General features: G+C 34.0%; 9 protein-coding genes across 11 annotated transcripts in view; 5 read left to right on the forward strand and 4 right to left on the reverse strand.

Moving 5' to 3' along the window:
* Positions 1-5,563: 5,563 nt before the first annotated feature.
* On the reverse strand, positions 5,564-8,200 carry LOC142548217 (thaumatin-like protein 1). The gene is made up of 3 exons (XM_075656534.1): positions 7,945-8,200; positions 7,133-7,847; positions 5,564-5,960 (listed from the first exon to the last, which is right to left on the reverse strand). The coding sequence occupies exons 1-3, from the start codon at positions 8,144-8,146 to the stop codon at positions 5,831-5,833; spliced, it is 1,047 nt and encodes a 348-aa protein (XP_075512649.1). The 5' UTR covers positions 8,147-8,200; the 3' UTR covers positions 5,564-5,830.
* A 4,410-nt stretch (positions 8,201-12,610) lies between these two features.
* Positions 12,611-18,111, reverse strand: LOC142549535 (calcium-dependent protein kinase 18-like). The gene is made up of 12 exons (XM_075658524.1): positions 17,327-18,111; positions 16,159-16,289; positions 16,006-16,047; positions 15,821-15,932; positions 15,663-15,741; positions 15,327-15,496; positions 15,119-15,245; positions 14,529-14,644; positions 14,324-14,431; positions 13,792-13,854; positions 13,516-13,689; positions 12,611-13,236 (listed from the first exon to the last, which is right to left on the reverse strand). The coding sequence occupies exons 1-12, from the start codon at positions 17,744-17,746 to the stop codon at positions 13,072-13,074; spliced, it is 1,707 nt and encodes a 568-aa protein (XP_075514639.1). The 5' UTR covers positions 17,747-18,111; the 3' UTR covers positions 12,611-13,071.
* A 15,511-nt stretch (positions 18,112-33,622) lies between these two features.
* LOC142548218 (uncharacterized) lies at positions 33,623-35,147 on the forward strand. The gene is made up of 3 exons (XM_075656535.1): positions 33,623-33,825; positions 33,922-34,355; positions 34,487-35,147. Exons 1-3 carry the CDS (start codon positions 33,768-33,770, stop codon positions 34,916-34,918), a joined length of 924 nt encoding a protein of 307 aa, XP_075512650.1. The 5' UTR covers positions 33,623-33,767; the 3' UTR covers positions 34,919-35,147.
* A 3,224-nt stretch (positions 35,148-38,371) lies between these two features.
* LOC142548219 (WEB family protein At2g17940-like) lies at positions 38,372-39,429 on the forward strand. Of its 2 annotated transcripts, none has more exons than XM_075656536.1 (2): positions 38,372-38,634; positions 38,780-39,429. In XM_075656536.1, exons 1-2 carry the CDS (start codon positions 38,497-38,499, stop codon positions 39,269-39,271), a joined length of 630 nt encoding a protein of 209 aa, XP_075512651.1. In that variant the 5' UTR covers positions 38,372-38,496; the 3' UTR covers positions 39,272-39,429. The 2 variants fall into 2 exon arrangements, with proteins under 2 accessions (XP_075512651.1, XP_075512652.1); XM_075656537.1 differs by having other exon boundaries at positions 38,786-39,429.
* A 1,973-nt stretch (positions 39,430-41,402) lies between these two features.
* Positions 41,403-43,346, forward strand: LOC142548221 (uncharacterized). The gene is made up of 2 exons (XM_075656538.1): positions 41,403-42,136; positions 42,243-43,346. The coding sequence occupies exons 1-2, from the start codon at positions 41,416-41,418 to the stop codon at positions 43,283-43,285; spliced, it is 1,764 nt and encodes a 587-aa protein (XP_075512653.1). The 5' UTR covers positions 41,403-41,415; the 3' UTR covers positions 43,286-43,346.
* A 5,208-nt stretch (positions 43,347-48,554) lies between these two features.
* Positions 48,555-50,631, forward strand: LOC142548222 (uncharacterized). Its single transcript, XM_075656539.1, has 2 exons — positions 48,555-49,314; positions 49,421-50,631. The coding sequence occupies exons 1-2, from the start codon at positions 48,594-48,596 to the stop codon at positions 50,461-50,463; spliced, it is 1,764 nt and encodes a 587-aa protein (XP_075512654.1). The 5' UTR covers positions 48,555-48,593; the 3' UTR covers positions 50,464-50,631.
* A 560-nt stretch (positions 50,632-51,191) lies between these two features.
* On the forward strand, positions 51,192-52,541 carry LOC142549536 (GDP-mannose 4,6 dehydratase 1-like). The gene has a single exon (XM_075658525.1). It carries the CDS (start codon positions 51,318-51,320, stop codon positions 52,422-52,424), a length of 1,107 nt encoding a protein of 368 aa, XP_075514640.1. The 5' UTR covers positions 51,192-51,317; the 3' UTR covers positions 52,425-52,541.
* A 5,653-nt stretch (positions 52,542-58,194) lies between these two features.
* Positions 58,195-60,476, reverse strand: LOC142549538 (protein BASIC PENTACYSTEINE6-like). 2 transcript variants are annotated; one of them, XM_075658527.1, is made up of 3 exons: positions 60,265-60,476; positions 59,683-59,734; positions 58,195-59,300 (listed from the first exon to the last, which is right to left on the reverse strand). In XM_075658527.1, exons 2-3 carry the CDS (start codon positions 59,686-59,688, stop codon positions 58,410-58,412), a joined length of 897 nt encoding a protein of 298 aa, XP_075514642.1. In that variant the 5' UTR covers positions 59,689-59,734; positions 60,265-60,476; the 3' UTR covers positions 58,195-58,409. The 2 variants fall into 2 exon arrangements, with proteins under 2 accessions (XP_075514642.1, XP_075514641.1); XM_075658526.1 differs by having other exon boundaries at positions 60,260-60,476.
* A 10,201-nt stretch (positions 60,477-70,677) lies between these two features.
* The window catches only part of LOC142548223 (NAC domain-containing protein 37-like), a 9,368-nt gene continuing 8,343 nt past the window's right edge, over positions 70,678-71,702 (reverse strand). The window contains exon 3 of the mRNA XM_075656540.1: positions 70,678-71,297. Within this exon, the coding sequence (XP_075512655.1) occupies positions 70,741-71,297 (557 nt within the window). The 3' untranslated portion in view covers positions 70,678-70,740. The remainder of the gene's footprint in view (positions 71,298-71,702) is intronic.

Raw genomic sequence — 71,702 nt, forward strand, 5'->3', positions numbered from 1 at the left:
AATATTTTATGGTTCGGCCGATGCTAAGTGAGGTTTTAAAAAAAAAATTTCTAGTACTTTTAAAGCAATAAAAAGAGCAGGACGTTTCAGAATGTCTGCCGGATTATCTTCTTTTGCGATTTTCTCCAGAGACACTTCTTCTTTATTCAAGATGTCCCTCACAAAATGCATCTTCACGTCAATATGTTTTGATTATTCATGGTATACTTGATGCTTTGATAAGTGTATTGCACTTTGGTTGTCACAATATACAACCACTGTAGCTTGCTTTATGCCCAAATTCACTTATGAATCCCTTTAGCCATAATGCTTCTTTAACAGCTTCAGTGGCAGCAATAAATTCTGCTTACGTGGTTGATAGTGCCACAACTGATTAGAGCATAGCTTTCCAAGTAATGGCCGTTCCAAACATAGTGAAGACATATCCAGTTATGGATTTTCGAGTATCAATATTTCCAGCGAAGTCTGAATCCACATATCCCACCACCGGTCCTTCTTCTCCATTTCTTTGCTTGAACTTTAGTCCCACGTCTACCACTCCCTTCACATATCTTAGTAGCCACTTTAGCCCTTCCCAATGAACTGGTCCAGGATTAGCCATGAACCTTGACACTACACTTATAGCAAATGCTATATCAGGCCTACTACATACCATTCCATACATTAGGCTCCCCACACCACTTGCATATGGGATGTTTTCATTCTCTCAATTTCTTCTTTGTCGTGTGGGGCTTGATCTATAGAGAGTTTAAAATGTTGCCCAAGTGGGGATGTAACAGTTTTAGCCTTCTGCATGTTATATCTTGTTAATACCTTCTTTAAGTAGTGTCCTTGGCTTAGGAACAAACACTTGTCTGTCCTATGTCTTTGTATATCCATGCCCAGAATCTTCTTGGCTTCTCCCAAATCTTTCATTTCAAATTTGACATTCAGTTGTTGCTTTAACTTCCTGATTTCTTCCATGCTGTCACTAGCAATGAGAATGTCATCTACGTATATGAGAAGGTACAAAACGACCTTTTCCTTGTCTTTCTTTAAGTAGACGCAGCTGTCATACTCACTTATGTGCATTCCAATCTCTCTCATGTAATCATCAAATTTCTTATTCCACTGCCTTGGGCTTTGCTTTAAGCCGTAAAGGGACTTCTTTAGAAGGCAGACCTTTCCTTGATGTTCATCTTTAACATACCCTTTTGGTTGTTCCATGAAGATTGTTTCCTCAAGTTCTCCATGCAAAAAAGCGGTTTTTACATCTAATTGATGTAACTCTAAATCCAGCTGAGTGACCAAGGCAAGAATTAATCTTATTAAACTGTGTTTCACTACTTGCGAATAGATTTCATTGAAATATATTCCTTCACGTTGAGAGTAGCCCTTTGCAACCAACATTGCCTTGTATTTCAGATTCACAGTTCCTGGATTAGATTCCTTGAGTTTGTAAATCCATTTGCATCCTAACAATTTTTTATCCTTGGGTTTGTTAACTAGTTCCCAGGTCTCATTCTTCTTCAAAGAATCCATCTCCTCATCCATGGCTTTTATCCATCTGTTACTACGGTGGCTATTCACTGCTTCATTGTAGGATGAGGGTTCCATGGTTTCCACTTGTTCAGCTATTGTTAGTGCATACCATGTCAGATCAAGTTGACCATACTTCTTGGGAGGCTTGATTTGTCTCCTTTGTCTGTCCCTAACCAAGGAATATGTTTGTGTTTCTTCATTTGTTTCCCTTTCTTGTGAATGTCCAATTGTGTCATCTTCTGCCTCTGTACGAGTTTCTTGATCATTCATGTAAGTCTCCTTTTCAGGCTCCACCTCAACTTGTGATTCCTTAGTCACTAAAGTCTCACTTGCTGGGTTTTGCTCTTTAAAATCGTATCACATTTTTGACTCATCAAACACAACATTCCTTGTGTTGAAACATCTTGGTCCTGTTGACTCTAAGTTACACACTTTATAACCTTTAATTCCTTCCGGGTAGCCTATGAATATGCATCTTAGAGCTCGAGCATCTAACTTATCTTGCTTTACATGTGCGTAGGCAAGGCATCCAAACACTTTTAAGCTTTTGTAGTCAACTGGACTACCACTCCACACCTCCATATGTGTCTTAAATCCTATGGAGCTTGCTGGACACCGGTTAATGAGGTAACAGGCAGTGGAAAGGGCTTCTCCCCAAAATGTCTTAGGCAACCTTGCACTCAATATCATACACCTTACCTTTTCTAGTAAGGTTCTATTAATCCTTTCTGCAATCCCATTCTGTTGAGGAGTGCCTGCCACTGTCCTATGTCTGGTAATTCCTCTATCTTTGCACAGCCTGTCAAATTGTTCGGATAGGTACTCTAGCCCATTATCAGTCCTGATATGTTTGACTCTCTGGTCAGTTTTGTTTTCTATCATTAATAGCCATTCCTTGAACTTACCAGCCACTTGATCTTTTGTTTTCAGAATGTAAGCCCATACTCTTTTTGAAAAGTCATCTATGATGGTCATGAAGTATCTTCCACCCCCGTGTGTTGATGTCCTTGAAGGTCCCCATACATCAGAATGTATGTATTCTAATGGCCTAGTGGTAGTGTGTTTAGCCTCAGAGAAGCTGACTTGTTTCGATTTTCCCAGAATACAATATTCACAGAGCTCTATGGTCTGAATCTTTTCATCACCTAACAGTTTCTGTTTGGACAGCTCGTGTAGTCCTCTTTCACTTAGATGCCCCAGCCTTTCATGCCATAGTCTTGTTTTGCGTTCTGATTTTTGAGCAACTGCGGCTCCACCTATCACTGTATTGCCTATCATTTGATACAAGGAGTTTTTCATCATTGCTTTCATGACCACCGGTGAGCCTTTCATCACCTTCATAATTCCTTTTTCAGATTTGAATGTATAGCCTCCTGAGTCTAGTGTTCCTAATGATATCAAGTTCCTTTTTAACTCAGGTACAAATATTACATTCTGTAACAGCCTATCCACTCCATCATGCATTCTGATTGAGCTTTCTCCTTTGATCTTACATGCTTTGTTGTTTCCTAATAGAACCATACCTCCATCAGCATCTGTGAGTTCCTCAAACCAGGATATGTTTGGGCACATATGGAAAGAGCATCCTGAGTCTAGTATCCACTCATTACTTGAGTCTTCAGGGGTTATCACAAGAGCTTCAGCTGACTCATAACCATCTGACACCAATGATGCTTCGCCATGTTCTGTTGGTTTCTGATGTTTCCATTTATTTTTCTCGGGACAGTTTCTTTTGAAGTGACCTTCCTTGTGACATATGAAGCATTTAAGTTTCATTTGGCTTTTGGACCTTGACCTGTGTTTATTAAATTTTGGTGTTCTCTATTCTGCCCCTTACCCTTGTCACTAGGACTTCTCCCGAGGGTTCTGTGTTTAAGGTGCTCTTTCTTTGTAGTTGCTTAGATCTTATTGCAGGCATGACTTCTTCGAGGGTAATAGTTTGTTCTCTGCCATATAAGATCGCATCCTTGAAGTGTTCATAGGTTCTTGGTAGTCCATTTAGGAGTATGAGAGCCTTATCCTCTTCTTCCAACTTGATTTCAATATTTTCTAGATCGTCCAGAATCTTGATGAACTCTTCAACTTGGTCTTCAAGGTTATGTTCTTCCTTGATCTTGAAGGAGTACAGTCTCTGTTTCAGATACAACCTATTTGCCAATGACTTGGTCATATATAATGATTCCAGTTTGCTCCACACAGGTGCTGCATTCATTTCCCTTGCTACTTCCCTCAAGGGCTTATCACCAAGGCATAGAATGATAGCACTGTGTGCCTTCTCCATTAGTTCCTCCTTGTCCTTTATTGAACTGGACATTTCCTCCTTCCCCTTGAGCGCCTCCACTAGACCCTGTTGAATAAGTATGGCTCTCATCTTTATCCTCCATAGAGCGAAATCATTCTTCCCCGTAAACTTTTCAATATCACACTTCAACGTTCCCATTGATCTTGTGGTTCCCACGGATGGCGCCACTTGTAAACGTTTGTCTCTAATAGAGAAGTGTAAACTTGCAGCACAGATTCACTCAAGGTTCTTGAATACTCAGTAACCAAGATCACCAAATCACAGACGCTACTCACAAGCAATCAACACAAAACGATTACGTGGTTCGGTCTTGATTAGACCTACATCCACGGAGAAACACACCAGCCTTTATTGATTACCAGAAGAACATGTAATACACAAAGTTTTCAACACAGCAGAAAGAAAACAAGAACAATTACAAGAACCGATAAAGTCTTATTCCCTTATATCTCCTTGTGCTCCTTGCTTCTGACTTCCTCGGTGTATTGCGAGATCTCCTGTATTCCGATTGTATCACCAGGTTCCTCCTTCCTTTGTCTTTCTTCTGGAAGTCTTTTTTCTTCTCTTGAAGTCGAGATGGATTCAATATGTTATTTCCCCCGCTTTATCAACCAACCCCCTTAACCGCTTTCTCTGGTGTCCGGTTATGGGCTCTTAACTCACCAATATGGATTGGCCCATCTTCTTCCTCAGGCTTATTGGGCTTTACCTTTATTTGGCCCAATGCCTTCCAGCCCAAACTATTGAGACCCGTTCTACATATTTTTTTTTTTGCTCGAATTCGGTTCAAATTAGGAATTGTGTTTAAGTGAGAATCAAATTCCGAGAATTTTAGATATCAATCAAATATTACTTAAATCGATTTTAAAAAAACTCACGAAGTGACTAAACATATTATCTCCTAGTCATATCCATAGCACCGTATCAGGTTTTAATATGCTATGATTGGGAATACATCTATTTTTTTCTCGCGAGAAGTGATTTTTCTCCAAGAAAATAACAAAAGCTGGGATTTATTATGTTTTTCAACAAGAAGATAAAGTAAGAGAGGAACTGATTCAATGTTACGTTGATTTGATCACAAATCAGGATGTCAACTCAAATTTAAAGCCATGACATATAATATATCGAAGCAACAAATTGTTTTCACACTTGAAAACATCGACTAAATTGGCTATATATTGATTTTTTATATATAAATAAAACAGAATTGGGTATATATTTCTATTTATAAAATATTCAAATTAAATAGAAACTAATATTTCCTATTGACTTCTGATTTTTGAGACATGGATCCATACGTTATCATTTCCACCGTGTTAATGTCATCGGAGAGGCAACCTCAGCACAAAAAGGCCAAATACGATATATAAGGAAAACATATTAGAATAACACACATGTATGTATTGAGTGGATAAAGACATTACCAATATAAGCAGCATGGACAAAACCACGACGTAATGACAGTTTTTGAATAAATGACATTCATCGTCTTTTTGAAAAAACAGATAATGAAAAACGATATATAATATTAGAAGTCTTTTAAAACTTGTTTTATTAAACTACAAGCATATTTTCCCCATTTATATTTTGATAAGACTCAAGTTTTTTGATTTAAAAACATGAGATGTTAAAAGAATCAAGATTGACTTTTTCTATAATTTCCACGAAGTTACAATGAATTTCAGAGCAATTATCAACCAATATATTTGATTTGACATTAGTTGCAATTTGTTCACTTTTTTTAATAATAATAGCGTTGATATTGTTTTTATACAATAATTAGAATAAATTCTTACAAGAAATCAACACACACAAAATATAACAGAAAAAAAGACAGATTATCGGCAAGAATCAGTCTCTTCTTGATGTATGCAATCGTTGTCTTTCCATTTCATCCACGAATCCTCAAATCATCCAAAACTGGGCCTTCATCAGTGGGCAGATAAGCCCACTAACAATAGATAAGTGTGGGCCTTACGTGTTGGGCCAATTGGGTCAAGCCCATCATCGCAACTGCCAAGCAACTGATAGAAATAAGATCAAAATCGAAACGTAGGCCCAATTCGGAGCAGAACTTGCTAACGACGAAGCGTCACCGGGCCCAGTTACTTTCCCTCCACTTGATTTCTTATTACTGCACACAAATTATTATATTATTATTATCAATATTCTATTTAATTGAAATCAAATATCATATTGCGTTAGTTGCAAGGGATCATACAAAACACTATTTCACTGCCAATTACCAGAACTACTTCGTTATCTAAGTTAACCAAATTATAAAGAATAATGAGTAGGTCTCTTGTGAAACGTTCTCACGGATTTTTATCTGTGAGACGAGTCAACCCTACCAATATTCACAATAAAAAGTAATACTCTTATCATAAAAAGTAATAATTTTTCATGGATGACCCAAATAAGAGATCCGTCTCACACAAGTTTTTATCAAGAATAATTGTTTACGTCTTTTCTGAAATACTCCAAACGTAGTATAGAAAAAAGTTCAAATTAACGCCATACTCTCTGTTATCTATCACCTTTCTCCCAAATGAAAGGAACCTAATAGAAGGGAAGTTTGATGGTAATAATAACAATACAATATCGTATTATTGTACAAATAACAAATCAAAAAATCGAACTCAACGCATAGACAGCGTGGTCGGCGCCTCTTTTTCCTGAAGTCAGGACAAGTTACGTGTCCAATATATATTTTTGTAAGATTCAAATCAAAATATATAATTTATTAATACGAAGAAGGGAATTATGCCAGATTGATGTATTATAAAGTAAATTTGGTTTAAATAATGAAATATCATATGAAAAGTGGAAAGCTAATTGGGGGCATTTAGATTTAGATAAAAACATGTCGAACGTAGACAAACAACTTGTGCTATGTAGCTCAATGACTCATAATTCTAAGTAGGGTGCTAAATCCACGTTTCCATTCTTTATTTGATATTTAAATACTGAAAATATAAAGTCGACGCTGCTTTATGTAGTTCATGTGATAATATCGAATACATCAATATTTTTCAGTATCAGTTTTTCTAATCATTATGGGAGGAAAAAAGTAAAATCAAGTCAAATGACCAATTAGTCTTCGATATCGCGCACGGCATGCTCGAATTAATTAATTTATGATATTCAAATAAAGTGGATTACTTTCTCAAATCAAATTCTACAAGTTTATCGACTATTTTAGGAGACTTAACATAATCAATTATTAAAATAAATAATGCAAACTTGGCATGAAAATGAAGCAATAATTAATTAATAAAATAATGCTTTGGAACTTAAAATTATCACCTGGCTGAAGGAGTCGGACAGAAGCTGATGACGTAATCCGCAGAAGCACACGTGAATGTGCTGCTCCCATCGTCGTATGCGTAACTGTAAGCTCGTGGGCACGCGTTCTTGAACAGCTCCGAGTAAGAGCTCGGACGGCATGTGTCTGGCGTCGAGTACTCGCCGCTGCAGCAGTATTGAGGATCACCGAACGCTTCACAGGCGCTCTTGCATGCCACGCACGTACCGCCGCCGCTGCTTGCACCGACGTCGTTCGTCACCTTCAAATCAGAAGGGCAGGCGGCGTTCAGGTCGGCTATGCACCCCGTCACCGTACAATTCCCGCCGGCTCCGTTCTTCGGGACCACCAACATAGGAAGATTGTACCCGTCCACGAGGCTGACGTCGTAGAAGTCGAGCCCATCAGCCCCGTTGAGCGTGAACTCAGCCAGAGTAGCTGGTGGCTCGGCTCCGCCGCCGCTGCAGTCTATGTTTCCGGAGCCGCAATCGCCTGTGACGCAGGTGAATTTTCCTGAAGTGGGGTCCTGGGAACAGAAAGTACGTCCCCACATTCGACCGGACCAGGCGGAAGGCACGGGAAGTGGAACCGACCCGCCGGGTTCGAGAGCGAATCCAGTGGTGGAAAGCTCTGGAGTGCCGGCGTTGGATAGTATTCCTGGCCACACTGTGTAAGAACACTGGTTGACAAACGTAAACGTCGCTGAAAACGCCCCGCCTGCATTTCCCATTTCAACAAACAAGTCAACCAAAACCAAATTAATCCAAGAACAGAACCGATCAAAATCAAACCAAGAAACAGATGAAATCAATACCTGAGATCAACACAAATACAATGAGCCATGAAACAAGAATGGGCAGGCGTAAACGATGTGCTATCATCATTTTCATTAAATTATGGAACAAAGAATGTTGCAGGGAAAATGTGTGAAAAGATGCAAGTGTGAGGTGTACGTAGAAAACAGATTCATATAAATAAGGAGATATATAGGCCGACAGAGTGAATGAAACCGCCATTGTTGCGTCAGCAAGTATGGAAACTGGTTAAGATCAGGAGAGCTAATTGGTGATTCGTGGGGGGTGGTTTGTCAGAGCCGTGGCGGAGTTAAATAGGCTTAACGACCATTTTACGGTTGAGTTTTATTGAATTTTAGTATAAAATTTTATGGTAATATTAAAAAATTCAAAAATTTTAGAATGTCAGATTTTATTATTTTAACAACTTCTTACTACGGAACTTGTTTGCAACCTCGAACATTATCTCGAGTCAAAAGTCAAGTTGTGATTAATATTAAGAGTAAGTCTTTTATGAGACGGTCTCATGAGTCTTCATATATGAGATATGTCAATCCTACCGATATTCACAATAAAAGTAATACTCTTAGCATAAAAAGTAATACTTTTCATGGATGATCAAATAAGAGATATGTCTCACAAAATACGACCCGTGAGACCGTCTCACATAAGTTTTTGCCTAATATTAATTCTAATTCAAATGCTCTCATTCAAGTGACGAATATTTCCCTCTAATTTTTTTTTTATATATAAAGAATTCTTACTCTTATTATAACCATATTTTAAAAATTAATTAAAAAGTATTTTCCTGGATGTATGATTAAACTTGAACTTAACTCTTATTCGAGAAACCAGATCTTTTCGAACTCAAAAGTTACTCAAACTCGTTATAAAGAAGTTCTACTCGATCAAGCTCGAGCTTAAACACATAGAAGATTTTGGTTGAATATAGCTCAATCACTTATATTCATGTAAACCAGATGAAATATCGGGAACAAGATTATGATAAGATGTAATTGGATATGATTGAGTGGATTATTAATTATTAGTCAATAATTGTGGCGGGCCTTTGGGAGAGTGGGAAGGGGGTTTGTGTTAAGCTTTTATTGGGCGGCAGATGGGCCCAGCTGTCGTACGAGAGGGTACAGGCCCAAAGACGGTTGCAGATTGCCCGAATTCCGATAACAGTTAGAATCTGTAACGTGGCAAAATGATGCTATTTCGATCTTTTACATCGTTGATGCTACGCTTCGATTTCTACAGGTAAAAATCTTTGTACTATCGAGGTCTCGTTTTGTTTCATTTATATTTTTGAAACGATGATGAAGTCAAAAATAAAGATTTGATTTCAATGATTTCGAGTTCAAGAATTTCCCGAACTCGAAAAAGTGAGAATTGGGACGGGTAGGAGTGGAGATGGAATTTGAGGGCGATGATGATAAATTCGCCCAATCTTTAGTAGACTTCACTTGACTAATAAATTTTAAATCCAACTACTCGAACTTTCATCTTTATAGAAATAAGTGTGGACACTAAAAAGTTTGTATGTACCACTACCACCTCACTTCGTTGCTCACAAACACAAAATGAACAAGGTGGCTTGAGATGAAACTTGTAACATAATGTGTTGCCACGAATATCGTAACAACTTGTTTTTTTTTTTTTACATTGGAGTTTTCTTTCTTCTACAGCTGATTATGTATTCACGACAATATTCAGATAAAAATCTGCACCAATATTTATTGATATGTTCTTCTTCAATCTATTTCGGTATAACATATCACTTTAAAATGGACCAACATACATATCAATAAAGATAAGATGTCCGAATTGTTGGAATAAGTGTGTATGTGATCAATAATCAAAAGTTCGATTTTTCCTCTCAATATTTTCTTGGACGAGATTATCACAAAGAGTTTGCCCAGTGTGGCTTACCTAGCTAACGTGTTTTGCGAACTATTGTGTTAGTTGAAGGGTTTACCAATGTACACTAAAGAGTAGCGGCCACATATTCTTGTGTAATTGAAAAAAAAGTTAAATCTTACCAATGTACATATGCGTTTTTCGTCAAAGAAAATTATTTTTTACAATAAATATGATTGTAAGGCCATAAATAAATTTAAACGACCCAAATTATAGAGTGAATACTGAGTAACAAGAAACAAATAATAATATGACAATTTTTATATAAATAAAATAATAATTTTGATAATAATGTATAATAATATGATAATAAAATAAAATATTGCTAATAATTATAATTTAATAGCAGCCATAATAATTATATAATAATGTTAAGATTGTAATTTGAGTCTAACTCAACCCCAAAAGCTAGCTCAAGAGGGGATGATTGTCTAAACTCATATATGCAAATCTCATGAATTTTATCCAATCGATGTGAGATAACTAACACACCCATGAATGAATATCTGGAGCGTGAATTTACAATTGACCGAACTATGAGCAGAATGGTTGATCCAACTATGGACAGTCCAACACATGACGGTGAAACCTGAGCTCTGATACCATGCTAGAATTGAAACTTAGACCTTACTCAACCCCAAAAGTTAGCTCAAGAAAGGAGGATTGTCCAAACACATATATACAACTTTCGGGGATTTTATCTAACCGACGTGAGACAACTAACAAATGATAAACTTTAAATAATTATTATTTTGATTTTAATCAAAGTATGATTTAGTTATTAAAACTCATTTCTCATTTCTTTTGTTATATATAAATTGAATAAGCTCACCATCCAATCCTTTCCCCCATTCAAACACAAAGTTGATTCATTCCCAAGGTATTGCATTCTAATGTATAATCACGGCCTTCGGTTTTTCACAACTAAGTTACTGGTTCTAATGCGAAACCGATTTATTTGGATCTTTCTCGAGTCAATAGAAAATCGGTTAATTAACTCAAACCGGATTATTGTTTGGGCCACGGGTTTACTGGTTCAACAAACAATCCAGTACGGCTTTAAAACACTCCAACTAATAGCTGCCAATTTATAAACATGTATTTATATAAAAAAGATAATACTTATATAAGTATTATCTTTTTTATAATATATATATATATAAATACAGTAATATATTCGGGTATTTCAAATGAGTTCGGGGATGGGGACAGAGATTTTATCTCCGCGGGTTCGGGGACGTAAATTCCCCGATTAGGTAGATCCGAGGGTGGGTGCCGGGATGGGAGCAGGGATATAATTAGGGGACGGGGATGGGGATGACAAACCCGCCCCCGTCCCGTCCCATTGTCATCCCTAAGCATACCCGAGTCATCATACATCATGTACCAAGGCCACTACTACATCAAAATGCAATAAAAATTTGGAAATCTAAACAAACTCTAATGTTGTATTTGAATTGATGAATTTGAAGTAATGTATTTCAAATCCATAATAACAAATTTATTGGTTTGTTTCCGCAAATCTACTTGACAATAGATTACAAATCTCAAATAGTTATTTTTTGAGTCATTGTGATGGGTTTCAAATTCATTCAAACATAAAGTCATTTTAAGTTCTCTATATATTGACTCAAGTTCGAGTTTTCTTTATCCCATCTAGGATATCAAAAAATAAAAAATAAAAATATCATGGATTATAAATGGATACCTTGATCGAGAAGAGGATCGATCTTGACAAACTCTCATTTGTTTTTATATTTTAAAACAAATTATTATCAATCAAATATATTTGTGAATAAATATTCAAAATAATTTTTAAAAACTAGAACGAAAATAAATTAATTTTAATATTTAACGTGCCTCTATATAAAATTAATAGAATTCAAACTAATAGTTTTTCGTTATTTTTATCTCAAATTTTAGTTTCTTTTGTATTTAATTCCAAAATTTAATAAATTTTTTGTTGAACCAAGATTTTACACATGCCAATGTTTTTTAATTATTTTCTAAATTAATTAACCAATATTTTTTACATTCCTATTAAACATGGATAAAATATGAATACTAATTATTTATTTATTTATGTACAATAAAAGAAATATTTGAACATGGATATTTTGATTGTTGACATGCAAACGAATAACATTTGAGTCATGGAGGCGAATGTGTTCAGTTAATATCTATACCGTATCTATCAAATCATTGAATTAAAATTAAAATATTATTATCTCTATCTCTCTTTGATTCATATGCGTTAATTATAAAAAAACAACATTATTATAATCTAAAATTTAGTAAATCAAACCAACCATTCATGTATTCAATATTATCTGACATACACAAAAACTTATGTGAGACGATCTCATGGGTCATATTTTGTGAGACAGATATCTTATTTGAGTTATCCATGAAAAATTATTACCTTTTATGCTAAGAGTATTATTTTTTATTGTGAATATCGGTAGGATTGACTCGTCTCACAGATAATGATTCGTGAGACCATCTAACAAGAGACCTACTCCACACCTTATTATTTAATATTCAGGTCATTTTTTTATATATATACAGTCACATCAACTAAACGCACTCTTATAATACACAGAAAGCAATATATTTATATGAGGGTAATATTTTCATGTAACAGATAAGATTGAGGGTTATTAGCAGTTTTTCCAAAACTCTCCCTTTAATATGATAAAACTAAGGCAATCGAATTTGGGTCACAAGAAGTTTACAAATATGAGACATAGATCGACAAAGATATGGAGACAACGAGTGTTACATATGCTGTCTGATCTTGCAAAAACTGTATCAACTTCCCAGTTCTTGTCATATACTGAACAACATAGTAGCAATGATGCGGAACATCAAGGAAACAACACATCAAGGAGACAAATGTGTTGCATGTGTATGCCAAAGAAAGAGCACGAGAAAAGGCGGGCCACAGACGGTTTTCGTACCCGAATAGCAAGAAGCCTAACAGAAACAACAGATAATTTACAGTCACACGACCCCTCTTCACATTAGGTCTAAACTGCACACCTTGGCGCGAGACATGTTTACAACCTTATTCTAATTACCACCACTTGGAAACGAATCCAGAGACATTATCGTGTGAAAACATATGAGAAACAGTACATGAGAATGGTATTCGAGGAAAGTTCTTCGCAATTCTGGGAAACTCATTTTTACAACTCACGAGCTTCCAAATACCTGATTGGGAGCTAGAACAGGCGTGAATGTTGATTGGCAGATGGGCTAGTCACGCCTCGTGAATTCATGCTTGCGTTTCTTAGAAGTCTGCGGAACTCTGATAAGCTGATTTTCCCATCTTTGTCGATATCTGCTTCTTCTAGGAGCGGATCAACCGAGTTCCTCAGGCACGTGTGCTGCAACACAACAAAGGAGCACAAGTTGAGGCTTGAATGAAGATACAACATATTTCACAAAATTTTTCTATTTTATAAATGGTGTAAGATTGGATAGTTCATGCTGCCGTCTCATGTCATAATATATTGCAAGAATGTTATAAAACAACTTTTTTTAAAGCATAAGATTGGTCCAATCTCGAAGCGTATGATAGTTAATTAATGTGATTGTTTTTCTATTTTTTGGTTCTTGGCACAATAGTACCATAACTTAAAAAGGGATAAAACACAAATACGAACCATTCTAAGTTCATCTGGGGTTATAAATCCATCTCCATCCACATCGAATTTTTCAAAGGCGGCTTTCGATCTTTGCTGCCATTTTTCTGAATTATGCTCCTCCAACTGATGGACGTGTAGAGTAGCCGCAACAAATTCCGTGAAATCTACAAGTCCATCGGTATTGCTATCGATCTGCTCACACTATATATATTAGCCATGTACAAAGCTGCCAAAAATTAAAACACATGTGCCAACTAACGGTGAAATTCATATCCTGGTTTAAGATAAACTCACCGCCTGAAGGATCTCAAGAACACGCGAGTCTTTCATTTTCCAAGGCAGATCTTTTGCCAGTGCCTACAATTCAAGGCAGACATGTGATGAACAAGATAAATGATGCTTAGCAAATAGATGAATGCCTTCGAAACTTGAAACAACTTTTTAGACTGATTCTGTTTGGCTTCTCATTGCAAATTTTTATCGACCAGCCATAAAAAAATTTAAAAATGGTGAATCACAATTATAAACCGCATGTCATTTCACAACAGAATCAGACTTCTATCTCGTCTCAGAAATTTTCCATACACTTGATACCGTTTTACCAGTTTTAGAAAATCACAATCACCACATCATATTTCAAAACATACAATCCAAACAATATCTCAAATTTCAACACCAAAATTTCTAAAAATTATTCCCCACAAAAAGTTCTGCCGCCGAGCAAAGCAAACACCACCTGAAGTCCTTCCAGAAACTCTAGTTAACTATTATGTAAACTAAAGTAAAACCTTGATAAATGGCCATATAATCATACGGAAAAACAAACCTGTCTCATTTCTTCAAGGCTAATGGCACCACTTTTATCCACGTCAATGGCATCAAATTGGTCTCGAAGATCAGCAATCTCCTCCGCGTCAAGTGTGCTAGCCAGTGCCTAGAACATTAAATTTGATCCTGATGAAGTTGCATGCACAAAATTTATTCATATATTTATAGAATCGCCAGAATTTTAATGGAAGAGGTAGAATTACACGGAGGGCAAACTGTTTTAATCGATTGTAATTCACAAATTTCCGCATGCTGGACAGAACAGAAATGTCAAGAGGAATTTCTGAAGCTTCGCCGCCTTCTCGAACCCATACATGAGCTGTAACATGTTACCAAGATAAGTACGCCATCAAGAACACGGGTGAACAGATACTTTGTTAGAAAAACAATGCCGCATAACTTGCCAAGTAAACGAATACAAACAATTTAACAATCATATGTTGTATAATTCATTTTCAAATGTAGCATAAAATTGCAGTATCAGGCTACTGTACTAACTTCGGAAAAAAGTGCAAGTGGTTCCACTTTCAGAACGCCATGCATTAGAGAGACTGTAGTTCCTTCAATTACAAGTTTTTAAACAAATATATAAAAATGATGTTTTAGAGCAAGATTATATGTTGTAAAAAGATAGTAAAAAAGGTGTTTGAGTATATTCGTTTTTTGTATACAAAAGAATCACGTGGATGCAAAACAAAATGTGTTAATGGATGTCAAGAATATTATAATCACTAAATATAAAAAGCATATTCAAGTGAAATAAATTAGTTATCTGAGAGTCAGCACGGCATACATAAGGCCTGGGCTGCAGTAAGTCTGGCTCGTGGTTCTTTGACAAGTATCTTCTTAACAAAATCTTTAGCAGCACTGCTTATTGTTGGCCACGGTTTGCGCCGAAAGTCTGGCTTGTTTTTCATAACCTATTAACATAAAAAATTTATTCAAAAATAGGATCTTGCCACATTTCAGAGTGCAATATAATTACAACTGTAATATCCCACCTCCTTAAAAATGCCATCTTCGGTTTTGTCCCAGAAGGGTCGTCGGCCGCAGAGCAAAATATATGTTATTACACCAATGCTCCACACATCCGATTCAGGGCCAGATTTGCGCTTTAGAACTTCTGGAGCAACATAATATGCACTCCCAACAATGTCTTGGAATTTCTTTCCTAGATTTATGAAAACAATTTGAAATTTTTTTAAGGATGAGAAATAATAAAGAAACACTGAAAATTAAATAGAAATATTTCAAACTTTTATGTGCTGAAGTTATGTGGTCGTGCTATAAAAAAATGTCTCAATAAATTGGACAATAACAAATCTAAAGCCAATTACCTGGTCTTATGAAGTCTGAAAGACCAAAATCTGTAGCCTTCAGGGGTGAATCCTCTTTTGGTGACTTAAATAAAAAATTCTAAGGGAAAATACATGTTAGAACATTAAGCAGCAGTTTGATCCCAACTTGAAGATAAAACAATAATTTTCACATGTACCTCTGGCTTCATATCACGGTGTACCATACCATGTAAATGGCATTCTGCGGCAACTTTTAGCATTTGCCTCACGATAATTGCTGCATCTTTTTCCGTGTAACGGCTATCTTTTCTGTAAAATAAATCACCATTAAGTCCCACTGTAAAGCTTCAAGAAAAGAATCTTCATCTATCAACATGCTTACTTTGACAAGATACGGTCTAACAATTCTCCACCCTCACATAGCCTAAAATACACAAAATTTGACAGCAACTCATTCACAAAATGTTCAAAAAAGACAGCATAATGCAAGAAAATATTTGAAACTAACTTTTGAAATTTGTAAGTCAAAACTTACTCCATCACTATATATACATATGAATCATCTTCAAAAGCATTATAGAACTGAACCACATTTTCATGACCTGTTAATGCTTTCAATATCTTGACTTCTCGCTTCACATCCTCCACTGCAATGGGAAGAACCATCTGCCAGGTATTCAATGTTTTGTTCAATACAGAGACTTCACGATGAAAGGACAAACAGACGTAATAATTGTAACTATTATATTCTTTCTTCAAGTGTAAGCGCAAGCACACAAAATGGCAACTGAGCTATAATCAATATTGAAAAAGTACTACAACGTACAAGTCCTTACTAGCAGAACCATCAATTTAACATATTTTTCTGCCAAATTTACATTTTCTTTCTGAAAAATGAAAGCAGGCAAAGTGGATCATTAGACCATAAATAAAAAACATCAGAAAGGGTGAATAAATTAAATCTTCTCTGGGAAATCAGCCTCACCTTTAGCTAGATATGAATCGCTTAGAGATCTAATCAACTTATGTGCCAATATTCACTCCAATAATAATTTCGGCTAACAAAGTAAGATTGATCAGATGATGGTTCAATAATAATGGGGTTCATTAATTGGCTGAAAGTAAACTTTCCCCCTCTCATATCCCATTTTGCGCCAAATCTTAGCGTGTTTCTAAAGAAAATACTCCCCAGTTGTAAACCTAACCATCAAACTTGGCAAAACTAAACATTACATTCAGATAAAGCTCAACTTTTAGAGAAGAAATGGGTGTTTTGTTGATAAGCCAAAAATAACTATAAAAAAAATCGTTATAAACTGATATGCTTAAGCCATATCAGTTTATTCGCACAAACCAGCACAATGACTCGATTATGGACTACACAAGCACCTAAAATGAACAGAAAATATGAGGTAAGAACAAATGAGAGCCCAACATAGATGTTGCTGAATATCCCATAACTTAGATCTTCCTTTTGGATGTAAAAATGCCAAAAGCTTACAAAATTCCTACTAATTCATTCATCTGAATCATCTTTATATTCCCTTAACTTTACTATTCCTATAAAATAAGAAATAGAGGATCGAACCAGAAATGCAATACCTAATATTGTAAAACCAATCCTCATTTGACTAATTGCTATGAACCTGTCAAATTAATTGAACAAAAACATGAATTGAGATAAAGAATTGGACAAAAATTACCTTTTTCTTTTCTATTCTCTTGACAGCAACACGATCCCCATTAGATTTATCTATGGCAGCATATGTATAACCAAATTGACCATGTCCCAACAATTTCCCAATTGTGTACCTCGCATCAAAATCCTTATCATAGCCAAAATCCGTTCTTTTCCCACAGGGGATGGCTCCATTTGGCTTTTTAGACCCACTCCTATGAACCTCATGGGATTGCCTCTGTTGTTGATTCTTATGGTTTTCTTTCGTCTTACGATGATTATAACGAGAACCCACTAGTTTTCCCGGCGTGGCAGTCGAAGGGGTTGCTGACTGTGGCTTGGCGGCGGCGGTGGAGGGGCGCTGGTTGTTCGCGGTGGCTGCGGTGGTGGAAGGGGTGTTGCTATTGGAACCACTCACCTTGGAGGTGGAAAAACAGCTACCCATTTTCAAGAAACAGGATATGAAGCTAAAGATTCCAACTTTTGGGCTTTCAAATCAAAGATTCTCAATATCCGAACAAGAATCCCACGGGACAACCAATGATGATCATGCAAACATATTAATATCAACAATACATAGACAAAAGAAAGATCATATGAGGAGAAAATGTGAAATGATGGGTTATATAATTAAATTCAGAGGAAAGCTTAAAGCAGATAGGAGGAAGAGGGGAAGAAGGAGATGGAGGAGGTGGAGGTGGTCATGGTCAAAGAAAATATTAATAAAAAAAAAAAAAAAACAGGGAGGAGAGAGAAAGGGGGATTGTAAAAAGTTCCCCGCTTTCTTGATTATTTCATTGCCTAGATTTCTTCCGGTCTTTGCCTCAGTTTTTACTTGCCAGATTCCCATATCCTACACACGAGGAAAGGTCAATGGCCAAGTCATCAATCTCTCTGACAATACAAACTCTCTCTTTCTTCTTTTTTTTCTTCATTTTGACAAATGCAAACTCAAATTTTGATGAATGTTTAAAACTTGATGGTACTAGAGCCTTGAAGTTAGTACCGTGCTAGATAATATTGTTGTCGGATCCGATTGGTTTTAGACCGCATTAAACCGGTTTAGGATAGTCACGTGATGAAATCAAATCAATCATGTATGATATCGGATTGAATCGATTCTAAATTTATCAGATTGAGATTATTATAGCGTAATTCAATCCAAAATCAAAATCAAATTAAGTTGGATTGAAATCAGAATGGACCGATTGAGAGCAAATTGGAACCATTTTTTAAACCATTATATAAATAAATTAGATATAAGTCTCATGTCCGTTCTTAATTAATTTAGTAATTATCTATATGTTATATATAATAATGTACATGCTAAATAACGTAGCTATATGAAACCAGTCGTGAACTAGTTTTGATATTAGATTCCAATGCATTAAATTAAAACAATGTTCCCCTTGATTCATCCCTTGGTTAAATCTCGATACGGTGATAGTCTATACAAAATTAAAGCTGAATCTCGTTTATTTTTTTAATCTTCCAATTGGAAATTTTATAATTCATTTTTGAAAATATAGTACTTTTCTTCTTCCAAAGTAAATTCTCTTTTTAAATTACAGCAATAGTTGCTATGTTGACAAATTGAAAATTGCTTCTTAACCAAGATGTTAGCTTTGGGTATTCGTAAGTGGAAGACAATTAATTGCAAGAGGAGTTTGTGAGAAGATAATTGCTAGAAGAGTTTATAAAGAAATTATAAATGCTTACTTGAAATATCTTATGTAACATATATTTCGATCATTATTTGAGACAAACACAATTTATTCTAAAAGAAATTCCACCACAACCATTCAATCTCTGAATTTTAAATGATCAACTTAGTTTTTGGATGCTAAAAGGGATATTGAGTTCAAAATTATAATTAACTCAAGAGACTCAATTCAAAAATAATAAAGAGAGAATTAATACAATTTACCATATTCCGAGATGAAAAGAATACGTTGGATATTTATATTATTCTTCCCTTTATATTGTTGAAAAAGCACATGTTGCATACATAAGTCACACTAGTTACTCTGCACACACGATGCATATGTGTACAATCTTTTTATCATTATCGATAGACTAAAGTGAAATTTGACAAATTATGGAGGGACTAAATTGATATTTAAATTGTGGAAATAAAAAAAAATAAAAATAAAAGTGTGGGTTGAATTTTTTTTTTAAAAAAAAAACAAAAAACAAAAAACAAAAGTGCAATATTAGCATCATATGAGGGTAAAATTGAAATAAAAAATTGGTGTCCTTCATAGGTAGTTACTATCATATCCTCAACTTTAATAAGATAATATATATACGAGGGTAAAATCGAAAGAAAAAATTGGTGTCCTTCGTATTTAGTTACTATCATGTCCTCAACTTTAATAAGATAATATATATATATTTCTAAAACGTAAAATTAAGTTTATTTAGCATTGGTTTGAGTAATTATGGTCGTTCGTAAATGAACTCGATATGATTATTAAAGTGCTTAATTTAAACTGAAGAACAATTCATAAACAAAATTATTGCAGTTCGACTGACAAATCAATACAACAAGATAAAAGGTTGTTCAAAATCTTTTAAGGTTTTATTTGGATCGAGAGATTTCAAATCCATCGATTTCAAATATATTTTTGTAGTTTTAGTGACCATAAACTGAAAATCACTTCTCGCATGTTTATATAATATTTCATGTTAATTAAGATGAATATAATCGTAATCCATTGATTTCAAATTTATCATTCCAAACACAACCTAAAATGTGACAAATCTTGAAGTTGTTCATACATTCCCCTCTATCCCAATTCTACTATACCAATCAATCCTAACACAATGAATTAACTGGTCACAAGCCATTTTTGCCTTATTAGGATATTGGTCGTAAAAATTTTATTTGCTATCAAACATGATAGGAGAGAGTTGATAAAATTCACACTTGAATAATTATGTGAGATCGAATGATTATCGTTTTATAAAAAATTATAAATAACGGTAAATGTACAACTCTAATTTATTAAATCGTACAGAAATATAAGCATCAAATGTCAACCACTGCTAGCAGAGACAATTATTACACCACAACAATCACTATCTTAATAATTATGTTCCTCGTCTCCATAAGAATCGAACATGCGACTTTGACTATAATATTATTTACATGATCGAGTGTTTCCTATTTTAGCAAAAGCATGAAAAATGTGCAACTTCAATATCTTAAACCGCATAATGCATCACGTGCCTAACAGAAACAATTATTACACTTCAACAAATTATCTACAAATAATATATATATATATATATATAATTTGTTAAGTGATAACATAATATATTGTCATGAAAGTATAACTAAAAGTTTATTTACCAATTACATCATTCTACAATCAACAATAAACACATATTAATATCTTCGGACTAATCGAGTCGAGTTTGGATCGTTTTCCATAGAACCTGTTACCTAAACCCATCTGAGAAAAAAACAAGTACTCGTGACATATTTCATACCAATTTAACTTATTCAAAACGTAGCCACATGGCCTCGAATCGAGTCCCCGTTATATATAGATTCATTGTCATCCCAAATATAACTTCAAAATATCGAAATTTAAAAAAAATCACTTTTATTTAAGTTATTAAATTTTTCTACAATTTATACCGGGTGCAATAATTGTACCTGCTGGGAGAGCAATCGAAATGTAATGCCTTGATGGTCGTATAATTTCAAAGATTGAAATAGCAACCCTTACCATCAAATATAAAATAATTTTTAGTAAAACAACAAATATTAGGCTCTTCAATTGATGTTAGAGTCAAATTCGCGTGTTTCCATGAATTGCAATGGGTGCATTTTGGAAATGAGATTGTTTAAGTGCAATAATTGTCTTTTATGGGAGAATGATCAAAATGTAACGCTTGATCTTTTGCACAATTTAAAAAAATGAGAGTTACATTATTATTATTGTTATAATTTTTGATAAAGCAATATATACTTGATGTTACAATACACGTGTCATAAGTTAAACTATGCTAAGCCGATAGATATCTAGGCCATTGGCTACATAAAGTGGAGTGTATTCAATGTAGAGATTTAATGACTTTCAATTCATTTTTTAAATGATAGATTTTCGTGAATTTGGTAGATTTTTATTGACTCTTATGGTATCTTACAGATTTGTAAACAGAATTCCATGGACTTTTGTACTTTTTTTGCAAGATTTTGATAGATATTTGAAAATTTTTTAATTGATGATGCAAATTTTGTACTTTTATGAATATTTATATATATAATTTCTTTGAACTAATAATTATTTAACATAATTAACATCTTCACTTTGAAATAAATTTACTTATTCACAAAGTAAATATGTTTAATATATGAAAAAAATCACAATTAATTTAACAAAATCAAAATTTCAATCCCCGTGTCTATTCAACATACCCCAATGCAATCCTACAACAAAAAAAGACAGAATAAAAATAGTGGTACTAATAATAATAATATCAAAAAAATAATTTCATTACTTCCTTTAAAATAAGGATAAAATCTTGTACTCTCTATTATTCTTTCTGGCACTGCAGATCTAGGTTTGACCATCATATCTACTGCAATGTTATTCAATGCTCTCAACACCTTGTTGAAGTTTTGGCTAGTATTGTATTTTGATCGGCCAAATATTTTACGAATCAAGCAATATCGAGTATTTTGACCGACAACAAGTAAAAACATGGCAAGCATTTCTTCAATACAATTGTATCTTGTATATTGCAATAATGTTTTTTCTCTAAGGATGTTGCACAATTTTAAAAATACGTCAGAGTACATTCTATAAATTTCTCGAAAGTTTGTTTGATCCTCTTTTAATATTTTATGAATATAATCATATCTACTTGAAGTTATTGGTCGTCTATTTAAGGGATGATGGACATGTTCGCAATGCATGTTAATTCTATGGTTAGTTAGCATATAGAGGATCCAAAGAATTTCTCTCAACAAATAACTAACTATTTCGTGTAGTTCTTCTTCAAATTCCTCTTCTTCCATTTGATCTTTTACTTCATGTACGTTGATATATGATATTAATGAACCACCTGATATCAGACAAAGAATCAAAATAAAACAAATCTATGAATTTATTGAAAACCATTCCTTGTAAGACTCAAACTTATATCATTACTTGCATAAGATATAAAAAGTAATAATTTTTCATGGATGACCAAAATAAGAGATCTGTTTCACAAAATACGATCCGTGAGACCGTCTCACACAATTTTTTGTCTTCATTTTACTATCACTTTTGTTACACATTCTTCATTTATCACGTCTCATGAATAAATCAACACTAAAAAACTTATTTCGTCCGACTTTTATAAATCTGAATTTCCCTATGGGTTTTATTATTAGAATCAATCTATTTTGTCCTACATATTTTTGAATCCTCCTATATTGATTGATACATATATAATTATATATTATAATTAGTGTCTATGTAACTTTATAACAAAAATTGTTTCATTTTTTTTAAGAGCATTGTTAAGGGTTTTTTTTAAAAAAAAATTAAAATAAAACAATATAAAATTTTGAGGTTTTTGAATCCTCACGGACTTCAGAAAATACATTTATTGAATAAAAAAAATATCGATATTTTTCTTTTTGAAGATTTAGTTATTATAAGACACGGACACACGGTAAGTACTCTTTGTAATGCCTTTCCAAATTGGAAAATCTTCTTTAGGAGACAAAGAATACCAAGTCAAATTTATAGAGTGGAAGAAATAATTCGATTTCAATAATAAATATGATAATGACATGAAAATGCTAAATTTGGGATTTCACGTATTTAGTTTAGAGTAGGTTTCTAACGAATTTATGTTCGTGAGATGTGTCAAATCAGTTCATATTCGAATTGAGAAATAATAATTTTGAGATAAAAAGTAATATTTTTCATAAATCGGATAAGGTCGAAGTTTTGTCTCATAAAATTGACCAGTGAAACGGTTTCAAAACACTTTTTGTGTTTATTTTATGCATGATTATTCAAAGGTATAAATAACTAAAACTCAAAAAACAAATCAAAAGCGTGTTGAGGAGTAACACGGGATCGTAAAAGGCCGAGACAAATCGTGTAGAAAAATATTTGTCATCGTGTGCTGGCATTTAGCAGACTTCTCGTTTACACGCTTTAGAAAAAAAGGGTAAAATTGGGTTTTAGAAAATCATATATAAATATTATTTTTATTTTGTTTATATACCCAATCAATCTTCATATATTTCCGAAACAGAAATTCTGTTTCCCCGAATGAGATTCTCTCAAGCTTTCATATTTTCAATAGAGTAGTATCTTGTGAGACGGTCTCATGAATCTTTATTTGTGAGACGGGTCAATCCTACCAATATTCACAATAAAAAATAATACTCTTAGCATAAAAAGTAATACTTTTTCATGGATGACCCAAATAAGATCTTCGTTTCACAAAACACGACATGTGAGAATGTCTAACACAAGTTTTTGCCTTTTTAATATCGTTCTTCGTTCAATATGGTTCCACTCAACACAATCCTCCGAGACTTGAATTGTGCTCAATGAGTTAATAGACATTGTTTATATGGCTCCATCGACCATATGATCTAACTCAACTTCTTCACTATGACAGTGGATTGAGATTTGTGGTTCTAAAATAACCATTGAGTGCTTTTAAAGTTTGGAAGTAGAGTCGTACTTGTGTTCGATGGGGCCTGAGATAAAATATTTGGAATTAACCCTTTGTTGCTATAAATAACGGAAAAGTTCGTTCATTTATCAAATAAAATATACAATAAACAATACATAATAAGTAATTTATTACGTCAGTTTCAGACAATTTCTTTGTCATTCGACAATATAGTTAGCTAATTTAGTTTTTCTTATGACATTATTGATCAAAGATAAGTTTTTATTAACTTCAACTTCGATAATATTATTTATAATAATGCAACTTTTACTTGTATAAATAAAAAAATCTTAAAGAAATATAAGTATTTGATGATAAACAATTCAGTTTCGGCAAATATTGTAATATATTCAAAAATTGTTGAGCCTCAATCCATTGTTCATCAATCTAGTTTAACTCGTTATAATGCTTAAGTATCTCGATATTGTTTATATAGTTAAATATTAACTCAACAAATACCCAAAAGTCTATTGATGTTGTTTAACTTGTTCAAATCAAATTTAAATAGAAGATTGAGTTCGATCAATTATAAAAAAATATTCAAAATAGTCTTATTTTTATTTAATGTTGGGCCAGATTTTTAAATTTAGTAGACTACCAACTCAATATATATGTAATAAAAAAAATTGGCCTCTTTCCAGAACTGAACCCTGAAGCGGTGGCCTCCTTGTCCTCGTCGAACGTTCGGCCCTCCTTGGAAGAAAGGGGATATTATGAGATTAGACTGATCGGAGAATGGCGTAGGCATTTAATAAATGGTAAAAACTTGTGTGAGACGGTCTCACGGGTCGTATTTGTGAGACGGATCTCTTATTTGGGTCATCCATGTTACTTTTTATGCTAAGAGTATTACTTTTTATTGTGAATATCGATAGGGTTGACCCATCTCACAGATAAAGATCCGTGAGACCGTCTCACAAAAACCTACTCTTAATAAAGAGTTGCATTTATCCTATCTTTGCATTAAAAGTTGCACTAGCAATAAGAGGGTTACCATAAATAATAAGCATGAATAGGTATGTTAGCACTTTCAAAGGCCACCACTTCCTTATCGCTCGGACTCCATGCAAATATGCCCATGATGTCGGAAGAGATTTTACCATCAATGTCGTATCTGAGATTTTGGAGATTACGGTCGAGCTAAAAAAACTGATTCCCTCAAATATTAGGTTACAATTTTTTTATTAATAAGAGTTTTCAAAATATAAGAGCATCAAATATAGTTGAATCATTTTAGAAGTTCCTGATAATTTTAGCAATTTTTATCCTAATTCCATAGATCATCAACACACAACGGAGACGAACTGTCTTAATTCATAATCATGTGATCATTTCCAATTATAATCTCAAGTTTTTAACATCCATAGAATGATCAAATTCTTCAATATTAATAGTAGAAATGTTGAAGATGATAGAACCCGCTCTTGGACTTAAGACTTTGCGCATCGTTTGCTCGATCTACAAATCTTGGACAATATTTTTTTATGATGAATTGTTACTAAACTAAAAACGAAAGAGGAGAGGAAACTGGTGAAAAAAATTGGGTCCATAACTACATGGATATGATACAATATTCTTCCTTGGGGTAGGAGGTTGGTTTTGATTCGAAAGTTGTATGTGATCATGAATGGATAAAGAAAGTTAGATTTATAATCTAATCAAAAGATCGCGTTCGAATCTAGCTCCTAATCCAAGCATGGGAGCCACCCATCGGTTCTTCCGAGCATAGTGTTACACACTTAGACGTCTCTCGAATTAGCATGAGATGATAGTACTTGATCTGTGATCACCCTAGCATACTTGCATACACATTTATCACTTGGTTTGTATACTCATGTTTATGCATTGGGCGATTAGTTCGGTCAGGTTCTTATTTTTATCTTGAACATCTCATTTTCATCAGAACAGTGACTAGACGAGACCCAATTTATACCAAAATAATGTTGTCTAATGTAATTTTGGATTCAAAATTATGTCTTCGATGAGTTATAAATTAATTAATTATATTTGATATTTCAATTTGCATCATGGATGATTATGGATATTGATTATGTTTAATTAAATTTAATTTATCCACGCACTCATTAATGATAGCGTTTCTGATAATGGACACTAGACTAACCATGAGCTAGTTACGGTTTTGGTTTGTGGAATTGTTTCCGAATTTAATTGATAAAATGTCTTGATTTAAATTATTTCCCTAACAATATCTTTTCCTTGTTAATTTGATTTCATATAACATCTTGTGAGATTTTGCCTTTCTAAGATAATGAGATAATTAAGCAAATATATTTTAGATATGCTATTTATGATAATGATTTTAAAGAGATATGATATTAAGAGTTTATTTCTAATTAAACTCTTACTTTTCTTGTGCAATAGGTTTCTCGAAGAATAAAAGTTTACATCTAACTATAAATAAGAGATCAAGGACATCATTGAAGCTCTCTCTTCGCTAGGCTCTCTCTTGACATACAAACACACATATACGCACTTGTGCACGCCGTCGAATATCAGAGAAATAAGTCATCAAGGTTCATGCTGTTTTTGAAGAGTGGTGATCAAGTGTTGCCTTGAATGTTGGGGACATCTGCAGACAACATCAGTAACGAAGTTGGCTGAAGATCGTTTTCGTGGCTCCTCTTTTTGGCACCACGGTTTTGCTTTCTTAATTGATGTTTTAGTATTGTTGGTTGTTTTAGAAAGATTTTATTTTCTCAACGTGTTGAGGAAATTGATTTTAATCTTAATCACTAGTGATATGTTTTTGTAAGCGGTTTGGTTTTCTAGTGATTAATTTTTGCATAAGACACCGATACTTGTGCAAATTTAATCTTGTCCATCTATTTATTTAAAGCCAATATGTGTTACAAAATATAATATTCCGTTGCATGTTGTCGTAAATATTGTAACATTTGACAAAACACTTAATTCTGATATAACACAAATTTACGATTTTATACTACTGTTGATATATTTATTCACATCTGTCGAACAATGTTTCTTACATTGTCGACTCTCGATTGTTGACCACAACCCCGTTTCGAGTTAGGTTCCAGTTCGAAGCAGAATAATGGTCACCTCTACGACTCCACCTATATTTCTCCGAGAATGTAATGCGGTAGCAGACACATGTGCATACGCCCCAAAGTCTTCAGATTTCTACTCCTAATAATTCCAAATAGACATGCTCGCGTGCTTATTAAACCGAATAAACTAGCTAGGTCTACCCTATATATTGATTCGACACTTTCCGGAGATCTTTTCCTTGCGTTATTCATTTTCTTTTGATTAATAATATTTTTTTTGCCTCGTTAGTGTTTTTTTTTAAATATTTATATTAATTTAAATGAGCACTGCCTGTTTTTAATAATAATAATAATAATAATAATAGTAATAATTAGTTCACGCATTTATATTTAACTTCAACAATCTAGCACAACTTGTTATTTTGATTTAGATAATTTAATTTAATTAATTTAAAATTGTACTTTTATATAATTATTAAAGTGTAATTATTTTTAGACAATATTAATTGATGATTTTTTTTTAAAAAAAATGCACATAAAAGAAAATGGGCGAAGTTCATTTATCCTATTGAGTAGATCAAATTGGGAAGCATTCGCACATGTGAAAGCTGCACGCAATACAGAAATATTGTTCGGTCAAGCTATTGAATAATTAAAGTTAATTAAATATAATAATGCCTTGCCCTTATCTTGTATATATTTTTTATTCAGTATATATTGTTCAGAATAAAATATTAGACTTGACTTGCTAGTATATAATATAATACGTGTATTTATAATTTCTTTTATTTAATACAAAATTCATCTGAATAAAATTTTGAATTTTCAGTAACATTTATTCGTGTCTTTTATTTTCTTTAAGATTGATTTTTTTAAAAAAAAATTAGTTTGAGGGAGTTTTTGGGGAAAAGATGATGAAACTTGAAACCAAAAGTTACGGTTGTAAATAACAAAGCCGTTCAAGATCTATTCGAACTTTGATTCGATAAAAGCTCGTTTAATAAGTTCGTTAAGATAAACGAACCAAGCTCAAATTTTATAATATCCGGTTCGTTAACTCGTAAACATGTTCGTTGATAGGTTCATGAGTCAGCTTTATGCAATATATATGAAATTTTCGAAATTTAAATAAATATATATTTTTTTTCAAAAATGGAAAGTTTGGAATCTGACATTTGGGTTCGAAGCATATGTCGAGAGGATTCCAGAAAAATTGACGGAATCGAATTCGGAATTTCCTACGAGAAGTTATAGGGTCTACGAATATTTCCTAAAACGGCAAAAACTACGTTTCGGAGGCCTAACGGAGGAATTTCGCGATTTCAGCCCCTACCTCACGACTTTAGGGTGGTGAGTCTCGTTCGTTGGGCCGTTTCGGAGGGGATAGCATCGGCCTCGTAATAAAATTCCACCGACGATTTTTCGATTTTTCCCTCGGATTATGAACCTGGCGGCGCTGATACTACTTAAATGTCACGCCCCGAAACTCGGGATTGACACCGGCGTTGTTTAACAATCACACAATCGAAACAACAAGTCTTTCGTAGCACAGTATAAACCGAACCAATTTATATATCATAATTTAAACGTAACAACTGTCTTTACAATAACGAAATCCAACGAAAAAGTGATCAATGCGGAAGCGTCTTACAATTCATTTAAATCAGAATATTCGAAATAAAATCTACTACTATTCTTGCGAATCACCAACCCCAAAACTGTTCGAACTCTTCATCCTCGACCTGTTCTTCGGACTTATCTGGGACATGTTGTAAGGGGGTGAGTATTTTGGAATACTCAGCAAGCGGGGGAAACATCGAGCACAATAAAAAAAACATGCATAGATTTCAAACATAAAACATGAGTTGCATACATACTTCATAACACACGCATAATTTTTATCAGCCACTGTGATTTATCTAACTTTCTATGGTTTACTGACGTCAGTCTCTAATTTTTACTCCTCTAAGGGGGCGAGGCCGTATAGCTGTTACATCCCCCACCGCGTAAGGGTACGTCATGGTTGGGATTCCCACCCATATACAGTCGACTCCTCACAGTGCTTAAAACAGTATGACGATTCGACACAAGAAAAGGAGTAGAAAAGAACATATACTCGACCGTATTTTCAAAAATACCGAAAAATCACATATGCATATATCCGAAATTTTAAACCTTTAAAACAGCCCACTTACAGTGTTTGGGTGTACTAAAAACGTGGAGCGTACGGCTTGGTTTGGATCACTTCGCGTTCCTCGTCCGGGTAGCGCTCCGGCTCTATTTCTTGGACGATTTTCGGGACGATTTTTGTGCAGTATTTCGGCTAGGGAGAGTTGCTGAATTCTCGAAAATATGCAGCAAGAATTTCGAAAATAAGGTGTAGGAGAATGAAAGGGGTGATGTGGTATTTATAGGGAGGAGAATGGTGTTTAATTATGGCACTCAAATCATACCAATATTTGCTTTAACTCTCTCAATATTGACTCCAATTCTCCTTGCCAAATTTCGAAAATCCATCTACCTAAGTTGTGAGATTTCTTGATCTCATGGCCCTTGATTTGGCTTGAAAAAATATGGTGGCTAGATCCAACGGTTTTGGTGCAACTTTGATGGTTACCTTCCCAATATCTAACCATCACCAATTTGGCATTTAATCTAGGATGGTTTTCGAAATCCCCTTGCCATATCATGCCTTAATTCTTTAATTTGTGTGATATCCCAAATCTTGTACATTCCTTACTCCAATTTTCGAAAATGATCATGCATAAGAGTTAATATCCTTAACTTGATACCAAAGATTCCCAACAAATATTTCCTTAAGCATAACCTTATAAAATACAAAAAAAATCCTATGCTAAAAATCTCTTACACTTATTATTTACAAGATGGAAAAAAAATCCGGTTCTCACAGAACTGATGATGGTAGGATTTTGAAACTGAGTCTGGATCTGGACTGCTGCAGAGTTTCGATACTCAGCACGCTAAGAGAGCAAAGTTTCAAAAATTCATAGGGAGAACTAGAGAGAAAATTTCCAAAATGTTGATGTTTGAATTTCGAATGGCATGGTTCTCCTATTTATAGGGGTTGACTGCTATCCTGATCGTGTATTATCTTCGCGTTTGAACTTTGAATTAAATCTTGAATATAGGATAAATTATCATATCTTATCCATGGTACTGGATAATTTCAAAATTTATATATCCATTCATTGGATATATTTTCGAAGAGTATATTCTCTTGTGAGACGGTATCACGAATCTTTATCTGTGAGACGGGTCAACCATACCGATATTCACAATAAAAAGTAATACTCTTAGCATAAAAAATAATACTTTTTCATTGATGACCTAAATAATAAATCCGTCTCACAAAATTCGATCTGTGAGACCGTCTCACACAAGTTTTTGTCATTTTCGAAATATTCTTTTATCCAAGTCTTCAAAATTTCAAATTTTGTCTCTAATTCTCAATCTTTAGTAGATATTTTATTTTCTAAGAAATTAAATCCTTGCTCTTAAATCCCAAAAATATGTAAATTATCCCAAAAATAATACTTTTGAGTTTACCTAAAATTCTGGTAAACGAACTTCTAAATTTTCTCATGCCTGCATTTTTTTGTACTTTTTCCTAGCTGCATAATTTCAAAAATCCTAATTAAATATTCCAAGATTTCGAAATTTAGGGATCATATTATCCTCTTGCTTGATCTTTATCCAGATATCAATATCATATCAAATATTAGATATTTATCTGATATAATCTTTCAAACTTTGAATTTATATAAAAAACTTTACATGCTTATATCTAATTAAATTCCTTATTTAAATTCTTAAATCTTGGTTTATTTATCCCAAAATTAAACTTATAATCAAAATTTTATTTCTGAAAAAAACCGGGGTTTAACATTTTAGATGAAAAACAATGGTTTTGATATTTGATTTATACATTTTACTTATGAAAAATATTTAAATATATATTAAGTTTATTTATTAGAATAAAATATTAATTTTTTTTCTCTAAATATATAATTTAGTTTTTAATAAATTTAACGAATAATTAAATTTATAATTATATTTATTAATTTTGTTTAAACTCGATAAAAACTTAAATAAAGGGTTTATTATTAATAATTTTTTTTAAAATTCAAATTTACTTTGAATGGTGGAGTTGAAAAAGTACTGCAAACTCCACCACGAAGGGTGCAGCGTTTTTATGTTTTTTTTAATTTTTCGTTTTTTGTTTTTGTTTTATTAAATGTCATTTTTCATTGTGTAAATAAAATGAGATTTGAGGTCATGTATCAAAAATGCGACTTTCACCAATTTGAAAGACAAATAATTTTTTCAAAGAGGAGATATCTTGTGAAAAGTTTTTATGGATCATTATTCGTAAGACAGGTCGATTCGGACAATATCTATAATGAAAAATAATAACATAAAAAATAATGCTTTAATGGGTTGGGTTGGGTTAGGTCGTAGATCAATCTCGAAAAATAATTCATGAGACCGTTTCATAATCTTATTGAAGTCTTTTTTTTTTTTTTGAAAATGATGGTAAATTGGACAAAAAATTTTTTTTTAAAAAATTGTTTTTTAAATATAAATTACCTAATATTTAAAAAAAAATTAAAAAACATGGTTGTCCGGTTCACCATCATTTTCAAAATATCAAAAAACTCCAATGAAACGGTCTTATGGATCAGTTTTCGTGAGCCGATCTTCTGATTCGATTCAACCTATAAAAATTATTACTTTTTATGTTAAAAATATAAGTTTTCATAGTAGGTATAGACCGGTTCAACTCGTTTTACGGATAAAGATCTGATTCTCACAAGATACCTACCATTTCAAAATTATCTGTCTTTCAAATTAGTGAAATTCACATGTTTAATATGCGACTCAAATCCTATTTAATTACACAAAAAAAAAACTTTATATTACATAAAAAACAAAAAAATATAATAAAAAAGGTTGTAGGACGCTGCAATTATTGGAGTTTTGTAATTTAAAGTAAATTTGATTTTTTTATAATTTTTTAAATTATTGATAAAAAAACCCTCAAATAAGAACGTGATTCATGAATATATTCGTTAAATAAAGTTCGAGCCAGTTCAAGAATTAGCAATCCTGAGACCAGCGGGGAAGGGATCAAGCCCATCGTACGGGTCAACATGCATCACAATAATTACCGTCTCAATCAACACATATGTAGTCTAGGGTCGGCATGGAGAACAATATGAGTCACTATCAATATTTTAAATAGCGGTCGAGACGGTCACCTAGGCGGTAGTTGACCCTCAAATGCCCCATCTTTGTCTTAGGCGGTCTTTATAGACTGTCCGAGACTGTTTGGCGGCGACGCTGTCCTAATCAACTATCAAATCAAATATTTTTAAAAATGAGTCAATGTCCATCAATTTAAAAAACTCTTATATAATAAAAATAACATCTCACTTTCTTTTGTATTTACTTTTGGTTTCGATCAAGTGTCTTCCACAATCAGCCACCACTTGTCTCAAATCTACTCCAGTCGTCGCCGTCGTCAGACATAACAATTTACAACATTGTTCACCATATTCCAAAATCATTGGAATGTCAGTCGGCGCACGTGAGACTTAGGGTCAACGTGACAAGCTTTAGAGACATAGAACATGGGCATACATCCTATCGTATGTAGCTTCCAGACTCTGCAACCGAGGTCTTCATTACTTTCTCTTCTATAAATACATAGGTTTGTCCGATAATTTGATTCATTCAGCTCATATTGCATTTTGTGTATATTTATATATATCGTAAGTTTTCTCTCTTTCGTAAATCTAATTGTGACTTGAGTGTCAGAGTGTCTACGTCAGAAAACCCTTCTGACTTTCCAATTCACGATTTTTTTTTTCTTTGAGTGTGTAGGAGTGAGTTGCTATCATATTCTATCATTGGGAGCTCGGTCATCTTACCTCAGGCAATTTCCATAAAGAGACGAAGGCTCCCAAGTCGAGAATTCAGCATTAACCTTCCCCGGATTTTTCCGAGCAACATCATGGATCCTACCTAATCTAAATTTCTGTATTTCGGCCCCAGATCATAAGTATCTTGGGCCTCATTCTCTTTCTGTTGCTCACCGAAATTTTTGCGCTGCCCGCATGCCGACATGATTGCAATAAAATTTACGACGAGACTCGGAAATTGTTTAGTTTCATGTCATTTCCCATGTAGATAATGTTTATGTAATAATTTTGTAATATGAGGTTATCAGTCTTTTGATTATCATGACTTGTGGTGCATGCAAATCATTCTTCGTCGTTTTTTCTCATTGCGCCAACTAGTGCTTTTTAATTATTATTTTCCCTATTTTATAAATATAACGGGCCTAATGTAGCCATATCCAAAGACCCAAGTCAAGACCGATTTGTTCGTTCTCAGGAAAAACTGGGCCCATGCTCAACCCGGCCCAATATCACAGCCCAAAATTTTAGGGATCTGTTCAAATCCCCAACGGCTAGTTTCCTCAGGAACGTTGAGTCGCGCCGCCTTTACACAGTCCAACGGTCATATTAATCTCTCCGTAAACCCCCATTTTCTCTATATAACTATCCTCTCCTTCTTCAGATCACACCTTATTCGGTTTTGTATTGTAGTGCTATTTCTTTCGATTTGTATAGTCATATTTCAGTTTCTTGCCACCGCCGGAGATCACAAAAACTTGACTTTCCGGCGACCCGAATAAAGCATCTGTTTTAAACTATGGAAACTCCGCTATCCACTAGAAGGATAACCAGATCACAAACCTCGGCAATGTCATGTATGATCCATTTCATCGTGTGTGTTTCAAGAGTCAGGAATGCATGGATTTTTACGTTTTTGTCTGTTTGGTAAATCTGTTTCTTGTTTCGTTCAGGGAAAGTGGAGGGATCTGAAAAGTGTGTGACTAAATCGAGGCAGATGAGGGGTAAAAAGCAGCAGCAAGATCGGTCTGTGCTTACCGATATTACGAATGATTCGCCCATTGTTGGGGTTGCAATGGGAAATCTTGAGACCCCATCATCGGCGATGTCCAAGAAAAGGCCAAGCAGTCAAGTGTGTTGTAAAAGAACTCCAGGATCAGGCGAGGCTCTGTTGAGGGGCCAAGTGAAGACCCTTCTGCAGAAAGTCGAAGTAGAAGCCGGGCTTTCGAAAATTACCATGGAAAACAGGTCTTTTTTCAACAACCTTCAAGGGCTTGTGAAGTCTCCCTGTATTAGCCTGGTTGCTCCTACTCCTGCTAACACACCACAATTCTTGAATTTTTCCGAAAAAACGAATGGCCCCCCTTCTGTTGCAATTTCTCCTCAGGTTTTGTGAATTATAAGTCTTTCTTTGACAAGGATCTTGACTTTATTTTTTGTTTGATTTCTTGATGGGATTATGTAGCTAGTGTCAGTGTCACTGATTTCATTTTCTTGTTCTTGTTTTATTGGTAAAAGATGTTTACTGAGATTTCGGACGAAAAGAAACAAGAAAGAGTCGAATCTGATAATGTTATCACTAGGTCCCTGCTGTTTGATTTCTCCGAGAAATCAGAGAGTTCTGATTCATCAAAGTGCTCCTCCGCGCTAACTTATCAGGGACAAATCTGTGAAGAAACCGAAAGCACCGTAAAAAAATCATCCACAGATAAAGATGACGACTCATCAATCTGGTCGATTCAGGCCAATGCAAGCAGTACTGAAAAGGAAGAAGAAGAGGAAGAATATGAACAAGAACAAGAGGGCGATAACTTCGAAGGCAATCATGAGGAAGAATATGATGATGGACTTGTTGATGATATCTGTCAAGGAATCAGCAAGATTAGTTTCCATGGGACGGCTAAATTTACGGGCAAGCACATTCGATTCGTGTACCGTCGACGAGGATGAGGAATACACGGAAGTGATCGAGGAATGAATATGTTGTGCTGATCTATCTAGTCTTTTGGGGGATTTCTTGCTGCTGATGGCTGGCTGGCTGTCTTTCTGGTGACACCATATGTTGTTGAATTTGATTCTAATTTTGATTACATGCTTTGAATACCACAAACCATTTTGGTTATAAAGTTGAAGTGTTGACAAAATTAATAATCTAATTAAACTTTATTTTTTTCGATAAGTTTGATTTTCGTATATATAAACCGAAATCGAACTATGAGAACCCAAATTTTTGGGCATATAATTAATTAAATAAATATATATACGTATAATGATTTATTTTCAAGTTATAATAAATTCGAAAAATATAAATAATACATGGTAATCGAAATCCAGTACAAAATATACACATTATTTTCGAAATTTAGGAAGGATATCAACCCTGTTTAGAAATATAGTCCAGTTACATGTACATCACGAACATGTACGAGAAAGCAGTCTACGTTCAACCATCCAGTTCAGAAGCCATAAATTCGAAATTTGCAATATATTGCACGAATGCTTCCGCAGATTTTTATCGTTTTCAGAGTTACTATTGTAAAGACGATTCCATTTTTATGGTATTTATGATATAAACTGGTTTTGGTTTATACTGTACTACGAGGCTTGTTGTTTAACAATTATGTTATTGTTGAATAATGTCGGTGTCGACTAACCCTGGTCTCGGAGCGTGACACGAACCATATTAACTTTGGTTTTAACATTTATATCCAAAATAAAAAATATATGTTTTAATTTTGATTTATGGTTTTTCGGTTTAAACCAAAATTTAAACACTCATAATTATAGATGTCAATGGGGCGGGTCCCATGAAGAAAACTTCGACCCATTACCCACCCCACCCTGGTTAAATATTCTTTTTGGATCCGTCTCACCCCGAATACGAAACCGGGCGGGTTAGACCCATGAGACCCTTGAGACCCGAATTTTTTTAAAATGAAAACATTAATCTTCTTTGAGAGATATCTTGAGGCTTGAACCACTAGCATTAGCGTATGGTTATGGTGGTGCTGGGGCAGTAAGGCTTTATTTTTAATTGGTCTACCTATTTGGATAATAAACTAAAGCCCAGCCCAAAAAAGAATCAGACATGTCTATGTTGACCTTAAAGTGGGTTACTAAAAAAATGAAAATTAATAAAACTAAATCCTAGAATATTTATATCTACATATATGAGACGATATTATAGGACCCATGACCCGTCCCATACCCATACGGGTTTGAAAAACTGGACCCGAGACCCACCCCATGACCCATTTAATATGCCCAAACCCGTCCAGATGGGGCGGGTCCATTGCTCATAATTCGGCATTGAGGAAGTAATATATGACTATATTAATCTTTTAAGATACTGGATTGAACCAAATTGAATTTATACAATTGAGTGTCTGTGACCAACCCAAACCGTAAGTGAATTGAAATTGATTGGATCCGAATTTGGAATCGATTTTTTTAACCACTGTGCACTCGAATAATTATTAATCAAACAATGTTTAGTACAATCAAATAATATATTATTTATCAAATTTAAAATTACAAGTAAAAATTATAAAACAATAAATAGCTCAGAATTCTTTAGAAAAAATATCATTGCTAGGGAATAGGGATGACAATATTTTGTTTTTTTTTTCTATAGTGTCTAATTTGTTAATTTTTATATACATATTTTTCTTAATTGTTATTAACAATTTAATAAATATTCACACCTTACTCAAATAATTCATATTTGAAAAAAATACAATTATAGGTGATAATATGATATTTGGGTATGATATAAATATCTAATCTCATGACGGGTATGAGGATGTTGATAAAATTGAATATCCGATGAGAACAAATATAATAAATAATGAAATCTTACCCAAACCTGATTTATTGTCAGCCCAAATCATTGGTCATAATTAAATATATTATTTAGTGACACAAGAACAGATTCAATCACATGATCAAATAAGAATAATTCCAGAACCATTTCCAAGCAACTCAATTTGATCCAAGATTGATATTGGATTTGGTTCAATCTCAAATAGGATCGTACAGTTCCGATTTGATTCCAGATTGATCCATCCAATAATAAGCAGGCCTAGTTTATGCAACAAGAACTTGGACTAAAAATAATAAAAAAATTTGATCAAATAAAGCTATGTTTTTCTTCGCTTTCTTTATGCAGTTGAATTTCTTATAAATACATCATAGACTATGATTTTCTTCAAAATTTTTGCAATCAATGATTTCTCGACAAAAACTTGTGTGAGACGTTCTCACAGGTCGTATTTTGTGATACGGATCTCTTATTTGGGTTATCCATGAAAAAATATTACTTTTTATGCTAAGAATATTACTTTTTATTGTAAATATCGGTAGGATTGACCTGTCTCACAGATAAATATTCGTGAAACCGTCTCATAACGCACACAAACACCCAAGTTACATTTTGATACCATACGAAATTGCAAGATCGAGTCTCTCATAACTATTCCATTCTTCCATATGTATGTGTGTGTGTGTATATATATATATAAACAATAAATGCACACGTACATTACAACTAATTAGAAGTTTACTCAATAATATTGCATCATCGGAAGTGGAACGTAACAAACATATATTTTATGTAACAATATCTTACGAGTGAGACATATCTTATACTTAGGTCACACATGAAAAATATTACTTTGTATTGTAAATATTAGTAGGGTTGACCAACTCACAAATAAGTATCCGTGAGACCGTCTCACAAGATACTTACTTCATGACAAATTGAGCTCCACGTTATATGTGTGTGTATACAGTTTTGCAAGATCAAATGTCTTAGGACTATTCCCCATTTTTCAAAAACATATTTATGTGAGCATTAAATGTACACATCACAATTATTATAAGATATGATCAACATTAAATTATTAGAAATGGAACATAACAAATTGGGATCCACATTGAAGAAAATGTCTATTTTTTTGTGGCACATTGTTCCCTTTTTTAAAAACGAAATTAATTATATTTACATACATTGAAGCAATCCTTACATAGTATGTGACATAAGCACACATAATTTCGATTTTGAAAAAAAATTTGTAAGATGGCTCAACCACCAATCCTAATCCATCAATATCAACAAACAAATTTAATTTATAGTGTAGTGGAAGCGAAGAAATTAAACAAACTCCCCTGATTTTAATAACTTATTTTACTCAAAAGTAAACATTTCACAAACTTCCATAGGGACCTCCACTATAGTTTCATAAGTAATTTACAAAAAATTTAAGACCCAATACTTAAATATTTTAGAATATGATCATATGATATAATAAAGTATAATAAGTTCCCTTTTCACAAAATTCTTGAGTCATAATTGACATCCACCACCACTTATTAGTAACAAACAAATGGAAAATACATGCACATGTTCATTTCTCCCCTAGCTATATATACAAGTATAGACATTTTATATTCTTGTCACCTTGAATATATATTATATACTACTCAAGTGAATTTTATTCATAAGAGTAAACTGTTCCCACCACAAAAGTATGCAGGAAGGAGGCATCGTGGTGAGGGGAAGAGTCGAGATCGACACAAGGCGGCCATTCCGATCGGTGAAAGAAGCCGTAATGTTGTTCGGGGAGAAAGTACTAGCCGGAGAAATCTACGCTAACAAGCTCAAAGAGGTATCTGCATGATTTACAGACGATGTTTTTGCATGCTAGATTTAAAATAAAGACAACCTCCTATTTCTATGTCTCAAATTTTACGTTAATTTTTGCGTATGCAAGCGTGTATACATATATTACAAAATTCCTCATTTCTTCTCAGTTGCAGAGTAATGGTACAAACCGAACCTCCAAAATAGGAGCCGTCCAAGGCGAGATCCAAGAGACGAAGCAAACTCTCGAGAAAGCAAAAGAAGAAGGAGCCGTCACGGCACATTGTGTAACTTCACTGAGGCAAGAACTAGAACAGACAAAAAGGGAGTTAAATCAATTAATAATGGCAAGAGAAATCAAATCCCATTTGGAAAAACCAGAGATTGAAGAACTAAAGTTAGTTGAAAAAACAAGAGAAGAAGCCGAAAAGAAGTTTGAAATCGAAAACGAATTTGAAGATGGAATTTTGATTGAATTGGAGAAGAAAAGATCTTTCAAATTTGCAAGTCCTCCACTGCTGACAAAAGTGTTGACAAATAATAAGGGTGGGGAAGAGGGGGAGAAAGTGCTTTTGGCTAAGAAGAAATGGAGGAGGAAGGGTTTGGTTCCATTGATTGGAGGGTTTTTCTTGAAGAAGAAAGAGATTAAGGAGAGGAAGTGAATCTTGGAGAATTCTATCTTTTTGTCCCCCATCTTATTTTAGTTTTGGTAAAAATTTATTAGTCAGTATTATTTTGGCACTCTACTTTATGAATAAAATAGCTCTTATTTTATTCATGAAATGAAGTGTATATAACATAAGTTGAAGTATATATAAATAAAATTAGTCATTTTTATATCGTATTTGAGTTATTTATGAATTCATCTTTCGAAAAAGACACGTGTGAGTGAAGATATGGTATGAAATCAAACAAAAGAGAAATGATAATGAAAGTAATCAGTTATCCTGGGAATGTTTATTCAAGAAAATGAATAAATGGTAAAGAATTTTGAATTAATTTAACGTAATTTTCTAAAACTACATAGTATATACTCGTCATACCGACGAAATATATACCATACTAATTCCATGGGGGAAGAATTAGGATGCCCATAAATTTGAGGGGGACTTTGAGTTGATGAAAAAAATGAACATCCATCTAAAATGAAATATTTATTTTAAAAAAAATCAAGAAGTTATAGAGGTTGGGGGCAAAATACTTGATCTAATTATCGTCCATTTGATTATTTTTAGGACGAATATGCGCTCGTTTTGGGGATTTATTACAGCTATTCTGTCCAACTCTGGCCTTGGGAAAACTCAAAATTCATTTGGATGATCAAACTTCAACGATAAAATCAGGAATGAAGCCAGAAAATAGAGGTTGAGGCTAAATTTTTTTTAAAAAAAATTTGGGAAAAAATATTAAGAGAGAAATTGAAAAAAAATATAATTATATTTGGCTCGATCACTGGATAAAGTACACATGATTCCTATATATCTTTAGATGATCAATCATTACAGTCAAGTCTAATACCAGTTTATGTATATTAACGAAAGCAGCAGATAAATAAACAGACATGACTAGGTGCTAGTGAAACAAACCAAATTTAAGCCCGAACTCGAAGCGTGATAGAAAGGTGAAATGTACTTGCGATCATTTTTGGCGATGATCAACTAACGTTTGTGCATAATTTTTTTTTATCGTAGGCTATAATATTGTCATGCTCCGAAGCTTGACATCAATGATGTTTTCAAAATTTTCGAACACATCAAGCCTCGTAAGTCTCTTGATATGCATCTTCATGTAATGGCCTCTTAATTTCTCCCAAAGGAACCTCGGTCGGGATTCACAAAAATCATTAATTCCATTAATTATTAATTTATATATGTTATATTAAAAAATACATTAAACCTCATAAATGTGAGGTTTTAGTTTAGAAGCTTCTCATGTGAGATTCTTGACTTGGCTAAAACTAGAGCTTGGTTTTGCTAAGTCGTAAAGCGCAAGCTTATTACAACATCAGATTCTTTCTTTGGATAACCTAAATAAAAATTTTTTCTCGTAAAATGACTCATTAGAACGTCTAACAATAATTTTTTTTTATATATTGCATCCCCAAAATACAAGCTGATTTACTTTTTTGAGGGAAAAAATGTAACGAATTCAAAATTGAAACAATTTTGGTATGAAGTGACCTAATATAATTCATGTTTACTCAAAATTTATTTTCTGTTATAATTATATATATATACACACACACACACAAAATTTAGGAACTAAGCCACTTTTAAAAGGTATGAATATATAAATTAGCCTTTTAAAAAGTATGAATATATAAATTAGCTAGTGGACTGTTTTGTTGTGTGCCCTTTTCCGCTTTCTCTTCTTTATATAAAAAGAAAATCTTCATATACACTCTCAAAAAAATATAAATAAATAACCATCTATATTTGTTTCACGTATTTAAAAAATATCACTGTTTTAATTATTAGCAAGAAATAAAAAAAATTAAAGAAAGATAATTACATTTTTTAATTTAATTTTTTTTCGTTTTTGATTTAATATTGAATTGTATTTTTCATATTATAATTTACATGTTTTCTTTGGTTCTCGGTAAATTTGTATTTTTTAAAGGAGCGAGAAAAATATTTGAATAAAAAAATCAGTAAAGTGCAAAAAACAGGATAGAAGAGTTTGCCGATATACTACTCCAAGAATCAGTGTCCTCCATATATATATATAGAGACACACACACACATACACACACATACACACGTAGTTCTTGTCAAAAATAGAGACATACACAAAGAAATAAAGAGAGATGGAGAATAATGTACATTTTGCTCATGATCACCCACTCATCTTCAAGGAATCAGAGGAAATTCGGCATCGCTGCAATGCATGTGGGCTGTATGTGTTGTCGAGTCCCTGTTACATGTGCACCATTCAAGGTTGCAATTTTTATCTCCACCAAGCTTGCGCACAACTCCCCCCCGAATCGCACCATTATTTCCACAATGGTCAACTTTATTTTCCCATTGCAAAACATGCTCTCGTTTTACTTGCAAAGCCGCGTGATGAGAACTGTTTTTGCGGTAAATGTGGGAAATTGTGCAAGAATTTCATCTACCAGTGCTCCGAATGCGAGTTTGTACTCCATCCTCTATGTGGGTTTCCCTTGGATATCCAAATAAAACACACGAGCCACCCCCAACATCCACTGGTAATTGTGTGCAAGGAGGCTCTGTTGCGTTGTGACGTTTGTGGGAGAGAACATGAGGGTTATTTCTTCTCATGTCAAAAATGCAATTTTTGGATTCACCATGATTGTGCCTTGTTACCCAGCTTTGTAGGAGTCCAAAACCACCAGCACTATCTCTCCCTCGTCTATTCTGCTGCCTCCTTGCTTGACTTTTATTTTAGAAGCAGCGAGTGTCTAATTTGTTCGAAAATGACGATTAGTGAATTCGGGCTTTATTATTGTTTTACGTGTGGAGTTAGCAGTCATGTGGATTGTGCAATATCAAAGATGAAGGACCCAGGTAACTAAATTTACTTGTATATTAATTGTTTCCTATGTATGAATGAATATGGTATGACAAAAGCAACATATATATAAATAATTTCTATGACTAAATCTGCATGCAGGTGAGATATTTCATCTACCGACTTTGTCAATCGACGCTTTTCCGAGTTCGATGATTCATTCATTAGCAAAGGAGAGGGCTATACAGGAGAGAAACTCTCCCAACATGTTAGAAAAATACCACGCCCATTCTTTGGTCTTGATCGATGAAGAAGACATTGCACAAGAAGCAGTTTGCAACGCATGCATTCAGCAGATTTCACCTCCATGTTACAGATGTAGTGCCCATACTGAATGCAATTTTCTCCTCCACAAATTTTGTGTGGATTTGCCTCTTTCTATCAAAGGTTCGATTTACTTATCAACCACAGGCAGCGTGGTTTCCCCGAGATCGGATGAATTCTTTTCTTTGTTTGAGTGTAGTAGTTGCAACAGGTACTGCAACGGATTCGGATACTCATACAGTGAATACGACTCCGTAGTCGACGATCTTGCATGTTCCTTTTCTCCGAGTGTCATCGAGCATGATTCACACAAGCAACATCCTCTTGTTCTAACTTCTTCAGGTTATATTACTCCAAAGTGGGTATCGTGCTGTGGTAAATCTTGTAGGTTTGCATACCACTGTAGTGTGTGTAATTTCATGATACATATTGATTGTGCTCGTCTGCCTAAAACAGTCACCCATAAATTCGACAAACATCCCCTCACTCTAACATTTGCATCTTCTTCCCAATACCAAAATACGGATCACTTGTGCGAATTCTGCGAAGAAGCCATTGATTCCAAGTATTGGTTCTATCATTGTGCCGAATGTGACCAATCGTTTCATGTCGACTGCATTCCTTCAGTGGGGAAATTTTCAAAAATCAAGTTTGGTGGCACCGTGGAAGTGCCTTGTCACGAAGATCATCCATTGACTTTGACGAGGATGATGAATCTCGGCAGCCAAAACTGTGGGTATTGCCACGAAATTATCGAAGGCTTCAAAGATGGAATGGCTTTACACTGCCAAGACTGTGATTTTTGGATCCATTTCGACTGTGGATATCGATCCTGTGGTGGAAAGGTTTCACATCCCTATCGTCGGATTAAATATGTTTAGTTTGTTTAAATTAGTCTTAATTTCCCCTCCCAAATTCAAGGGTTAGTTTGATTATAAGAGAATGTATCCGACCTTTATTGAGATGAAGTGGGAGAGAAAGCCGTGGCAGGACCCGAGCTCGTATAGATGACTGTTGATAAGATTAGAATTGTCCGAGAAAAGCTCAAGGCAGCTCAAGACCGACAGAAGAGCTGGGTGGATTTGAAAAGAAGGCTTGTAGAATTCAATGTTGGCGAGAAGGCCTATGTGAAAGTCTCACCGATGAGAGGAGTCGTCCAATTCAGTAAGGCCATGAAATTAAACCCTCGATATGTCGGACCATTTGAAATATTGGAGAAAGTAGACACGCTAGCTTACAGACTGGCACTGCCACCAAACATGTCAAGAATCCACTGGGAGAAGAACTAAAATATGAAGAAGTCCTCATCAGAATTGTGGACACCAAAGAACAAATTCTTAGACGGCGTATCATTTTCTATGTCAAAATGCAGTGGTCCCACCACACAGAGCGAGAAACAACTTGGGAAATTGAAGAGAAAATGCAGAAGAATTATCCCTACCTATTTGGCGACCAAGCCAACTCAAGTTTCGAGGACGAAACTCCCCATAAGGAGGGAGAGATGTAAGAACCCGATTTTTTTTCCTTTATTAATTAAACATTTGTGAGGAAATATTAAGAGCATAGGATTTTATTCATATATTAGTGTATTTTTTTGGTATATGAAATCTTTATTGCCAAGTCAATAATATATATATTAAGGCATGCATATTTTCGAAAATTTCGGAAGGAGGTTTACAAGATTGGAATATTATACAAGTTTAGAAGAATTAAGGCATAAATATTGCAAGAAAATTTCGAAATTCCTACTATATCAAATGTCTAATTCTTGTGATGGATAGATACATAGTTAATTGGAAAGAAATCATCAAATCGCTCAAAAAAAAAAAATCGTTGGATCTAGCCCCATATTTTCAAACCAAATAAAAAGGGAAGAGATTAAGTAATAAATCTCACCAATTTGGCAGTAAAAAAAAAATAATGGGATGGATTTTGGGAGCCAAAAATCGTGGGATCTAGGCACAATTGGACATTATTTGACGATCCTATTTACCTTCTTTATCTTCACCTATAAATAGGCCATCACTCCTAGTCATTCCTCACACCAATATTTCGAAAATCCTTACTTCAAATTTCAAAATTTCCAGCAGCCAAGTGAGGCGAAGTTATGCTGAAATTCTTCCCAAGTCAGCCTAGAGCGTGAGCCGAAGTGCGGCCCGAACGAGAAGCAAGAAGCGATCCACCAAAGCCGTGCACCTATGTTTTTAGCCTTCAAAAACCAAGATAAGTGGGCTTGTTTTAAAGATTAAATTTTGTGTATGCATATTTATTTCATTTTCGAAAAATGCAGTCGAGTACACGTTCTTTTTCTACTCTGTTCTTGTGTTGGTTGTCATATGGTTTTGGACAATGTGAGGATTCGACAGTATATGAGTGAGAATCCCAATATGACATGTTTATGGCCCTTACACAGTTGGAAATATTCATAGACCATATAACTTTTCATAGGGAATTTCGAATTCGTTTCTGTCAATTGTTTTGGAATCCTCTCGACATATGCTTCGAACCCATATGTCTATCTTGTTTTATATTATTCAGCCTATTCTGAGCATTTTTATTTTTTATTTCAGGAAATGGCTCCATCAACTCCCCTGCGACTCCACACTCGTGCTCAAGTTGCCATCCGTATGAAGCGGCTTGCCCTTGACTATCAGTCCCGCCAACTCAAGCGACTTAGGGCTACTTTGAGTGAGAGGAGTGATAGGCTCATAATAGTTAATATTTTTATTTTCATATTTCCTATTATTCCAACCTCCGATATGTTTAATTGATACATTTTTGTGTAATTTTATTGTAGGAGGAACTTTCGCGGTCTTGGAGCAAATTTGAGTTAAAAATGTGATGTTTATCACATTTGAAGTTTTCAAGATAGAGTTTGAAAGTGAATGACCAAACCAGAAGAAGTCCTGGAATAAGACGTGGCCACGCCTTGTGACGATATTTCAGCTGCCAAAAATTGCAAGGAGGGAAAATCTAGATAAAATATTATCTATTATTTTATATTTAAGATTTAGGGTTAATTAGAGTTAGTGGGCTTTTAGCAAAAATTTAGACCAAAAAAAAAAAAATCTACTACTCACGAGACAGCCGCCGCACAAGATTGGAGGAATTAGATTAAAAAAGAAAAGATTTCTCCAACCTTCTCCAACAACTCACGTGAAGAGCAAAAGAAAGGCGCAAGGATTTTCTCTTAACTTCTCTCCATACCTTTAGGCTAAGTTTTATTTTTGATTCAAGGGATATTTTTACTATTTCGATTTATCACTGTGAGACTTTTTGCACTTTAATTTAATATTCGTGTTTTGTTCAAGTATTTGTTGATTTATGATTTATTTATACGAGAGTTGTATCTCGGTTAATCTGACAATTTAATTCGATATATAATTTCTACTGCTATCCATGAATTCAGTTATCCGTAATTGTCATGAACGATTGATACATGAGTAGCGATAGATTAGGTGTGTTGTGCTATCATAACATATTTAATCTAAATAAATCAAAGAAACTCGATCTATCAATTGCAGCTATCTCGGTTGTTAGATTTTAGGATTAACTGTTTTCACAAAACGAAAATGCTATTTTTAATTAATATGGAACGCTATCGTGCCCAGTTAATTATTGATAAGTTTTGACTGGATGCTGGGTTTGGTCAATTAAATTAGGAAAACGCAAGGATTTTAGCGACTATCCCTATAATTCTAAGTTAATTACTTGTAACTGCATGAATAAATAATATGTTAGTCGATGAACAGTGATATAATTGAATAGTAGAAATCCATTGAATCGAGCTTGGTAAGATTAATTTACATTTCATTAGTTATTCATCTTGATTAGTTATTTCTTCTTGCATGTTAAATTTAGTTTAATATTTTATTAAATTCATATCCAAAAATCTCCCATTTTATTTGCACTTTTACTCGAAATAAATCAACCCCAGTTCCCTGTGGATTCGACCCTGCTCACCATTACACTAATTTTATTTAGAGAGTAGGAATTTAAGTTTGGTGGCTCAACGACAACACACCAAGGAGACGTGAGATCAAGACCTTGGCTACTGAGAAGGAAGAGATGCGGGTCCAGATGAAAAAGTCAATCTATCAGAGAGAACTAATGAGAGGAGACAACATGGACTTAAGGGATATCATAGAACATAGCCAGTATCGAGAAGGAATGTTACGAAAGGATATGGAGCGTTATCGCAAGGAACTGGAGAAAGAGAGGCAAAAAATGCTAGGGGTAAGAAGATACTGGAGGATTCATGTGAGGCCATGTGTAGCCTAGCGGACGTGTGCTACCGTCTGACCGAGCAGGTTGAGACTCTGAGGAGCCAAGTCAAGCAGAAGAAGCAGTACCATCAACAGTACCAGCTTGTTATGATAATAACAAGCTTGTAATAACATTAATATCTTAATTTAGTAAATTTATTTTAATCTTGTATTATAATGATACAAAAATAAATATACAATATTCAGTCGAAAGCTTGTTTTGATCATGTCTAGAATTCGAACTCGAACTCAAAACTCGTTTCCCAAATGAACTATAAGCCATCAACAAAAAGGGCAGATAAATATTGAATAAGAAGAAAATATGAAAATGGAAATGGTATAACTTTAAACTCACATGTGCCATTGACATCCTTAATATAATTTTTGGTTTTAATTTTAATTTTCATCAACACAAACACACATAGAATTAGATTAGTATTATGTATTTTTGAAGCCTGATATCAATGATATTATCAAAATTTTCGAAAACATCAAGCCTCGTAAGTGCTTAATCTTAATATATATCTTCATGTAATAGCCTCTTAATTTCTCCCAAAGTTTTAGTTTAGAAGCTTCTCATGTGATATTCTTGACTTTGCTAAAGCTAAAGCTTGGTTTTACTACATCGTAAAGCACAAGCTTGTTACAACATTGGATTCTTTCTTAATTTTTGAAAGTTAATTGGTAAGTACTATACTATATTGCATCTCCAAAATACAAGCTGATTTACTTTTTTGAGGAAAAAAATGTAACAAATTCAAAATTCAAACAATTTTGTGTTCTAATATAAATATGTTTACACAAAAATTATTTTATGTTGAAATTTAAATATATATATATAGACACACACACACACATACATATATAATAAATTTAGCTCGTTTACCAAAAATATAATAAATCTAGCTCATCGCTTGATACAAAAGGTAGGAACTAAACCACTTTAAAAAATTATGAATATATAAATTATCTTGTGGATTGTTTTATGGTGGACCCTTTTCTTCTTTATATAAAAATAAAATCTCCATATATTCTTTTTTAAAAAAACCATCTAAATTTGTTTCACATATTTTAAAAATATCACTTTTTAATTATCGTTTGATCAAAAGAAATAAACCGATTTAAATATGGATAATTATATATTTTTATTTTGTAATTTTTTTTACTTTTGATCATGTATATGTCAAGATTGAGACTTGAAGATAACTTAATCCCAAAAACTAAATCAAGGGAGATTGTCCAAATTTATATATGCAACTCACATGACTTTGTCCAACCGATGTGAGAAATCTTAATACACTTTTTCACGTCCGAGAATGAACAACTGGAGTTGGGCACTGTAACACACACATATATATATATAAGAATCACCAATAAATATAATAAATCTAGCTCGTTGCTTGATGCAAAAGTTAGGAACTAAACCAATTTAAAAAAATATGATTATATAAATTAGCTCGTGGATTGTTTTGTTGTGTGCCCTTTCCCGCGTTCTCTACTTCGTATAGAAAGAAAATATTCATATATGCTCTCAAAAAAGATAAATAACCATCTATATTTTTTTCATGTATTTAAAAAATATCTCTTTTAATTATTAGCAAAACGAATAAACAGATTTAAATAAAGATAATTACATTTTTTCTTATAATTTAATTTTTTTCGTTTTTGATTTAATATTGAATTGTATATTTAATATTGTAATTTGCATTTTTTTTTGTTTTCGGTGGATTAGTATTTTTTAAAAGAGAAAGATAAAAAACTGGTGAATAAAAAAAATCAGTAAAGTGCAAAAAGCAGGATAACAGAGTTTGTCTATATACTACTCCAAGAATCAACATCCTCTCTCTCTCTCTCTCTCTCTCTATATATATATATAGATAGATTATTGTCAAAAATAGAGACATACACAAAGAAATAAAGAGAGATGGAGAATAATGTACATTTTGCTCATGATCACCCACTCATCTTCAAGGAATCAGAGGAAATTCGGCATCGCTGCAATGCATGTGGGCTGTATGTGTTGTCGAGTCCCTGTTACATGTGCACCATTCAAGGTTGCAATTTTTATCTCCACCAAGCTTGCGCACAACTCCCCCCCGAATCGCACCATTATTTCCACAATGGTCAACTTTATTTTCCCATTGCAAAACATGCTCTCGTTTTACTTGCAAAGCCGCGTGATGAGAACTGTTTTTGCGGTAAATGTGGGAAATTGTGCGAGAATTTCATCTACCACTGCTCCGAATGCGAGTTTGTACTCCATCCTCTATGTGGGTTTCCCTTGGATATCCAAATAAAACACACGAGCCACCCCCAACATCCACTGGTAATTGTGTGCAAGGAGGCTCTGTTGTTTTGTGACGTTTGTGGGAGAAAACATGAGGGTTATTTCTTCTCATGTCAAAAATGCAATTTTTGGATTCACCATGATTGTGCCTTGTTACCCAGCTTTGTAGGAGTCCAAAACCACCAGCACTATCTCTCCCTCGTCTATTCTGCTGCCTCCTTGCTTGACTTTTATTTTAGAAGCAGCGAGTGTCTAATTTGTTCGAAAATGACGATTAGTGAATTCGGGCTTTATTATTGTTTTACGTGTGGAGTTAGCAGTCATGTGGATTGTGCAATATCACAGATGAAGGACCCAGGTAACTAAATTTACTTGTATATTAATTGTTTCCTATGTATGAATGAATATGGTATGACAAAAGCAACATATATATAAATAATTTCTATGACAAAATCCGCATGCAGGTGAGATATTTCATCTACCGACTTTGTCGATCGATGCTTTTCCGAGTTCGATGATTCGTTCATTAGCAAAGGAGAGGGCTATACAGGAGAGAAATTCTACCAACACGTTAGAAAAATACCACGCCCATTCTTTGGTCTTGATCGATGAAGAAGACATTGCACAAGAAGCAGTTTGCAACGCATGCATTCACCCTATTTCACCTCCATATTATAGATGTAGCGCCCGTTCTGAATGCAATTTTCTCCTCCACAAATTTTGTGTGGATTTGCCTCTTTCTATCAAAGATTCGATTTACACATCAACCACTGGCAGCCTGGTTTCCCCGAGATCGGATGAATTCCTTTCTTTGTTTGAGTGTAGTAGTTGCAACAGGTACTGCAACGGATTCGGATACTCATACAGTGAACACGACTCCGTAGTCGACGATCTTGCATGTTCCTTTTCTCCGAGAGTCATCGAGCATGATTCACACAAGCAACATCCTCTTGTTCTAACTTATCCAGACTCAAATATGACAATTTGGGTATCGTGCTGTGGTAAATCATGTCGGTATGTATACCACTGTGGTGTGTGTAATTTCATGATACATATTGATTGTGCTCGTCTGCCTAAAATAGTCACCCATAAATTCGACAAACATCCCCTCACTCTAACATTTGCACCTTCTTCCCAATACCAAAATACGGATCACTTGTGCGAATTCTGCGAAGAAGACATTGATTCCAAGTATTGGTTCTATCATTGTGCCGAATGTGACCAATCGTTTCATGTCGACTGCATTCCTTCAGTGGGGAAATTTTCAAAAATCAAGTTTGGTGGCACTGTGGAAGTGCCTTGTCACGAAGATCATCCATTGACTTTGACGAGGATGATGAATCTCGGCAGCCAAAACTGTGGGTATTGCCACGAAATTATCGAAGGCTTCAAAGATGGAATGGCTTTACACTGCCAAGACTGTGACTTTTGGATCCATTTCGACTGTGGATATCGATCCTGTGGTGGAAAGGTTTCACATCCCTATCGTCGGATTAAATATGTTTAGTTTGTTTAAATTAATCTTAATTCCCCTCCCAAATTCAAGGGTTAGTTTGATTATAAGAGAATGTATTAAACGGAAACGTCCTCGAATAAACTTCAAATAGATATCCAAACAAAAAAGGTAGAAATAGTACGGCCAAAATACTCATCAAAATTTGGAAATAACTTCTGCTCGTATGAAAAATAACCAAACTGAAATGCATTTTCAAAGGTAGAGAAAAAGGTTCGCGAGGTACGATATTATCTCATTCTATTTTCCAAGATTCTTTATCACCTTTATGTTATGCATTTGCACAAATATATGATAGAGATGCTGCAAGAATTTCCATAAATTATACTCACTCAAAAAATATATATAAAAAAAATGTTTGATACATATTTGACAATTAATTTATATATATATATATATTATATATATATATTAAATTATATGTATAATAAAGAGGAAGTCGGTGAAAAATCTCTAATCAAAACATTTATTTGGGTTCACTCCCTACCCACAAAATTGTGGTACTATATCATACAAAATGTGGTACACTTCATGTGGAAATGTGGTACTAAAAAAGTACCCAGAGACTGAACACAAAAAAAAATCGACGGTGGGGGACTGAATACGAATTTTCCGTATAATAAACAAATGTTTGGCAAATTGTCGGAGTTAATTTCGGTGTAAACGCTTTTGAAAAGTAAACACCCAACTGCAATAGTTGCTAATAAGAATAACGAAATGGAGAAAAGCGTTAGTTCCCTACGGTTCTCTTTTTTCTTCTCCATTTCAAAAAATTTACACTGGAAACACTGAGCAATACAATACAAAACAATACAATACATCTTCAATTTGCACTCCGATTTCTTTCAATGGACGCCAATGGCACCGATGATCTCGCCACTCCATCCCCTCCGCCGCCGCTGCAAACCACCCGGAAGATAGCTCTGATCACCGGGATCACCGGCCAAGACGGCTCCTACCTCACCGAATTCCTTCTCGATAAAGGGTACGAGGTTCACGGCCTCATCCGGCGTTCCTCCAACTTCAACACGCAGCGGATCAACCACATCTACATCGACCCCCACAACGCCCACAAGGCTCGGATGAAGCTCCACTACGCTGATTTGAGCGACGCCTCCTCCCTCCGCAGATGGGTCGATACAATCCTCCCGGATGAAGTCTACAACCTCGCCGCGCAGTCCCACGTCGCCGTTTCCTTTGAGATCCCAGATTACACCGCCGACGTGGTCGCCACCGGTGCCCTCCGCCTCCTGGAGGCCGTCCGCTCTCACATTTCCGCGACGGGTCGGTCGCATATCAAATACTACCAGGCGGGGTCATCGGAGATGTTTGGATCCACTCCGCCGCCGCAGTCCGAGTCCTCCCCCTTCCACCCTCGTTCCCCATACGCCGCCTCCAAGTGCGCCGCCCATTGGTACACCGTTAATTACCGTGAAGCTTACGGCATCTTCGCCTGCAATGGGATTTTATTCAACCACGAGTCTCCTCGAAGGGGTGAAAATTTCGTGACCCGGAAGATCACCAGGGCCGTCGGTCGGATCAAGATCGGGCTGCAGAGCAAACTATTCCTTGGTAATCTGCAGGCATCGAGGGACTGGGGTTTCGCGGGCGACTATGTGGAAGCAATGTGGATGATGCTTCAACAGGAGCAGCCAGGGGACTATGTGGTGGCCACAGAGGAGGCTCACACGGTGGAGGAGTTCTTGGTAGCTGCATTCGGGTATGTCGGATTGAATTGGAGAGATCATGTGGTGATCGATAAACGGTATTTTAGGCCTGCAGAGGTGGACAATCTCAAAGGGGATGCCAGCAAGGCGAAGAAAGTACTGGGATGGAAGCCGAAAGTCGGGTTCGAGCAGCTGGTGAAGATGATGGTAGATGAAGATATCGACTTGGCTAAGAGGGAAAAGGTACTTGTTGATGCTGGTTATATGGATGCCCAGCAGCAACCTTGAAAACAAAATTTTATCTGTCTTGGATTGAAATGAATTCGTTTTTCTAGATTCGATAAGTATATTTGTGATTCAAATTTGATTCAATTATAGCAGTAGCAACTTAATACATTGCCTTGATATGATGAGTTTAGGCAGCAAGATGGTATCTTTTGGATAGCATGTAGTAACTGTTGTTTCTTGATTAATGTTTTTTATGTGATTTCAAATCCATGTTCTACATCCATGGTGTTTGTTTGGATAAATTTGAGATGGATTTCAAATTCTTTTTCACGATGTTTTATGTATTGGTTTCAAGGCATTGTGATAGAATCTTTTGGGATATATATTTATCTGCTAGATATCTCTGTCAAATATGAACTCTTCTATTTGAACACAAGGCCAGTTTATAGAATCAAATTCTTTTTAGCGTCGGTGTTAATATTTTTGTAGTTTAATATCGTATTTATTAAAATAAAATTATAAACTTTCAAATTAATCTTAGGTTGCATTTGGATTTGGATCGATTGACTTCAAATATATTTTTGTAATTTTAGATGAGGAAGGAAATAAACTTCAAGTCCGATCTTTGCATGTTTATATAATTACGATGAATTTCAATTTCATCCATTAATAGAGGTATTTGAAATCTATTTTATTTTGTGTAACTAATGTGTAAATAATTAAGGTTTGAATTTAAAATTTTGTATGTTTAATTTGTAACGATAAAACTATACTTGTCATCCCCAAATACATCTTTGAACAATTTGAAATTTGTCGACTAAAGAATTCTAGCACATTCATTTCCCCAAGATAAACCTAATGAAAGTTGGTTCGTTTTGAATGGATACAGAATGAGTGGGATGAAGAACATGAGATTAGTTAAGACTTAAGTCGAATGAAGAGTTAAACAGTGATTAATCATTTTTTATATGTGGTATGATTCTAATTTCAATGTCTCATTTGAGATCTCCCGAATCTATATCCTTTACATTGCTTGACTAGGTTCATATTTAGAGTGAAAAATAATACTTTTGATATAAATAATAATATTATTTATGAGTCGGGTTATTTAAGATATTCGTCTAAACAAATTGAATATTTAGATGGTCTTATAAGAGTTTTTTGTATCATAGTTTTGATATTTTAAAATTTCAAGATTTATATATTTATTCTTGTTAAAAGTAAAAATTTACGGTAAAAAATTAAAATCTCAAATTCACAAAATTTATTAAACTACACGTTATAAAATTTTGTCTACGGAATTGTGTTTTTCTTCACAAATTGAAAGACCTATTTATAGAATTTTTTCAAAATAATCCAAAAATAAATATATCGTTACATACATTATCACACACTAATTTTCAATAGTTTCAACACTGAATCTCTTATTTTCAACACTCTCCTTGTGATGATGATCATGATAAATAGAGACGTACTGGTTGTTACCATAAATATTTTATTCTAAAAATTAATCATTATTTTGAACCTTGCTGAACATGCCAAAGGTCTCTAATCAGGAATCGCATTTGTCTTATTCTATTATTGGAATTGAAAGGGTTTCGTCTTTGGGTATTGTTATGTAGTTCTTGGATAGAAATGTTTCATGCTCAAAAAATTCTTTGAATTTTGATGTTTGTGAGGTGGCTTGACTGCAGTTATACTTGTTTTGGCAAGGGCTTTTATACCTGTACATGGTCTTCATTGAGTTGGATTGTCTCTCCTTAGCTGACTGACTGAATGATCACTGAATCTGCATAGAATTCTTGCAATAAATTTACTTTATAGTTGCTCAATCGAATTTCACAATGCTTTCTGGCCGATTTCTGCAGACATTTTAAGAATTGTGTCATAAAATGATGATTAATGTTTATGATCCTTAGATCACTGGGATTAGATGGCACGGGATTGAGGATAGTACTCTGAACTGTAGTTTGTAAAGATGACACATGTTTAAGTGGAATGGATAAGATTTGAACATCTTCCTTTCCTTTCTTCTTTGTCCATCATGTAAGTTTAGGCATCTTTCTTCGTTAAAGGATCAGAGACTAGATACAAACAGTTGTGGCTATTTTACTGGAAAAGGTCATGCTACTTGTAGAGAAGCATTTCTTCCTCCGTCAACTACTTTGGATCATTAGGGTATACGAGTGGACCACCCCATGTTTTAAGGAATCAAGGTCCGTGCTTCGGTTATGCTACATGGGGTGAAAAACTTCGACAAATCCCAGGTGCCACATGGGGTCAAAAACTTGTACAAACGCCAGGTGTAGCAAGGAATATGCCTATTTTGCCAAGCCTTGGAATGCGTGATTAATCTAGTTATTGCTGACTTCTTGTTCCTTTCAGATTTCTGGGCACTTCCTGGTGAAGAGTCAGCATTTCACTAATTTGCAACCTTTTTTCTGCTAAAGTTTTTTTTTTTTGAAAGGATTTTTCTTCAAGAGTTTAGTCATGATGATTCAGTGATTCACGTCTATTTACAGTCACCCTACCCCTCTTTTCTTTGTCTTCTGTTTTTCGTTTCTTATTTTCCCGATTTACCCTATGGTCTTTTTGCGAATATTCTGAATCCTTCATGAAGATGAAGAGATGCTCGAAGGATGTACATTTGATTTGATGATCGACTTTTGGATGCTCATCTTTGTGTAACCGGGGGGCTTCCTTGTCCTTCATTGTAACCTTTTGATTTTTGGTTCAATGGATTTGGGAAATAAACGCCTTGTATAATTCATACTGATCAATTATTTTTGCTAAATCTACACTTGCAATCTTGCAAGTCGAGATCGACTTAGATCAACGTTGAATGATACTTGTGCATTACAGATAGAAGCCAATCTATCTCTGCATATCTATAATACATGGGTGCATTACAGATAGAAAAGTATTTGAAAAATATAATAAAACAAAGATACGGGTGCTGGGTAGTGTGTGGGTCTTTACGTATGCTGCTTTGGAAAATTTTTTGGGAGATGATTGCCAGTACTGCTGTTATCCAACTTCAGAATAATAGAATGCTGTGGTAGGGGTTTATTTTGCAATTTTATGGGTATATTTGGCTTTTTTGAATCATTTAAAATATATTAATAATTAAAATTTCAAATAAATGAGAAATCATTAGAAGTTATTTAAGAATGCAAATTATACTTATGATGTGGCTCTTTCGTTACAGGCTGACTTTGGGATGGGTATTTCGCAAGTAATTTAATCTTCTTGGCACACTTTATTAAATTGTTTGTCGGCAGATTTTTTCTCTCAAATCATATTAAAACCATTATTTTGTATCCTTTTCTATTTTCAATTAGAGTATTTCTCAAATGAGTAGGTCTATTATGAGATAGTCTCACGAATATTTATCTGTGAAACAAGTTAATTTTACCGATATTCACAATAAAAAGTAATACTTTACATAAAAAGTAATACATTTTCATGTATGATTCAAATAAGAGATATGTCTCATAAAATACGTTTCGTGAGATCGTCTCATACAAGTTTTTGCCTTCTCAAATATAAAAATAAAGGGGCAATTTTTCCACTAGAAAAAGTGTTATTTAACTTAATTAATTGTTTATACATAGCAACTAGAGTAAGTCTCTTGTGAGGCGGTCTCATGAATCTTTATCTGTGAGATGGTTCAACCCTACCGATATTCACAATAAAAAGTAATACATTTTCATGAATGACCCAAATAAGAGATTCGTCTTACAAAATACGACAATGAGACCGTCTCACACAAATTAGCAACTATATGTGTCTTTCAATGAATATATATTTCTCATTTGCGTTTTATTTAGGGCAAAATTTGTATGTGACGGTCTCACGAGGTCGTATTTTGTGAGATAGATATCTTATTTAGGTCATCCATGAAAAAATGTTCCTTCTTATGCTAAGAATATTACTTTTTATTGTGAATATCGGTAGAATTGATCTGTCTCACAGATAAAGATTCGTGAGATCATCTCACAATAGACTTACTTTTTATTTAGAATGATTTTGTTTTTGAGTAGAGAACAAAATTGAGGATACTCTGTACCACTCAGGATAATTTCAAAATGAAACTAAAAATGTATTCGATTATTGTTATTAAAGTTATTTTAAAAAATTAAAATATAATTCATTTGTGATTACTTTTTAAAAAAAAAATGAAAAGGAAAATTAATTAATTTGAATAGGATATGAAACAATGTAAAACAAAAATTGGGAATAAAAATTATGATCCCGTTATGTAGTAAACTTTTATAACCTTTCGGTCCATTCCCAAAAAAAAAAAAAAATACCATTGAATACACATTAGCAAGAAATAAAAATAATGAATTTATTATGAAAAAATAACTATTCGAACACATGAGAATGATGCATGATTTTTGATAAAAAGTGATTAAATTATATGAACAAATAAAATAATAATAAATTTATTCTAAAATATACCTAAATAAAAATAACTTAAATAAGAATAATCGATACTTTTTAGTTCTATTTTAAAATTATTCGATTAGTACATAATATCTTCTCTCAAATTCAGATTTTCTTAATTCTAAAAATCAAGCAATTTCAAAGTGAAAATATTCATTTGGGAGACGGCTAAGTTGCTATGTAAAAATGATTAATTAAGTTAAGTAACTAACTCTCTTTATTAATGGACAAAATTCCCCCTTTAATTTTAATATTTGGAGAAATATTTTAATTGAAAATAAGAAAGGGTGCAAAATGACGGGTTTAATATGATTTGAAGGTGAAATTGCAAAATAAAAATAAATAATATTAATGATGACGTAATGTGTCAAGAAGGTTAAATTAGAGGGTGAAAATTTTCAAATAACCTCAAGTATATTTGAATAGTTTCAAATACAGATGAAAGAGTCATTCGTTTCTAAAATATTTGACTATTTCACTAACGACCTCGACGAATGTTACGGACAAAATAGAGTAGATTTTTTGTGAGACGGTCTCACGAATCTTTATCTGTGAGATGGGTCAACCATAACGATATTTACAATAAAAAGTAATATTTTTAGCATAAATGACCCAAATAAGATATCTATCTCACAAAATACGACCCGTGAGACCATCTCACACAAGTTTTTGCCAACAAAATAATAAAAAAAATGTTCAAAGAAATACTCAACTCGATGTCCTGAAGCTAGGGAAGTTGAAAAATTAACCTGGTTAAATTTTGTTTTTTTTTTTAAATTCTTCTCCAATTACCATTGAACATTGTATTTGGAACTCCTGAAAAAAAAAAATTGCCTTGGATATTCAATCTCTAAACAAAACAAAAGAATGGTAATAAAACTTTTCACTCAACATCTATAATTGGGATCATGTTTAATTTTGAAACAATATCAAAGTATTTTCTTGAAACAAACTTCTAAATTAACGATTCTCTTAAAATCGAAACCCCGTTTATTTTCATTTAACTTTGAAGTAGGTTCATTCCAACAACGGCGATGTATACCATATCAAATCAAATGTGATGAAAAAATCAAGTAATTTATCAAAATTTGTTAAAATAACCAATTAAAATTCAATTTTAGAAGGCGATTAAAATAAAATCCAATACATGATCGAAATAGGGTTCATTCAAGTCGCATCGAATATAAAACTAAAATTTCAATTTTAGAAGACGATTAAAATAATTGAAATTTGCGCTAAACGGATTGTTATAGAGCAATTTTCATCAAAGCTTAGCACCCTTGTCAAATATATCTTCTTCCCCCATCATGAACGGTACAAATATCAAGCGTTCCAAGAGAGCAGATTTTTAACATTTTCTTGAAACATAGTATACACACACTGAATAAGAATACCGCAGATTTTTAACATTTTCTTGAAACATAGTATACACACACTGAATAAGAATACAATCAGGGAAATCACGACAAATGGAGTAAATTTCAAGAATGATTGATATCCTAAGATTGAAGTTAAATAGGGCAGAGCACCATTTGATTTTGTTACCTGTGGAACTAAGCAGAAGCCTTTATCCTCCAAACCCAGACATGTTCGAAGCTATTTTAGTGTGCTGTAACGGTTCGTTCCATGTTTAGCCCAGTGAGATTTAAGATCCAGTGGAGTAGAGAAGTCATATCCCTCAGCAGCAAGCCGATTAAGCAATTTGCTAAATGCACTGCCACTCATTTTTCGGCCACCAACGCGAGAGTAGCGCCTATTGGCCGCCTGAGGCAATGGATACATTGAAATTGTGGTCGTGCAGCAGGCTGACTGCCATCCACCACTGCCCCATCTGTAGCAAGGTTGGGGCGACCCTGTACATGTGCAAACCGGTACTGGCATGGCTGAGTCATCGAAGCTTATTTGGTTCAAACCTAGATTATCTTTCCATGAAACGGGCTTATCTAGGTCCTCCTCATTGCTCTCCAAAACTCGCTCCTTGTTCCAACCATTGGATGCCACAGAGTTAACTGGCTTACTCAAACCTTCAGATGATCTTTTACCAATTCTTGCAGATTTAGCTGACTTGGTTGGTTTTCCATCTTTTGGCTGCCTTCCTTTTCTTGATTTTGCTGTTTCAGGAGCCTCTGTAACAGTGAGCACATCAACTCTTGAACTTTCTCTAGGAGTAAAAGCTGCTTCAGACACATGGACTTGCTGGTATGAGATGTGCTTATCTCCACTGGGTAGTTCGTTTCCAGATGTATCGGGGAGAGTGTTGTATTCATTAACTGAATTCTCTCGATATTGCATAGCAGCAATTGCTTCGTCTCTCTCCTGTATGGCAGCATTTCGCTCGGCAATTGCAGCATCACGCTGCAGCATTGCCATATCTCGCTCTTGGAAAGCCCTCTTTCTCTCCTCTAGTGCCATGTTCCTCTCTCGGATGGCAGCATCTCTCTCAGCCGTGATGGCCATGAATGTCTTTATGGTAAAGTGATTGTGGTCCTTCCATCAAAGTTTAAATGTCAGTAATGCAATTATTTCTAGTCTATATAGTATGATAGGTGAGCTGATAAAAAAACAGCCTGTTATTTATAATATGTTTTTTCCTCTTTCAGTCACTTTCAAATCTTTTCATCCGGTTCGAACTTGACCTCTTAGCAGTCTTAGTTTAATACCAAACGTTCTAATTCTAGGACTGTTTGCACAAGTCTTTTCACCTATTTTCATTTTCTTAAATTCTAAAACATGTATGAAGAAATAAAGCAAACAAAAATGAGAACTGGAATCATATACATACATACATATACATGTGTGTGTGTGTGTGTGTGAGTGTGTGTGTGTATGTGTATATATATATATATTATCAAAGGAATAATATATTTACCATCATGAAGAATTAATTTTGATCTACAAATTCATCCCCAAATTGGCTGTTGCTGCACAAGTGAAACAGCATATTGGTTAGAAATCAAAGTCCGCAAAGGCAAGTATCAAGCCCCAAAAACATCCCCAGCATAAATACTTGAAGATTTTAGAAAGTCACAGCAAGATATGCTATGGTGTTGCATAGCAAGGTCAAGTATTTGAGGAAATGTTCTAAAAAGTAGTTCAATCAAACTATTAGCATCACATTCCTGATATATTAAGCAAAGACTATCCGACAATTAAGCAAATCAAATTAAGTCCATGCTAACATATTATCCACTTCAGATAGAGGAGGTTCTATTAATAGGTTCTGTGGCAGCTACACAATATGGCTTCATATCATGACAGGACTATATGTCAAGAAAGAGGCAAACAATTACTTCATACAATGACTTAGTAGGAGATCTGAGCATGTAAAACGCAATTAAATGCTGGATCAAAGACAACACAACGAACTGAGCAGACGCAAGCAGATCGATAAATCAATGCACAACAATGTAAAGAGAAAAACAAAAACTACAAAAATCGGAGCTTACCGAACCGCTAACAATCTGAAGAAGCCTCTCTCTTCCCTTCTTCTTGTCGGAGAGAAGAGAGTGCGCAATCGCAATTGTAAATGCGGAGTTGCAGGCAAACGATGGCTGAATCTCTGCAAATTCGAATTTGGGGAATTTAGGTGCATTCACGCGACGTCGCATTGGTCATATGATTCCAACGACATTTTGTCTTCAAGTCTTGTGTCGGAGCAGCAGAAAATGATCGGACCATAATTTTTTATAATCGGTAATCTAACTGATTTAATTTAAAAATTGATTAAATCGATTGATCTATTGAACTCATGGTTGAACCCAAAAAACGTTATATTTTATAAAATAATAATATATTTTATATTATAAAGATTTTAAATGTATATAAATAATAAAAATATATAATTATCTAATTTTAAAATCTAAATATACATATAATACAATATATATAAATATATAAAAAATATTATCAAAGTTTACCATCTAAAAAATTATATAAATATATTCAAAATATCAATTATAATTATATATTGTTAAAAAACAAAAACAATAAATTATATTATTACTAAAATAATATTTTTAATTAAGTCTAAATTATAAATAATCATTTATATATAACAAAATTCAAAATTTAAGATTGAAAAAATTATTTTTTCAAAAAAAAAATTTTAATTTGAAAAACCGATTCAAACGGTTGAACTGATTTTCTAGTTCATATCGGGTTCGACCAAGTTTGACCGCTAAAGGTATTTCGGACTGGACCCGTGATCGATTCCTGATCGAACCGGTTCTGAAAACACTGCTCCTCAATTCACTTCTTTTTGGGTTGACTTGTATTGTGAGATTTTCATTAAAATAAAAAACATATTTTATATTTAAGTTAGTACAATTATCATCAACTGCATTTTTCACATAATTTTTAATTAATACCATGATATTCAATCCTTCTAAAAAACATAAATTTGGAATACGTCTCAACCGAACAACAAACAGTTGATATCTTCACCAAACCGCTCACGGAAAATAAGTTTTATTCCATGCATGAATCTAGGGGGAATACTGAATTATGAAGCTTTATACATAAGATAGTTTTCGGTTAGTCTTTGAGTTTACCAACTGAAAATTGGCCTCACAAGCTAACTGATAGATATTACTTTCAGTTTGTCTGATCTTGTCATTTAATATTGACTTAATTATTCATTCAATCTTAAAAAATGTTAAAATTTGTACATTGTACTCACCACATTTTTTAAAAAATTTCAAAAAATTCAACGGACAACGTGACACGTGTCCCGTTTGTTACCAGGTCAAAATTCACACATTTTAAACACTTGAAATCCCTAAATTTTCAATTTACCTTCGCATATCATAATTCAAGCATACTCTCATTCTTGTTCTCAAGCTTTCTACTTTCTTTAATCTCTATCTTCAAGATTTCATTTCAGAAATAGTAGCTCCAACAACTCATTCCTACATCATGGATGCACTCGCAATCGATTTTGAATCGATTTACTTTAAGGAAGATGCTGCAATTACGTAGGTTTTTGTTAAGAATGGAACTTAGACCTAACTCAACCCCAAAAGCTAGCTCAATGGGGGAGGATTGTCCAAGACCATATATACAACTCCCAGGTATTTTATCCAACCGATGTGAGACTACTAACACACCCCCCTCACGCCTAGGAATGAACATCTGGAGCGTGAAGTTTACAAATGACCCAATTATGGGCAAAACGAGTGACCCAACTATAGGCAGTCCAACACATAACGGTGAAACCTGAGCTCTGATACCATATTAAGAATGGAACTTGGACCTAACTCAACCCCAAAAGCTAGCTCAAGGGGGGAGGATTGTCCAAGACCATATACAACTCCCAGATATTTTATCTAATCGATGTGAGACAACTAACAGTTTTCAAGGCGTTTCAGTTATCTGAACTCAAGACTTTTCTCAGTTCATCTTTGGATATCTATGTGGCTGAGTTGAAGAGTTGAAGAGTTTATATGCTAGAGGGAAAGTTACTAAAGATGAGAAAATTATTGATGCCTTAAGTGAAGACAGTTTGTGTATTGAGTAAGATTTCTTCTCAACTCTATTCCAGTTACCTTATGAAGGGCTAACTGACTTCTTTGAATGTCCTCAACAGGGATTTGAGGATATGAAGTTGAAGTTATATGCTTCTAGTGATCCAATCAAGACATCGGTAAAGAATAAAAAAATAAAGCTGGAGTATCAACTACTGGCTGATGTTTTGGCCAAGCGTATTCTGGCCAAGGCATGCTCTTTTGATGCCTTCACCACCGAAAAGTTCTTGGTGATGGCAGCCATTGTCACAAGAATGAATATTAACTTGTCAGTCATTCTGTTTCATAATTTGAAGGCGATGATTCAGAAAGAGAAGCAACCAACAGGTTTTGTCATCCTTTTGAGCCGACTGTTTGAATATGCAGGAGCCTTGCTGAGTAACTCTGTGACCCTGCATAAATTCAAGACTCTCACTGTAGCTAACATTCTATCTCCCATGCTTAAGGGACAAGAATTGATCATCTTATTGTAGGACTGCTGGCAGTTAACAAAGAAATTAGAGTTGAAATGGCTACAGTGAAGAAATATGTGGAGAAGAAGGTCAGTAAGGACACTGTTTCTAACTCTAAGCCAAACAGGAAATTGATTAATTAATCCAGTGATTCTGAGGGTACAACTCTCTCTCTTCCTCCGAAAAAGCCAAGGACAACAAAAATCACACTAGTACCTACACTAATCAAGGCAGTATGTATTTCTCATATACAAGCGGTACCTATTTCGCAGGTACAAATGGTAAACTGAAAGACGTGGCAGCTCCGCCAAGAAAAAACAGTATGCCAATAGCTCTTTCTCTTCCACGACCAACAAAATGAGTGATAATTAAAGATCCAATCCAATCAACCAGATCAAGACTTGATTCTACCTTCTCATTGGTTTCAGGAAAATGAAAAGAAAAGGTTGCCGAAGTTGAGGAAACTAAGCCTATATCAACCGTGCAGACGCAAATCGATAAGCTGATGGATGAATTAAATGAGTTTGCTAAAGACAAAATAAATTTTTTAATGGATGGGTAGATTTTCGGAAAGTCACCTTCACAAAAAATTGAAAAAGAATTATGTGTTGGAAACGTACATAGTACTAGTGAAGGCAATGTTGAATCAAGCGAAGATCGTAGTCATCTCTGAAGCTCTTCAACACTGAGCTTATCTTTTTGATCTTTTGAAGATTCATAAATTGACTACTATTTGTGACAAACAAAGATCAAACCACGATCCCACGTGCCTGATAGCTTTTGACGACATAACAATGATTAATCAACTGGACATGGATTTTGTCTCATTACAGATGATAGTATTATTTTGGGAAAATGATCATAATCGGTTCAAGCCAGTGGATACCAAGGACAAGAAGGTTGTTGGATCTTCATGTCAGTCTACCTTTGAAAACCCAACTGAATTAGATCCTAAGGAAGCCAAGCTTGCTATTCAGGTAGATATTGCCTCATCTCCACCCTTGAGGAAATCACTTTGGAAAATGTAAAAGAAGTTGTGCAATCCATTAGACAATGACAACAAGATGATGATGATGATATCACTCTGAGCAAACTCATGTCTGCATCTCTAGAAACTAAAAAAACCGATGTAGTGATTTCTAAAGAAAGAGTCATCCTATATGAGGTTGTACTCATGATAGAACCTGATGAAGTTGCATTCACTAAATGCATAGTGCAATAGGTTGTTGAAATTTCAATGACCGAACAAGCTTCTACAGAAACTGATGCAGAGCAAATCAATCAGGTTGAAGAAGAGCAGATTGGGGCATTTGTTAGTCAGACTGATTCAGGTGTTCTGATTATTGAACAAGTGTCCTTCAAGTAGTCATGCTCCTGATTTTACAGTTATCTCCAAGGAACTTCCAAGAAAAAGCCTTTTCCTCCATATATGGGTATAACTTATGAGAACACTTTGGACCAGATTCATTTGTGCCTTTCTACCATCTCCACTTTCAGCAAAATTCTTAAAAGGAGCGATCTGAATACTTAGGAAGCTCTGAAGTCATTTAAAGATAATATGCTCAAGGAAGTGTCAGATCTATCTAGGGGCATGATCGACATATTCACTCGACTGGAACATATTTAAAAGACTCATCTAGCTATTGCCACCCATCTTGGTGGACAAATTAAAGCCAATAACTTTCAAATTTGCACCAAGATAGAGGAAATGCAAGCTAATTTCAATGAGAATATTGATGGCATGAGTTCTCAGTTAGCATATGTTCTTGCTTACTTGAAGGCACAATCTGGTGCTGACAAAAAAAAAAAAAGAAGAAAAGAAGTCAACTAAATCTTCCGATCAACCAAAGCCAACTAATCCACAAAATAAGCATCTGACAAGCATTCTAGTCATTATAGAAGATAATGCTTAAAGAAAAATTTTGTATTGTCAGCAAGACATCTCAGTAGTATATTATATTGAGATTAATGAATTCAATAATTTGTGGCATAATTTTGTCAAACACCAAAAATATGTAATTGTTAGAATATTGTAAGTTTTGATAATTTAACAAGACTATTGATCTAATGAATAATTACAGAGCCTAATCTAACTGAATTCAAGAAGAAAACTGAATATTCATGAGCAAAAGTTTTCTAAGAGTCTAACCAACTACCAATCTAAACTAATAGTATAAAATCGATACTGACAAGCAAACTAATCTAAGGACAATTGATGGAATCAAACTGACATTTTTTTTCAGTCGATCAGTCAATCCAAATCCAAACATTCTCTAAAGAATATCAGTAAAATCCGTGATTAAGAATCAGAGTCCAACTGAAATATCGAATAAAGTTTTTCGTACCAACAGTCGTCGATTCTCAACAAATTATCAAGATTAACGCGCACAACCAGAAAATGTCAAAAAAGACGATGACATGTCATCAACGATATCTATATTTGAAAATGAATATATGATTTAAAAAATTTACGGTTTCAGATGAAGTCTACAAATAGATTAGCTTGACAAGCCTCTTAAGCTCTCTGGCTCTCTGAATTTTTGAATTTACTTATCTATTGTATCATCTTGAAAAAGCTTTTTGCGAGCCAAACTGATAAGAGAAATCACACGCCGATAAGTTATTATCTGATCATTTTATGATCAATTCATGCTTAGAATTTCTGTGAAAAATGTGTAATTGTGAATAAGAAGTCTTACCACTCAAGCTGATTAAGATTAAAGTTTACTAAAAGTTTCAGTTAAGCAATGGTAAGTGCTAATGAAGTGAGTGATTTCAAATTGTTTGTAATTATCAAAGTCTTTTGATGCAAACTTTTCGTGAGGAAGAAGAGGTGACGTAGCAGTATTGAAGTCTCCAAACATTCAAAAACAAACTTGTGTCAATCTACTTTTCAGTTTACCTACTTTACATTTCATTCGATAACCCAACTAAGTTTTGACAAGTCATTTTGTTCAAACAAGTCTCGGTCAGTCTATTTCCGCATAGTTCTTACTGTTGACTTACTGAGAACCCAACTGACAAGAATTTCATTTCAGTATTGTTATCTAAACTGAAATATTTGTTGAGAAAACTTATTCACCCCTACTCTATTTTTTATCCTCAACGTAAGTTCTACATAAGTTGAATTTTTCATTGAAAACAAAGAATAAATATGGGAGATGAAAACTAACAGTGTGTTTGGCAACCAGGATTTAGGAGGATTTTATGGGATTTGGAATTAGATTTAGAATTGGATTTAGAAATTCAAGTATTTGAAATTCCATTTGGTGTTTGATTTAAAATTTAAAAATTGTATTTACAAATCCATTTCTTGTTTGGAGAAAAAAGATTCGAATTTGGAATTGTAAAATTTTACTAAACTACCCTTAGAAATCATATAAACAAAAATAACCGAAAGAAGTTTAGAAATTAATAATTCTTCTCTATTATTTGTGTTTGTAAATTCAAAAATTAATTATTATTTATTAATCTTAGTGCACATAAAATAATAATTAAAAAATCATCAAACAACTTCAAACTTTAACATAAAATTAATTATTAAACATAAAAAGAGACTTTGGTAATTACTATAATTTTTATTATATTAATCAGTAAATAACACACGAAATTTATAAAATTTAAGCAAAATCTTTCAACTTCAAAAAAAAGTTAAAAGAAAAAAAAAGTTTAACCATGTAGAAATTATTGGTGGAGAAAGTTGACTATGAGAATGAGGTGTTGATGAGAATGATGTGTTGGATAAAAAAGTAATTGTATGTTTTTAAAATCAAAATCCCACCAAATCTTATCAAATTTGATAGGATTTGGATATACTCATTGAAATCCCATGAAATCCCATAAAATTTTAAATAAATTCGAATTCTTTTTTTGAATCACCTCGCCAAACAGTAAAAATAGGATTTTGAAATCCAAATACCAAAAAATCCTCCTAAATCCTGGTTGCCAAACACACTGTAAAACTACTTAACAATAGGATTTCCAGCGTGCTTATGTCCTCACTCACACGCACCCTGAGAAACTTCTCATGAGGTCACCCATCCCAAAATTGCCCCAAGTCAAGCACGCTTAACTTTGAAGTTTTTATGTGATGAGCTACCGAAAAGAAGATGCACCTTCGTGATATGAGTAGTACAAATCAAATCTTTTAAGCCCTCTTCAACTGTACAGTCCATTACATTGAACAGTCTCGGAATCCCTCTCATTCCCGTGTGGGTCGGTTCATTCATGTTCCCTCCACCTAGAAGCCTGCCAGGAGCCGCTCATTGTCCGTGCAACTGATGGCACCGGCGATCACCCCCGCCCTCTTCGGCCCCGGGCCTCACATGCCCACCAGCTTCCGTTTGGTTCGTCCCCGAACCACACCGTACTAAGAGAGATCGGCTCTGATACCAACTGTAACGTCTCAGATTCGACGACTGTCCTCACTATATCAAGACGAGTCTTTCCAGTGTGCTTATGTCCTCACTCACACGCACCCTGAGAAACTTCCCAGGAGGTCACCCATCCCAAAATTGCCCCAAGTCAAGCACGCTTAACTTTGAAGTTCTTATGTGATGAGCTACCGAAAAGAAGATGCACTTTCGTGATATGAGTAGTACAAATCAAATCTTTTAAGCTATTTTCAATTGTACAGTCCATTACATTGAACAGTCTCGGAATCCCTCTCATTCCCGTGTGGATCGGTTCATTCATGTTTCCTCCACCTAGAAGCCTGCCAGGAGCCGCTCATTGTCCGTGCAACTGATGGCACCGGCGATCACCCCCCGCCCTTTTCGGCCCCGGGCCTCACAAAAGCCTTGTATATTAGGATTTGCTGAATGTTGATAATGGATTAAACAAAAAAAGACTATAATATTATTTACAAAAAAAGACAAAAAAGTACTACAACAACTAAATTTTTTACAGGATTTGCTGAATGTTGATAATGGATTAAACGAAAAAAGACTATAATATTATTTAAAAAAAAAGACAAAAAAGTACTACAACAACTAAATTTTTTACAAAAAAATTTAAAATCATCCCTCTATATTTCATTAGGGGTGATCAAATTTTTTTATTAACCGCCCGAACCGTCCGAACCGAATTGCACCGCACCGTTTTTCATAATATTTTATAAAAACCGCGATTAAAAATATTAATAATAAACTGCACCGCATACACGGTTCGATTATTTTTTTTGCCAAGAACTGCACCGACCCGCACCGCCTAAACCGCCTGCCATAATATTGAGCCTTAAATTATAATAATTTGTAAACAACATATTCAAATAAAGAAGCCATCATTCATTATATCCCAACTATCTTCAAAATTATTATTCTTACAAATAAAACATATCTTTTTCTTAATTATTCTTCGTATTAGTTTTTTATTAAAGTATTTATTTCTTTTGCCACAATATTTTGTTTGAAGTTTAAAAGTAAAAAAAAAAAGATAAAATAGTGTAAATGTCATTTTTGTTGTGAATGTGTTGTGTTGTTAAATTATTAACTTAGTTTTGAATCTTGATTATTGTTTTATCTATTTTGATCTTTATATGTTTTGAACTATATTTTATATTTGAAGACAATATATTGTTGTTGTTTTCAAATAAATTAGAATATATGTTCTAATAGTTTTCATTAAAAAAGCCGTAAACCGACCGCAACAGCTCGAAACCGTTCAAAACCGCAAGGCTAATTTTTTATGTAAAACCGCAATTAATTTTTCAAAACACTAACCGACCGCATATGTCAATTCGGTTTGAATTTTTTTAAAAAAACCACAAAACCGCACCGTGATCACCCCTATATTTCACCGACCCAGCTAGAGAAAGGTAGAAAGAGATCAGGTTTGGAAAAATAATTTTTTGGTTCATTAATCTGTTTAATTTTTTCTGTTTTAATGTATTAATTTGTCAAACTTTGGTCTTAATACACTTATTTTTTATTTCCAAAAATTTTGGTCCATTGTTGATGTGGTGCCGATTTCTGATATCACATCACTAACATTTAAAAACAAATAACAAAATTGTTGCACGAAAAGTCAAATTTTTTAATACTTAATTAATCAAGACCCAAAATAAAATATGAAAAATTTTCCAACTACATGTTGTACAAGATTTTCATATCATTTACATGTTCTTCACGCACACGACACACAAGTATACATACATGTATATATATGGTAACGTGTGAAATATTTTTTTAATGTATTTGAGGAAGTGTGTGTTGTTTTGAGTGGGGGTTATTGTATAGACAAAGCATGCGAAATAGAATCCTCGTTGCTTAGCGCATGCCTTCGGCCCCGCAATGACACCCATTCATCACTCAACCAATATATATACATATATACATATATATATATATATATATATATTGCGGCACTTTCGGAGAAATCCACGAGAGCCACCGCAGCCTTTTTAGATAGAGGTCGACAGAAGCAGATACACCAACTCAAGTATCTCCCGATCTCAATCAAACAAAAATGGTTGAAAAGTCTACTGCCCTCAAATGATCGTTCAGTGGTAAAGGAGGTAGAAGTGCAGTAATATCACCTCTTTAATTCATGAAATAATTAGTCTCCGATATTTATAGCATTGGGAAAATTCCCTCTTCTCGATATGTGTCATTTTTTGACATTTTTAGTTCTTTGTTTTGTGATTTTAGTTCATTATTTTTTATAAGAATATTTACGTGACATTAGATGCGTAGGAATCACATTAATACAATGAGGAAAAATTAATAAAATAATATATATAACAAGCTAAAACTAAAATTTGATAACGTAGACAATCAAAATATAAAAATCGTAATTTCAATTTCCTCGTTTAGTAGTCAACCAAAATGTTTGTGGATTAGGTGGGTATGATGAATCTCCAAGCAATAAAGTTTGGGGTGATCGATAAAATATATAAGCTAGGAAGAAAGCAGAAAATCTTCGTTGTTTCGCACTTGCCTAAACTTTTAATTTGATTTTCAACCTTAATGTTGTGATAAAAAAAATTAAAAATATTCCTCAGCCTATGCAAGATATCCATTTTATAATAATGTAACTATCTTTAAGTATTGTGTATACATTCAATAGTTGCGATATTTTGGGAGCGCACGCATACACATATATATGTAAATACGTGTTATCAAACGTCCATGTGAATCGAATCCAAGCAAATATATGACGTTTTTAACAACAAAATGCTAGTCAATTAGGTATTTTTCCATAAATATCTTGTCTCCTATTATTATTAGTTGCAAGTATTTTCTACACAATAAGCAAGAAATGTAGAGTCACTATTATTCGATCCGATGAGTATCCTAAAATTAATTTTCCTAATTCCTTATGTTATATCATATCATTAAATATAGAAAATATAGAATAACTACAATTAAGCATATGATGTTGAGTATGTCTCTTGTGAGACGGTCTCACGAATATTTATTTGTGAGACGGGTCAACTATACCGATATTCACAATAAAAAGTAATACTCTTAGCATAAAAGTAATATTTTTTAATGGATGACCCAAAATAAAAGGTATGTCTCACAAAATAAGATCCGTGAGATCGTTTCACATAATTTTTGTTTATTAAGTTATATGTATACACAATATATTCTAAAGAGATAATTCCTAAAATATTTTTTAAAATCTTTTATGTAGTTTTCAAGTAAGTTGATCAAAATGTTCTTTAAATTATATATGCTGCAAAGACATTCTCCTAAACCATTTATTTTAGTTTTTGTCAAAATAAATGTTCTTCATATTTAATAAGATTGGTATAAAATTAAAATTAATTTTGGAAAATGATTTTTTTTATAATATATATATACTATTTAAAAGTTTTAACATCCAAATATTTTTAGAAATCTTATATCATTCCCAACCATAATTATATGTTACACAAAAAAAAAAAAAAAAAAAAAAAACTTGTCCCAAATTTCATTGACAAATTCGTCTTGATTTACAAACAAATTAAACTCATTTATTAAATATGCAAATTCCAATATCACAATCACTCAAGATTGCATCATTCAAATTTGGTCCTTCTTCCCCACACGTAAGCAACTCCTCAAAACTTGAAACCCTATGATCACCTTCATATTCAGCATCTCCATGGCTAAGCTGAGAGGCAACAAATCTGTCAAGATCTCTCCAATCCATTACATTCTTTGACTTACAGTATTCCTTTATGTAATGATCATCATTATCATCCTCATTGCTAGCACGCACTTCTGTTACGGAGCTTGGTTTTTTTACTGGAAGAAGGGACGGAGAATCTAACTCTGGAAGCCGCACAAATTGATCGGAGTGCTCAACGAGATTTAGAGTTTCAGCAGCATAATCTGATTCTTGTTTGCAGGCCAAGTTTTCGGCTAGACAGTTTAAGGGTTTGCTTTTCGTTATTTGATCGATGGAACCCATAATTTTGCTGACATCAACATCTTGATAATAGTAGGCTGAGTCCCACCCTAAAATGGAGCTCTTTGTTTGGGTTATGCTTCGTTTCTTGAAAGCCCGGCAAATTACCCAACCTTCTTCCTGCAAAAGGTTTGTTAAAATGAACATGGCGGAATCGCTTGCATGATTTTGATAATTATCAGGAAAATATGTTTGTTTTATTGAAATTTTAGTTAATTAATCTGTATTAGAACTAACTCATTGCCCATTGGCAATGACTGGAAATGTGCATGGACATGAGTAAGACTGCATGGATGCTGAGAATAATTAGAGGTGCACTTCATAGTTTAAACTGAGTTAGAACTTGCATAATTTCTTTTCTTTGTGAGAATTATAATTTTTTAAAATTATATTAGAGTAAATAGGCAAATTCTTGTCCAGGTATGTTACATTAAAATCGGGATCGGATGTAAGAAAATTGTGACCCGTAAAATAAACGTGTTGAAAATTTGTACACGACAGCCTCAAATTTTGAAAATTGA

This window comes from Primulina tabacum, chromosome 6 (assembly GCF_025594145.1).
Source record: "Primulina tabacum isolate GXHZ01 chromosome 6, ASM2559414v2, whole genome shotgun sequence".
NCBI lineage: Eukaryota > Viridiplantae > Streptophyta > Magnoliopsida > Lamiales > Gesneriaceae > Primulina > Primulina tabacum.

Coding starts and splice junctions, on each gene's coding strand:
- LOC142548217 (XM_075656534.1), bottom strand. CDS start 8,146: ATGGCGGTTTCATTCACTCTGTCGGCCTATATATCTCCTTATTTATAT. Junction 7,848..7,944: donor TGTATTTGTGTTGATCTCAG/GTATTGATTTCA, acceptor TGGGAAATGCAG/GCGGGGCGTTTTCAGCGACG. Junction 5,961..7,132: donor TGTCCGACTCCTTCAGCCAG/GTGATAATTTTA, acceptor ATTTGTGTGCAG/TAATAAGAAATCAAGTGGAG.
- LOC142549535 (XM_075658524.1), bottom strand. CDS start 17,746: ATGGGTAGCTGTTTTTCCACCTCCAAGGTGAGTGGTTCCAATAGCAAC. Junction 15,497..15,662: donor TTCAGACTTCATAAGACCAG/GTAATTGGCTTT, acceptor TCATAAATCTAG/GAAAGAAATTCCAAGACATT. Junction 15,246..15,326: donor AAGATGGCATTTTTAAGGAG/GTGGGATATTAC, acceptor TTATGTTAATAG/GTTATGAAAAACAAGCCAGA.
- LOC142548218 (XM_075656535.1), top strand. CDS start 33,768: ATGGAAACTCCGCTATCCACTAGAAGGATAACCAGATCACAAACCTCG. Junction 33,826..33,921: donor ACAAACCTCGGCAATGTCAT/GTATGATCCATT, acceptor TGTTTCGTTCAG/GGAAAGTGGAGGGATCTGAA. Junction 34,356..34,486: donor CTGTTGCAATTTCTCCTCAG/GTTTTGTGAATT, acceptor TATTGGTAAAAG/ATGTTTACTGAGATTTCGGA.
- LOC142548219 (XM_075656536.1), top strand. CDS start 38,497: ATGCAGGAAGGAGGCATCGTGGTGAGGGGAAGAGTCGAGATCGACACA. Junction 38,635..38,779: donor ACGCTAACAAGCTCAAAGAG/GTATCTGCATGA, acceptor ATTTCTTCTCAG/TTGCAGAGTAATGGTACAAA.
- LOC142548221 (XM_075656538.1), top strand. CDS start 41,416: ATGGAGAATAATGTACATTTTGCTCATGATCACCCACTCATCTTCAAG. Junction 42,137..42,242: donor ATCAAAGATGAAGGACCCAG/GTAACTAAATTT, acceptor ATCTGCATGCAG/GTGAGATATTTCATCTACCG.
- LOC142548222 (XM_075656539.1), top strand. CDS start 48,594: ATGGAGAATAATGTACATTTTGCTCATGATCACCCACTCATCTTCAAG. Junction 49,315..49,420: donor ATCACAGATGAAGGACCCAG/GTAACTAAATTT, acceptor ATCCGCATGCAG/GTGAGATATTTCATCTACCG.
- LOC142549536 (XM_075658525.1), top strand. CDS start 51,318: ATGGACGCCAATGGCACCGATGATCTCGCCACTCCATCCCCTCCGCCG.